The sequence below is a fragment of the Lactuca saligna genome, chromosome 8 (assembly GCF_052625555.1).
Source record: "Lactuca saligna cultivar CGN05327 chromosome 8, ASM5262555v1, whole genome shotgun sequence".
Lineage (NCBI taxonomy): Eukaryota > Viridiplantae > Streptophyta > Magnoliopsida > Asterales > Asteraceae > Lactuca > Lactuca saligna.
This window is the reverse complement of record NC_136424.1, coordinates 105,984,354-106,056,442: the sequence shown is the minus strand read 5'-3', so window position 1 is coordinate 106,056,442 and position 72,089 is coordinate 105,984,354. Positions and strand designations below refer to the sequence as shown.

The following is a 72,089-nucleotide window of genomic DNA, read 5'->3' as shown; positions in this document are numbered from 1 at the left end:
TATCGTATATTTGTTCTGAAATTGTTTTATGAACTGTCTTACAATAAAGAAAAAATATATATATTTTTTTGTAAATTTTTAACCTACTAATAAAGCATTTTATAAAAATATTATATTGTAAATTAGTTGCAAAATTAACGGTTTTTTTATTGTTATTGGTTTAAAGATGCTTATCTAATACTAAAACTTTTGATATTTTAATGGTTATCTATTTATCTCTTTATTATTTTAATGATTATCTTTTTTTATTATTATATATTATTATATGTGGAGGCCTATAATTTCTTATTTCAAGTATGTATGCGCACGACAAGAGTGACAAGTTTTATAAAATTCAACTTTTTATAAGATGATTAATGAATAAAGAAGAAATATATAAGGGCCAACTCTGTAACTATAAATTCAATCCGAAAATTGGAATTTAACATTGGCATAGACATGTTATAGCAAACTAATCATTTTTAGTTTTGTTCGTGTGTGTAAAATAGTATAACCTATGTAATGAAAAAGGGGATGAAACAAGTTTACACGTTTGTATAAAGGAATAACGGGATTGTATAATGTACATTAAAAACAAAACTTTTAGCTACAGTAATTTACAGAGAGTGAAAGTAGTTTGCATTTTATATATATTTATAATTTATTTAATACCTTTAGTATCCAAATTTGAGCAATTCTCTAAATTCTGAGTTCTGAACAACAGTCCATTTTACTAATAAAAACCTTTCTATCGTATAACGTTAACAAATAAGGTGATGCTACAGAAACAGTTATTTGTGGGGACTAATTTTGTAAGGATAAGACGCGGGAGGGGTAGGTGTGTTCATTTATTAAAGTTTACAGCAGAGACAGCAAATAGATTAACTGCATTATTAAAGGTTGTACATTTTAGGGAAATTGCAAATTAGTCCAATATAGTTCTCTTATATTACGAATTGACCACTGTAGTAATAAAGTTCTTGTTTTGTCCACCGTAAAGACTTCACTATACGCTTCATGACAGTGATGTGGCGACGAGCTGGAGGATGACACCACCGTGCACGCCACCATGGCGTGGCGTTGTGTTGAGTTGTAGCCGCGAATGTGACCTTATGTGTTTTGCACCACCACCCTTCCCCAAGTGTTTTGTCTATTTGCAGAGATTGTGGTCTATATGGAAAGTTACTATAGTTAATTATTAACATAACTATTTAGACTGTTATTATAAACCTAATAATTTATCTAGTTTATTGAAGCACTATTATTGATAAATAACTACCTATTATTAACCTAACCATTTATCTAGTTTATTGAAGCACTATTAATGCTAAATAACTACCTACTTTAAGGCATTCGATATGAATTAATACTACATTTCAGAAGATTTCTTTGCATTTCGGTCTATAGTACTTCACTTAATAATAAAAATTAAACAAATACAAGGAACCAAGAACTTACCCGTAAAAGCTTAAACTCATCGGAATCTTATGTGATTTTTATTTTTATTTTTTGTAAAATTTGTCTGAAAAGATGAAGCTATTTTGGTGCAGATTTCGTATTGGCATTAGTGGCCATTTAGTCCAGAGGCCAATGCGGAATGAGTTGGGTCAGTTTACTCAACTCCGAATGACATGTTCTTGACTAATCGGTTATTTTACAATATATATATATATATATATATATATATATATATATATATATATATATATATATATATATATATATATATATATATATATATATAAAAGGCTAGGTTTTAATGTGGATGATAAGTATTATGTAGATGTAGGGATGAATATGGATCAAGAATTTAAAATACATATTATAATAGAATACATATTCTATTCGAATTACCATTTTGAATAATAACAAAATTTTGAACTATGAGTTGAAGAGTAACAACATTCTAAAAGAATATTTATCTATTATTATTATTATTATTAAAGAATCTAAGGTTCAAAAATAAACAAAAAAACAATTTTTACTATCACATTCTATAAAAATATAATGTCATTTTTTGCATTTTTGCCACATTCTATAAGAATACAAGGTTTATAGTAAGTCATTCTTGAAAACAATCTTCATTTTAGAATACAATTCCTCAAAGAATCTGCATTCTCATTCTTGCTTCATGCTGTTATATTTTGACATTTTGGTGTAGTGAATCTCAATTCTCATGAAATTGTCTCTTAATTTCCATCCACCATTGTTGTTCCAAATAATTTTGCTACATTCCGAGTGGTCATGAAAAAAAAAACACATACAAAAAATGAAGTTCAAGAATATAAATGCATACAACTTGTTGCCTCAATATACATCATTCTTGATACAAACTTTTTCTTGACCGGTTGAGATTCAAAATGTCATTCTTGAAGAAGAACATTCTTCAACTATCATTTTAAGAAGATTTGAAGTGCATCTTATAGAATAACATGTAAAACAAATTATGAAATGATCAATTAAGCATACTGTTAACCAAAATACTCACAGGTAAAACGAATCTAGAATTACAGGAAGAAAACTTTGATAAATTGAATTGACAAAAAAACAAAATTAAAAAACGCAGATTTAGATTGAGGGATCGAACAACATACCGATTTTGTGGAATCGAGAACTTACTTGGGAAAAATCGATGATGGCTAAGAGAATAGGGTCGGCTGAATCGATGAGGCACACAGTGGTCAGGAGGGCAGCAGCCTCCTTCGCATCTCCCTAGATCGTGTGTTGTTGCTGCTTGCCTTAACCCTCTCGGATCAGCCTTCTCCCTTCTCTTCACATTTGATTGCCGGAGCAGACCTTGCGCTGCTTTTCTCCTTCGGCCTCGCCAACCCCGGAGATGATGACCTCCCCTCTTCCCTCTGTCTTTTCAACCTCTTCAAACCCCGGAGACGATCTCTATTAGTCACGGCAACCGGCATGGCGAACAGCGAACCTGAGAACTTCCCTCCGACGATCTTGACATCTTCAATGGAAGCAGGAGGCGATTCTGTGTTGACGATTTTGACATCTTCGATGGAAGCGGGAGGCGATTTTGTGGGTGTGGATGAAATAGGCAGTAGGGTTTTAAATAAAGTAATTTGCCTAAATTAAAGGGTGAAAGATTTAATTAATTATTTATTAAAATTAAGTAATACTTGGCTCATATTAATCCCTACATTCACATAATATATGTTAATCCATATTTGAACCTACCTCTATATATATATATATATATATATATATATATATATATATATATATATATATATATATATATATATATATATATATATATATATATATATATTATATGGTTAACTTAGTTAATTTTCATATTATATATATATATATATATATATATATATATATATATATATATATATATATATATATATATATATATATATATATATTATATGGTTAACTTAGTTAATTTTCATATTATTATTATTATTATTATTATTATTATTATTATTATTATTATATATATATATATATATATATATATATATATATATATATATATATTATGGTTAACTTAGTTAATTTTCATTGTTTAAAGTTTGTTACCCTAACCGATGGGAGACAAAATAGAATGTTCAAGTGTTTTAGGAGTGTCCGAGACCTAGTTTGTGTGGATTTAAACTCAACCTCGATGCATATTTTTTTTAAAGAAAATTACTGAAATCGTCCTTGTGGTTTTATCAAAATTGCACGTTTGGTCCCTAACTTTTTTTTTGCACTCAGATCGTCCCTATGATTTGATTTTGTTGCATTTTTCATCCCTGTGGTTTGATTTTGTTGTATTTTTCGTCCCTTACATACATAAGTTAGGGACCAAACATGCAATTTTTACCAAACCATAAGGACGAAGAACGCAACAAAATCAAACCACAGGGACGATTCGAGTGCAAAAAAAAAATTAGGGACTAAACGTGCAATTTTGACCAAACCACATGGACGATTTCAGTAATTTACTCATTTGTTTATGGTGAAAATTACCTTCTCTTTATTTGATGTAATTAACAAAAATAGAAATGTACATTACCATTTCTAAAGTACTAGGCATAGTTTTCAAAAAGCTCATTAAGTATATTTTTCTTGCTAGAAGACTTAGATCTATTTGCATGACATTGACCTTACTAATCACATTGTACTATGTTCCAAATACAATTAACCACTTTTTAATTCAGAATTTTGAAGTAGTTGTTGAAGTCGTCAAACAATTGTATCTGAAAAATAGTTTGAAAATTAAGAGAATTTTGAAAACTCTGATATTTTATAATTTGATGATTTGTTTTATCTGAAAAAATTAGTTTGGAATTTCATTATTTTCGAAATTAGTTGTTTTCTAAATGGGGTTAGCTTATTTATTTAGATAGTTAAATAGGATGAAAAGTATTTTCGAAGTAGTTTTAATTTTGGTGTTTTGTCAAATTAAGATGTAAATAAAAGCAATTGTTTTCCCTTGCCAATCTCATTGAGAATAACAAATATATATACATGAGAAGTAGGCCAATAATACAAAAGGGTCGTATAGATCTATGAGGCTAAACTCAATACACAATGGTACAAATGATACAAAATATATATGACTAATACGCCCCCACAGTTTGAGTGGGAAATTCATGCATGCTTAAGCTGGAGCGCAAGTCGGAGAATAGAGGGAATGGGAACCATTTGGTGAAGATGTCGGCATACTGGTACCTGGAGGGAATGTGAAGAACTCGAACATGACTCGTAGCAACTTTATCCCGAACAAAGTGAATGTCAATCTCTATATGTTTGGTTCCCTGATGTTGAACTGGGTTTGTCGACATATATATGGCACTCACATTATCACAATAGATAAGTGTGGTTGTTCGAAGGGGGTAAGTGAAGCTCTTGTAACAAATTATGTAGCCATGCAGTCTCAGCAACTGCATTGGCGACACCACAATATTCGGCCTTGGCGTTGGATCGAGATATCGTCGGTTGTCGTTTAGACGACCGTGAAATGAGATTATCGACAAGAAAGACACAATAACCGGAGGTGGACCTGCAAGTAACTGGACATCCCCCACCCCCCAAGTTGCATCAGAGTATGCGATGAGAGCCATGTTGAAGGAGGTATACAACTGTAGACCATGATCGATAGTGCCTTTGATATATATATATATATATATATATATATATATATATATATATATATATATATATATATATATGAATTCATTTCAGTGCATGAAAGTGTGGTTCTCGGGGGTCGTGCATGTAGAGACAAATCTGTTGCACAGCAAATGAGATATCTGGGCAAATGAACGTGAGATACTGAAGTGCCCATGCAAGGCTAAGGTGCAAGGATGGATCCGAGACACGTGTACCGCCATTTCCCAACTTAGCAGATGAGTCGACGGGAGTACGAAAAGGTTTAGCGTTTGTCATATGAGCGCGCTGAAGAATCTCATTTGCATACTTCTTATGAGAGAGAAACATTCTAGACAGGGACCTAGTCACAGAGATGCCGAGAAAGTAATTCAGATTGCCCAGATCCGTCATGTCAAATTCTTTGTTGAGAAATGAGATGATTTGGTTGGGGATCATAGGACTGGAAGTTGTCAAGATGATGTCATCGACATATAAAAGTAAATAACCCAAGCTCGTACCCTACTGTAACACAAACAATGAAGAATCAGACTTGTTGTGCTGAAAACCAAGTCGCATCGCGTGGTTAGCGAAGCGCTGAAACCACGCTCTTGGAGCTTGTTTGAGACCGTATAATGACCTCTGAAGATGGCAAACATGCCCTGGTTTTGATGAGTCTGTGAAGCTTGGGGGTTGATGCATGTAATTCGTCTCTGAAAAATGGCCACGAAGGAACACATTTTTGACATCCAACTGGTGAAGAAGCCATTTTTGGGAGACAACAAGACTTAGAACCGTGCGTATAGTAGCTGGTTTGACAACTGGACTAAAAGTTTCATTTGTAACAACCCAAAAATCATGGGTAAAAAATTCATTTTTAATATAGTCAAAACATAAATATCATTATTTCTAAACATCCAAAACATTATTAATTAAAACATTTATCAGAGTCCATCCCAAAATCATTCAATGCGGAAAACATGGGTGTGTGCAATGCGATCAATCCGAGCCCTTCTTTTCTAAACCGATGATACCTGAAACAATAAACAAATTGTAAGCACGAAGCTTAGTGAGTTCCCCAGAGCATACCCCACACAATCCACATAACCACATAATCCATATCAGCTATAACAGCTACATAAACCATATCCATCACATATCCATATCAATCACATAGCCATGCATATAAACATATATTGATGCTATGGGCTCGTCCCTAGGGTCTTACTCCAGGATGCCATGGGCTCCCCACATGGTCTTACACCTAAGTGCCATGTGCTCTCCCATGGTCTTTAATAGGAAAGTCGTGGGCTCTCCACATGGTCTTACATCCAGGTGTCATGGGCTCTCTCATGGTCTTCCATGTAAGTATCACAAAGACAACTAGCATAACACATACCAGATATTCAACTAGCATACCACATAATCACTAGCATGCTCCCTATCACATAATCAGCTAACATGCTACATAATATAACTTCAGCTAGTGCATCACATATCATACAATGGGACGGAATTGGTGCCTTCGACCCATTGGTATGGTGAGGAGACTCACCTCACACTGCAAAAGCTTCCCGCATGAATTCCTTAGTTGCTGCCCCGCCAGCTTCCCGAGCTATCACTACCAAACAATATACCCGATTAGCAATTGGGTCCCATCCATAATCCTTAATCCATGCATGGGGTAAAATAACCATTCTACCCCTGGCCTAGTTTGATCCAAAACTAAGGTCCAAACCCAAAACAAAAGCCCAACACTATAATGTCCATAAATCCATCAATGGCCTAATTTCCAAATTGGGCCCAAATCCAACAGTCCATAAGGCCCAACTACCAAAAATTCCCTAAGACCCAATCTATGGCCCAATTTTCCAATTTGGGCTCAAAACCATAATGGGCCTCCATAAATAAATGTCATCCCTAAAACCTGATGGCCAAACAGGACCCAAAACACAAAGTCCAAAACCATAAGATACAAAAAAGGCCCATGAATGGCCCAACCCGAAGCCCAAAGTCTGAAACCCAACCTAGCTGAGTACGTAGGGAGTACTCAGTAGTACGTTGTGTGTACTCGCTTAATGGCTTGTACGTTGTGCGTACTGGATTGTACACCTAGCGTACTACCCTATAGCCTCACTTCTCCCATTAAGAACTTAATGCTTTAAGCCATAAGTCCAAACCACAGATCTGAGTCCCACCTAATGTCTAAACCCATAAAGTTACTAACTTGGTGACTTTGCATGCCCTTAATAAGACCAAATAGCATTCTACTTTCATGGAAATGGATCAAACTCCAACATAGATGGTATTAAACTCTAAAGGTGCCAACTTTATGGACCTTGAACCTCAGAAACACTAAGAGGGGCAACTCAAAGCTCCTGGAATGAAATCAAGACCAATAGATGTCATACTTGGGACAAAAATGAACAAAAACTCACAAATGGTAGATCTAATAGATTAATGATCAATTTCAAAGCTTTACACCTTCGTCAAGCTGAGAATAAGTCCAAAAATCCAGATCCATAAGCTCCTCCTTGATTCCCATCTTTGCAACAAGCACCATCTTATTGAAAATGGGCCAAACACTCAAAAAATGGACTCCATAAGCTCAAAATGCCACAATGAATGGTATATGATGATTTCTAGAGTTTTAGAGGGTGGAGGCTGAAGATATTAGGGTTAGGTTATGAGATAAGGAGCTTAAATAGGATCCAAGACCCTAAAATATGGTTCTGATCCGACTGACGTACGCCCAGCGTACTCCAAAGTGTAACTCCATGATACACACCCAATGAGCTAGACATGGCCTTACGACCCTAAAATATGGTTCCAGATCTGAAGTGTAACTCCATGTTACACACCCAATCCTGAACATGGCCTTACGAAGCTTAGAAAAGGGTAGAAATGAGCCCAAACTAGAGATCTAAGCGTTAGATGGTCAAGGTTTCAGCTTTATACCTTAAATGAGCTGGAAATGTGCCAAAACCTCTGGATCTTCTTGCTTCCTCTTGATCTCTCAAGCTTCCTTCTCTTCCTCAAACTTCAAACACACAAAAATGGCACCACAAAGCTCAAGAACACTCAATAAATGGTTAGGGTTTCGACTTAGGGTCTTCTGGAAGTGAGAGGGACAATGGAGGCTGGTTTGGGATGAGATAAGTTGTTTAAATAGGGTGCAAACCCTAAATATTAGGGTTTCATCCAGACAGTTTCTACTCATTGAGTCGGTCCCCCGACTCGTCGAGTAGGTCACTAAAACCCTTGAATAAATTCAAGTCTACTCAACGAGTTGGGCCTTCAACTCGCCGAGTTCCATAGCAACACATGAAATTACTTGAATTTAAATATGTACCAGGAACCGGGTGCTAAAACTCTCTCCCACTTATTTTAGTCTTCATCCTCGAAGTTTGCTGCTAAATCCAAAAAAAGCTCGGGCAGTGCTCCCTTATCTCGTCTTCTGGCTCCCATGTCCATTCTGAGCCCTTGCAATGCTTCCATTGCACCTTCACCAGCTCAACTCTCTTGCTCCTCAGATGCTTCGACTTCTTGTCGAGGATAGTTATTGGCCGCTTGATGTAGTTCAGGCTATCATCCACCTAAATATCCTCTAGGGGCACCACAACTGATTCGTCCACCAGGCACTTCTGCAGCTAGAAGACGTGAAAGGTGTTGTGAATCTGGCTAAGTTTGGCTATCAGGTCCAGCCTATACGCCACCTTGCCCACCCAGGCTGCAACCTTGAAAGGTCCAATGTATTTGGGGCCCAACTTGCCCCGCTTCATGAATCGAATGACACCTTTCCAAGGTGTCACCTTCAGGAGGACCATATCCCCGACCTGGAACTCCAGGTCCGAATGGCACTTGTCGACATAAATTTTCTGCTGACTTTGAGCAGTCTTTAGCCTGCTCTGAACGTGTTGAATGTGATGGGATTTGGTCATAAGACATCCTATGTGCTCATACAAACCCTAATGCTTGGATCTAGGTTTCTCTATTGTACATGCTTTGAATCCAAGACTATAAACCCTAATTCTAGCATATGGAAATCGATATTAACATATAATTAGGTTTAAGATATTACCTTGATTGTTATGTAGCAATAACAATCCTAATTCCTCCTTGAATTGACTTTGGAAGGCTTAGAGTTACAAGTGTCACTCCTCTAATGGCTTACAAACACCAAGAGAAAATGGAGAAGATATGAGGAGAGAGAGGAGGTATTGAATTCGTCCCTAAGAAGCCTTGGGAAGGTCTTACCCGAATTCATGAGCCAAGGGGGTTTATATAGGTGTACAGATAGGGTTTCGGTCATTATCCTTATCTAGTTGCTTGCTTACCAAGCAACCCATAAGATAATCCTTGAATCCTTATCATAGTCGAATTCTAAGGTATTATCACCTTAAATTCATCCATCCTATACTTAGGATAATCCTTACCTTATTTTGTAACTATCACATAATTACAATTCAGCCCCTCTAGTTTAATTAATTACACTTGATCACAAAATTAATTCCTAATTAATTATTGACCAATATTAATTAAACAAATATGATTTCTCCTTTATTATATTATTCTTATAACATATTAATAAATCATAATAACCTCTCTCTCTCTCTATTTATTTCTCCAATCAAGTTGCTTTGGTGAAGGCAACCCAAAAGGACCATGCACCATCGGGTCAAGTACATACCAAAATAGTTATGGACTTAGACACTAATCCAACAGTCTCCCACTTGGATAAGTCTAATAACTATTATGCGTATGACTTCAGATCCTGATCTGCAATCGTAGCTTTCCAAAGCCATTGTCAACTCTGATCCTATCAGATATGCGTGTCCTTAGATAAGGGATCATATATTCCTCCATTCTAGATATCGTATGACATGATTTCTAATCATTCTTTTTGTACTGTTTCTCGATCTCCGATTTATGACGACTGACTAATTGAATAAATCAAATTAGCCCTAGCCCGGCCGAGCATTTACGTTTGTCATCACAAAAACCATCGAGGGGCCCAAAGATATTTCTCTTGTCCTACTTTGGATAAAAGGAACGGATAAACTTTGATACAATGCTTGCTTGCACTCACTCACTGAATCACACACAACAATATGTTTTATAACACCAAGTTACTAGTGCATTTTCATATTATCAATGTGCAACCGATTAGCAAGATACAACTCACACATCTCGGTTTCAAGAATATAAGATGTTACCGTCTCACCAATCACTCGTGATACAATTCATGGAGTGATCCAAATGAGCGTGGTTTAATCCAATGCTCAAATTCATATTCATAAGCACTCATGAACGTTGCAGCAAACATTTGCTTATGTCTAATACTCTTTTAGACAATCCACACACCAATTCACGACAGTCTTCATTCATATTTACTTCCAACATATGAACGAATGTGGCCCGTTCGAATAATTTGATTGTTCTTAACCAATTAAATTATTCAGGAAGTCAAAACATGCAAAGTGGAACACAAGAATAATACTAATCCCATATGGCCTCAAACCTTTGAGTATAAATAAAACTCCTTTTATTTATCACCATATTGATTACTCATCATTTGTTGTTTCGGATAATCAACTTCTTACTTGAATTTCTACACTTATCCCATGCTCATAGCATGCACACAATGTTTACCTATGGTTCTTACTTTGTGAAATAGATCAAATTGAACACATTTCCAATCATTCTCATTTCACAACTCCAAATCCTTTTCCATAAGTGAAAGAATATCAAATTCTTGCTACTTATAGAATATGCTAGATTCTAACATTCTATGCAATGATTCTTTCGTAATGTCACTGCACCAAAGTCACAAAGACTATTGCCAATGATATTACAAAATCTTCTATCGGAGATTGTTACAAGACAATTCCTTAGATATGATGTCTCTCACTCAAAGTACATTCCTTTGAACATCCTTTTGCATAAAAGTTTCTAATCTAGACATAGATTTTCAATATTCAATTCCTAATATGGACACGCTTCCATATTTTCCATATGACAACTCATTTTTTTATAGAATCTTATCTATTCATAATAATGTCAATATGATCCATCCAATACCATGCTTCCAACTACTCACAAGCAACCAATCCTCGTCGAACTTTGGATTGTCCTTTGATAGTTGTTTAATTATTTTAGTCAAAACCAATTCTAGTCCCTTTTTCCTCTAAATGCGCTAAACATTTGGAAAATTTTAGAATGGTCAAATATTAAAGCACTTGCAATCGATCCTTTACCCGAAGCATATGGGACACGATGCATAATGTTTTATTTACTATGTTCTCAAAATTCGAATTGTGAAGAGGAATGTCGTAATCATAATCGAAAATTTTAAGAACACACTATGTACCTTTGACTAAATTTATCAACATTTCTCAACCTAATCCTTTAGATTTGAAATGAAGCATAATATTCTCTCCCTTAATTATAGCAAAACAACTTTACAACCCTTACGACTTTGCAAGTTATAACTCTTGTTTTCTATAACTAATATTGCCAACTTGCAAAACTTTCCATAATAATCATACAATCATAACTTTTATGCTCCCACTATCATGATGATTACTATAAAAAAACATAACACTTATGCTCCCACTAGCTTCGAGATGTATTCAAAACATCTTAACTTCCAGAAAAACAATACCTATTGAATTTGTTAAGTCCATGTTTCTAATACTTAATGTTTTGATAATCTTTTATCAAGGCCTCTTAAGCTTATACACCTTTGCCTTAGATAGTTCATATGTGTGTCTAAACAATTAAGACTAATTGCCAAACCTCACAATTCAAATCATGGAAAGGGATACCGTAACCATAATTGAATTTGAGAATGCTACTTTACAATTGCTATCTTCTTAAAATCTTTCTTAGTGAAAGCATTTCCTCACAATCATTTTCATGAAGGAGGAAATCTTATGACACTTAGATTTTAATGGTGTATATGTTCCTATCCATGTGAATTTGTCAAAACCAAAGTTTACGACAAATTCAAACTCATATGGACCGAACTCTTTTAATCTTGATTTCTTGCCTTATGGTAGCACAGCTGCCCACCACGTCTTCCAAGTAGTTAAGCAACTCACCTTTTCCTATCAATGTACCTTTCATTGATCAAGGTGCTTTGCCTTTTATGCGTTCAAAATGAGAACTCATAGGACTCACATGCATAATTAACTCAATTGGAACAGCACATAATCAAAATATTGTCAACACGATAGGTTGTAAACCTCAACTCGTGTGCTAGTGATGATCGATAAGGTTTATTTGATTTGTTCTTGAAACCTTTCAAGTCCCTTAAGGCTCCCACTGACTCCTTGATATATAAGATTCTCTTGTCAATAACCATTTCTTGACAAAACAAATATTCAAGAGTTAGTGTAGCTATTATCAAAACACTTCATAAATTGGTCCTAGTTGGCCTTTGTCTTATTCAAGACATCACAACTTTCCACATTTGATGAATGTTATAAACCTTCTTAATACTTTTCACTCATTGTCACAATCTTAACTTTAAGACTTGTTATTGGAACGAAGTATGATTGACCTTTTGATTTAACCATTTCTTCAATTCTTGATTCCTCTTCTTAGACATACAATTGTGCTAAGACTCACTTAGAGGATCAATTGAGATATGGTTCTTAATCATTAAGACCTATCATAAAGCATAAAAGGTACTCTCCCTTCTTCTTAGAATGGAGAAACTTTTATCTTTCTGCCTACTTGATTCTTCTTATTCGTTCTGCTATTGTTTTAAACCTTTTTCAATCAATCTAGAATTACACTTAATCTTGTAAGTATAATCACATTTACTAAACCTTTAGTAAATCATGACGAATATCTTTGTTACTCTTATGGTGACCTTGATCAACACACAACTTTGTGTGCTCGATCTCCTAGTCCTTCACTTGACACTTTGTCAACAAATTAGTCTAATTTCCAAATATGAAATTTCTCATTCATCATGCAACCAAGTTGCGTGATTCCAAATTTCTGTCCAATTGAAACTTGGGTAATGAGAAACTCTCCCTATTTGGTAAATTGTCGACCTTACCATAAATAAGAATCATATCCATTTGTTGTAGAAATATGTAAACATCAATTTTCATAACGATTTCATTGCAAGGAAATAAACAAATAAGTAAATAAGTCAAACCAAAATTTATTTTATTTATAAAAGCAGCAGAAAACATTTGTCCTTACAATGCAAAATCCATTGAAAACTATGTATTTCAAAATGAAAATTTCTAACAACTCTATTATAACTATCTAAGCTCAAAATCTAATCTTCAAGTCCATGCGATCAAGATCCATTTCTTGTGATTAGATTCATCTTGCTCTTTCACCAAGCTTCCTTTCTTTTCACCGATCCTGCAAAACATTCAAATGCAATCTTATCACATCATGTATTTGAATCAATGAATAGGAACTTAACGAAGTTAGATAGTGGATTTTACCTGAAGTGCAGTCATACTCTTTGACTCTCCCATCTTTGGAATTTTCAGGCTCTTGGGGCAGACTTCTATCCAACGCCCTTTCTCTTGGTAGCAAACGCAGGTCGGTTCTCCTAGAACGTCCTCGGAAGCATGGTCGGTTGACTTTCCCAACAAATATACTCCATTGCTTTGCCAAATCATTTCTAATTCAGCAGCAATGAGCATGTAAGTTAGGTCAATGAGGTTGTCGTCATGATCCATCATATAATATTTTCTTTTGAACTCATTATATGATTCTGGAAGTGACTGCAAAACCCAATTTACAGCCAACTCATTCGGGAATGACACACCCAACATTATCAACCTATCAATGTGTGATTTCATTCCTAGAACGTGGGCACACACGGGTTTACCATCTTCATGTTTCATTTCCAATAGGGCTTTAGTGATGTTGAACCTTTCAATTCTTCGATCTTGTGGGTTAGGGAGAACAATTGGAGGGGGTGGAGGAAGTGAAGCATGATTTCTTGTTCCTCGATCGAATCGTGGAATACCATCTTCATGTGCAATTCTTGTTCCACGGGATTTGGGAAGACCATGGTTCTCGAACTTTGACATCTTCAAAACGGGAAAAAAACGAATTCAAGTTAGTTGATAGATTGAGTCCTTAGTAAATCACCCAAATGAGATACTATGTCTAGAACCCAACACAATACGCTACAACCTAGAAAAGGGATGACGTAATCTAGTTGCAGAATATTTGAAGGTAAGTGAATGACGATTCACTAATTTCCACCATGAAAAACGAAAAAGAAATTTAAGTTTTAAATCTATGAAAACTCCTAGATCCTTTGAGATTCATTGAACATTTCAATGGCATGTTTAAATCTCGATATGCCCCTCTTGTTTGTGACTAGGATGCCGAGGATCACAAAGCGGGTGTGAATAACCATGCAAACTTACATGGTGCCCTCACATGTTACAATCACCTATTCGATGTGCCGGTAAACCACACACGCTCCACCGAACTATGACAAACATTGAGTCACCCTTTGCTACCTTTGCTTAGAACCATTTAGTGTGCCGGTAAACCACACACGCTCCACTAATGTCTTCGCAAGGGCACAAAGTGTAATTTCATGGAATTGCATCAATTCACTTTTGCCTAAGTAACTAAGATTGGGAATTTGAAAAACATTTAGTTACTTTGTATTTCATTATACTTATAATGGAAGGTTTCGTCCTATCCTACCCGTTCGGCTAACGACCCTCCACTAGTCAAGAGTGCGGTGGGTAAGAGTGGATACCCATTCAATCGCCATATTATAGGCAATTTCCTTAAACACCCCTTATAGACCAGCTTCGTGAATGAGGCCTACTAACGGTAAGATTGACTTTTACTCATACATATATATATATATATATATATATATATATATATAATGTTAGACTTTTAATGTTATATATATAGTATAGGGTGTATTTTACACTTTTAAAAATACTAGGTGGTTAAAAATTAATAATTATACTTTTAATTCAATTAAATTTCAAACCAAAACTTTTATGGATTTATTAAACCTCTTTTAATTATACACCTTAATTAATTAATAAAACCATAAGGGTGTGAATTGAACTTTTCAAAACATTTCTAGGGTTTTAGAATTTAACATTCCTAATTAAACTTTTAATCAACTTTTAAATTCCAAAACTTGAGGGCAAGTTTTGAAACATTTCAAAACATTAGGGTTTAGAATTTAAATATACATCAAAATTAAACTATTTAATCAAAATTTAAATTCCAAAACTTGAGGGCAAGTTTTGAACCTTTTTCAAAACATTAGGGTTTCAACTATTTAAATTTCAAAACAACAAAACTTTTGGGTTCAAATTTAAACTATAAAACCTAAGGGGCAAAATATGAAACTTTTCAAAACAACAAGGATCAAATAACAAATAATTCAAATTAACATTTAATCACATAATTATCCATATTTGATTTATTTAATGATTTCTTGCAAAACAATTTATCAATTTACTCAAAATAATTAATCAATTATCACATAAGGAAACAATTATCTTATTAATTGATAAATATCTTCAATTAGATCAAAATTATAGTCAAATATATCATATAATCGGATTAATATTGATCTAACATGACAATGTAACTATCCATAAGCAAAAACAGCAAGAAAACCTGAGATACCCTCCATCTGACGAGTTGACTCGTCGAGTCAAGCCTGGACTCGTCGAGTTAGCATGGACTCGGCGAGTCCAGCCTCCAAAAACCCAAAAAACAATTTTTCCAGTTATACAATGCATCAATACAATTGAAACCAAGCTAGGCTCTGATACCACTGATGGGATTTGGTCATAAGACATCCTATGTGCTCATATAAACCCTAATGCTTGGATCTAGGTTTCTCTATTGTACATGATTTGAATCCAAGACTATAAACCCTAATTCTAGCATATGGAAATCGATATTAACATATAATTAGGTTTAAGATATTACCTTGATTGTTATGTAGCAATAACAATCCTAATTCCTCCTTGAATTGACTTTGGAAGGCTTAGAGTTACAAGTGTCACTCCTCTAATGGCTTACAAACACCAAGAGCAAATGGAGAAGATATGAGGAGAGAGAGGAGGTATTGAATTCGTCCCTAAGAATCCTTGGGAAGGTCTTACCTGAATTCATGAGCCAAGGGGGTTTATATAGGTGTACAGATAGGGTTTCAGTCATTATCCTTATCTAGTTGCTTGCTTACCAAGCAACCCATAAGATAATCCTTGAATCCTTATCATAGTCGAATTCTAAGGTATTATCACCTTAAATTCGTCCATCATATACTTAGGATAATCCTTACCTTATTTTGTAACTATCACATAATTACAATTCAGCCCCTCTAGTTTAATTAATTACACTTGATCACAAAATTAATTCCTAATTAATTATTGACCAATATTAATTAAACAAATATGATTTCTCCTTTAATATATTATTCTTATAACATATTAATAAATCATAATAACCTCTCTCTCTCTCTCTATTTATTTCTCCAATCAAGTTGCTTTGGTGAAGGCAACCCAAAAGGACCATGCACCATCAGGTCAAGTACATACCAAAATAGTTATGGACTTAGACACTAATCCAACAGAATGCACTCTATTGTCTTGAGCACCACTTCGGTGCTCCCCATGACCCTCTGCCCAACTTCACCACAGCATATCGAGGTCCTTCACTTTCTCCCATACAACATCTTGAAGGGGGGATGGTCAATACTCGCATGGTAGCTATTATTAAAGGAAAACTATGCCAAGGGAAGGTAGGTATCCCAGCTACCACCGAAGTCCAATACGTACACCTGCAGCATATCCTCCAACATCTGGATGGTCTGCTCGCTCTGACCATCCGCCTACAGGTGGAAGGTAGTGCTAAAGTGCAGACAAGTACCCAACTCGTTGTGAAATTTCTTCCAGAATCTGGAAGTAAACCACACATCCCTGTCAGAAATCATGGATATTGGCACTCCCTATCGTGTCATAACCTCTCGAATATAGATCTTAATCAGCTTCTCGGTCAAAATGCTCTCCTGGATCGGTATGAAATGGGGACTCTTGGTCAACCGATCCACGATGACCTATATCGAATCCACTCCTCGTGCGGTACTGGAAAGTTTCGTGATGAAATCCATGGTAATATCTTCTCATTTCCACATGGGGATGTCCAACGGCTGCATCTTGCCGTGAAGCCTTTGGTACTCCACCTTGACCTTCCTGCAGGTCATGCATCTCTCGACGTACCAGGCGAAATCTCGCTTCATGCAGGGCCACCAATAGTCAGGATGAATATCTTTGTACATCTTCATCGCCCCTAATGGATGGAGAACCTAGAATTGTGAGCCTCATCCATCAATATTTGTCGTACCCTGCCCCAAGTACGGTACATGGACCCTCCTATGCATGTTCAACAATTTGCGGCTATCATAGTCAAACAAGGCCACCTGGCCTACGCTTCACTCGCACTTCCGATACTCCTCCATCAAACCCTCCACATGCGCCTCGCATATCTGCTCCAACAGCGGAGTCACTACCGTCATCCTCATACAAATGTCTTTGATTGGGGTCGCCTTGCGTCTAAGCACATCGGCCACAACATTGGCCTTCCTCGGGTGGTAAAGGATCTTACAATCATAATCCTTCACCACGTCTAGCCACCATTGTTGCCTCATGTTCAGATTTGATTGATCCATGAGGTAACTCAAACTATTATGGTCCATGTAAATGGTACATCGTACCCTATAGAGGTAGTGTCACCAAATCTTAAGGGTGAAGACAACCACCCCCAACTCTAAATCGTGCGTCGGGTAGTTCGCCTCGTGAGGATTCAGCTACCTCGAAGCGTAGGAGATAACATGTCCTCGAAGCATAGGCGTAAACGCATCGTAGTATACTACAAAATCCTCCACGCCCTTTGGTAGGGCGATGATTGGTGCCTCTTATAATATATGTCTCAAAGTCTCGAACACTGCCTACTACTCAAGCCCCAAGCGAAATAACATGGCTTTCTTCGTCAACCGGGTCAAGGGTACGACTATCTTGGAGAAATTATGGATGAATCTCCGATAATAACCGGCTAATCCCAGGAAACTCCGAATCTCAGATAGAGATTTTGGGGCACCAGTAATGCCTTCTCCCGGAACTTGGCAATAATCTCCGCCACTGACTCAGTCGTCTACCTCATATCAAGAAACTCCCTGGCCAACTGTTGAAGCTCCACAACTAGCACGAACTCAGCCCTGAACCGGGCTACAAAATCTGGCCAAGTCATAGCCTCAATATTCGAGGCTCCCAGAGAGTCACCAACCGAATCCCACCAATCTCTAGCCATGTCCCTCAAACAACCCGCAACATATCGAAGCTTCGACCCCTCAAGGCAGAAGCTCATCAAATGTGCAAAATCCATGTTTGTGATCCATCGTCTGGTAGCAATGGGGTCCATCACCCCATGGAAATCTGGCGCACCACTACCCCTGAGGTCCTTGAAGGACAGTGTGTGCGATCCAGACTAGTTGAACGCCATGTCGCTACTGCACGCCCTGAGACGATCCTCCATCAACTCTATGATCCCTTCCTTGATCGAACCAAAGAAAACCGGGGATGCCTCAAGGATACCTCTCATGATCTCTGATGTGATGAACTCGCGTAACCTCTCATCCACTGGCTCAGAACCTGAACCCGATCCTAATCTTGATCCTGACCCTGATCCTCCTGCTCTGTGACACGTAATTATCACCATTCTGAAACAAAATACATAAATGTTAGGATCATACATAATCTCAAGAGATCTTACACACTCTAAAAGTTTCTTGATTCCATCTTAGCCCTCCTTGACTCGATTACGGATCCTCTGCTTTTAGTTGTATGGTCCCATACTACCTTCCACATCTATCCGTAGTTTCCTCAAGGATTGCCTTGACTTCACCAAGTCCTTTCTTCTACTGTTGTACTCTTTGTTGATCCCATCCTAGGCTTACCTTAGGGTAACTCTCCAACCCACTCTCCGCCATCATCCGCGTAAGAAGTTCCTGCTACATTCACCTAACTAACCCGTGAATACTATTATGTATCACTAAGACCAGATAATTCTTCGAATGAGGGGTCCTACCATACAATGGTTAGACTCAAACGAGAGCTGTGAAATAGGGCTAGACCTAACCTTCTGAAATCATTTAGTCCTTGTAATATGTAATGTAATGTATTCATTTACTAGTTAAATGAAGGTAGCTAGAACTCCTATTAGCAAAAAAGCAAGAAGCATTCGGGCATTGAGTAACCCAACCCAAGCATGTCATATTCAGGCAATCATGCAACTCAATAAGCATATACAAAAGGCATAACATGCATCTTCCTAGATCCTTATCCCTATTCTAGCATTCAGTTCTCATACACATAGCAGAAATAAAAAGTCATCCTTCCTAGATCCTTAGCCCTAATATAACATGCAGTTCTCATAACCATATCATAATATAACATAACATGTATGGATATCTTGGGGAAAGCTTATTTGATCTCAATCGGTCGCGCACATCACACACCTTGTTCTTTCTCAAAACTTCTTACTTTAACTTTAGAAAACATTTCTCTTGTGAAAAAACTCTCAAACCCTCGGTTTGAGTCTAGACACCCTCGAAGGTGTGTCCGAATCCCTCAAACCAAGGTTCTGATACCAACTTGCAACATCCCAATTTTCAAGGCTAAAAATTTCGTTTTAATTAACTTATAAAATAGTTTACCAAAAACATTGTCAATACCATATCAATCCATAAAACCATAACAACATGTCTCAAAAGCATATCATCAAATAGTAATAAAACCATGGTACAATCCCAAGAATCATGTAGTGCGGAAATTTGGTAGGTGTGTGATGTGCAGCTACTGTGTCGGCTCCTTCCCTTTTGCTGAAGAGGCACCTGAAACAAAACTAGAAACCGTAAGTACGAAGCTTAGTGAGTTCCCCCATCATACCACATACCATACATAACACATACTACCATGCATATATGGCTGCCCGACCTACCCTAATGAGCATATCGGGGTGCTCAACCTACCCCTGCTAGGTATACCGGGTGCCTAACCTACCCCTGTCAGACATACCGGGGTGTCCGACCTACCCTTCCGATTTATCTCAACCGATTACGGGGACTATTTCACCCCTACTACTACCATATAAAAGCATAGCATAGCATACTGTCAGGCATACCACGATGCCTAACCTACCCCTCGACTCTAATGTCCAAATACGGGTACTATTACCCCTACTTTACTGACACATAGCATCCTATCACATAAACATAACAGAAAGCGACATACCATATGATTATCTCAAATACAATCATCTCAACTATAACTCTTACTAGTGGGCCATCCTTGGTACCTTACACCCACTTCTATTGGAAGGTAACTCACCTCGATGTCGTGTAGTGTCAGCACTATCCTCGGTACGGAAATCAACTCGTCGCAACTCCTCAATTCCTACACAACAACCTTTCTTGATTACCATTTCATACTCATAACCCCTTAAAAGGGTCAACTCAAGTCCAAGTCGTAATCAAGGTCAAAACCGTGGTCAAAGTCAACATCCAGTTGACTCGACTCGCCAAGTTGGTCCACTAACTCTTCGAGTCCCCACTTCCTCAAAATGCTAAAACCCCGAATCTACTCGTCGAGTCTAGCAAGAGCTCGACGAGTTCTCCTTCAAGCAAAACGTTGGGACCTTCTTCATCCGACTCGTCGAGTTCATCCTTGAACTCGTCATGTTCATCATCATCCAAATGAAGGTGTCTAGTCTATGTCTCGCCGAGTTCTCCTTGAACTCGTCGAGTCCGTCTTCATAGGGCTGGGACATTGCCTTGAACTCATCGAGTCTGGTCATACACTCACTGAGTTCCATGATTTCCAGCTTCCTAATGATCCTTGAAAACTGAGTGTTCTTCTATCTTAGCATCTGGTCCATCAATAAAAGGATTTTATGGGAAATACGACCCGACTAGCCGAGTCCCATGAACGACTCGTCGAGTCCCTCTTTGTCCAAAACTATACAGTCGATGTCAGTGGGTCTTAATGCATCCAAATCATAGATTTGACATCCTAGGGTCCATTTTATACATAAACCTACGAAGTTGATGTCCATGCATGGGGTTTTTGGCTCAAAAGGGTCTAAAATGGGGTTTATGTGGTGCATGGACATCCCATGGCCATAAAGTTGGCACCTTTATGCCATAGAAACCCTCAATGGTTCCAGATCCGAAGTGTAACTCCATGATACACACCCAATCCCGAACATGGCCTTATGAAGCTTAGAAAAGGGTAGAAATGAGCCCTAAGTATATATCTAAGAGTTAGATGGTCAAGGTTTCAGCTTTATACCTCAAATGAGCTAGAAATATGCCAAAACCTCTTGATCTTCTTACTTCCTCTTGATCTCTCAAGCTTCCTTCTCTTCCTTAAACTTCAAACACACAAAAATGGCACCACAAAGCTCAAGAACACTCAATAAATGGTTAGGGTTTCGAGTTAGGGTCTTCTGGAAGTGAGAGGGACGATAGAGGCTGGTTTGGGACGAGATAAATTGTTTAAATATGGTGTAAACCCTATATTAGGGTTTCATCTACACATCTTCTACTCGTCGATTCGGTCCTTCGACTCGTTGAGTTGGTCACTAAAACTCCTAAATAAAGTCGAGTCTACTCGACGAGTTGGGCCTTCAACTCGCCGAGTTCCAGAGCAACACATGAAGTTACTTGAATTTAAATATGTACCAGGAATCCGGTGCTACAGGTTATGTTAGACAGTTTATGATATATGTGCTATGCTATTATGTGGTAGTAGTAGAGGGTTAATAAGTCCTCGGATACCGTTCGAAAGGACCGAAGGGGAGGCCAGCACCTAGATATGCTAAGCAAGATACCGATCGACAGGACCGAAGGATACGCCAGCACCCTAATATGCTAGGCAAAGTACCGGTCGACAGGACCGAAGGGGTAGTTAATACCCAATTATGTTATTCAGTATGTGTTATGTATGGTATGTGGTATGATGGGGGAACTCACTAAGCTTTGTGCTTATAGTTTTCAGTTTTGTTTTCAGGTACCTCTTCATCAAAGGGGAAGGAGCTAGTACGGTAGAAGTGCATCACACACACATAGGATTTCCGCACTATGATGTTCTTGGGATTGTACTCTGATGATATTTTGTCTTCATGATATGATTTGAGACATGTAATTGTGGTTTTGGTGAATGATGTGATTTGACTATGTTTTTCTTATAAATAGTTTTTTTCTAAATTGTTATATCAAAAATGAAAATTTTAGTCTTGGAAATTTGGATGTTACACATAGAGCCAAATCTTGACCATGGAGTCAAGTTTGGACCAGTCAGTAGATGGATTAATAGGAGCAGGGTCTGTCAAGTGGTGCTGAACACCAAACGTGATGCAACATGCTTCAAAGAGGTCTTTCCATGGGTCAAAGTTTAGTTCGTCAAGATCAAGAGTGATTGGCACATACAAGCAAATGTTGGTGTTTGCAAATGGCTTCTCAGTGGCATCTTTGTCAATGGTATCGTTCGTCATGGAGGATGCAAGAAATTGTTAGGACCGGCAGGAAAATGAAAGATAAAGGAAGGAAGAGAATTGAGATAGATTTGAGGAGAAAATTGAGGGGATAGTAAATCACTGCTCTGATACCATAAAAACAATTGTTTTCTCTTGTCAATTTCATTGAGAATAACATATATATATATATATATATATATATATATATATATATATATATATATATATATATATATATATATATATATATATACACACATGAGATGTGCTTCGAGAATACAAAATGATCGTATAGATCTATGAGGCTAAACTCAATACACAATGGTACAAATGATACAATATATATGACTAATAGTAAATAGTTTTGAAGTAGTGTTAATTTTACGCTTAGATAGTAAATTAAGATGAAATGTAGCTAGTACTAAAATTTGATGCATAATAACACTACCTAGTCATCTGTTTTTCTCCTCTTAGATATTTGTATGGAAATTTTATTTTTTCATCATCGATTAATACTTGTTTTTTTTACAGAATAATAGTTAATAGTTTAAATCCAAAGTCACTTATTATTCCAACACCTTCTTTTCACAAGTGCTCATTTAAATTTTTTTTATTTGACCTAGACCTTATTGTCCATATATCATCATCTCCAAGTGTGCCGATGTGTGTTTGGATATTTGAGTGAAAAAGACTTAATAAGGGAAAAACTATGGTAAAAGCACCCCTCCCTCATGGTGCTATATCGTGTCCTAAATAGATGATCATTGATTAACTTTAAAATTTCTGTTAAAATTATGTATGATAAAACAAGTTTGAACCGAAAGCCGAATAGTTGGAAGACATCTATAAAAATTTGTTAAGTGAAGCAAGTTTGATTTGAACTTAACCAAAAAGAAAAAATATATTCACACATAAATATGGATTAAAAGCTGGATAAAATATAAGTCTATTTATTGTAAGCTCGAGAACGACCCATATTTTATATTCAAATTCTATAAACCGCAATCTGAATAAAAATGATTCAAATTATATAGCTCAATAATATTTCAAATTATGTTTTTAATTATCGTATGTTAATGTTATCTGTCATCAAGTATCAACCTCTTTTCTCGAGCATAGAAGGGGCAAAAATGTAAAATGTTGAACCTACAAAGTAGAAGGACCAGATTGGCAATTAGAAAAATCATAAGTAGCTAAAAGTAATATTGTAATAGTAATTATACAAAACCCATTGATGTTCCAGGCTGTATGGGGTAAGTTTGAATATGTAATCAAGTCCAGGGACAGTGTGGTGTTGCAGTGACAGCCTGGAATCGGTAGTGGCCGCTAGATTTTGTTTTCAAGAGGATGAATGGTTGTTTTTGGAATTATGTTACAGTTGTACACTTCCGTAGTCCGTACTTGATTGAATCTTCAGAATTATTTATGTCGGTAAATTATCGTACTATGGGAAATTTGAACAAACTCATTCAAGAGAAGGAAAATGACTTGGGAGTTATCTACTTGTTTTTTTTTTTTTTTTTTTTTTTGAGTAAATTACACGAATGGTCCCTATGGTTTAGGGTAATTTGCATGTTTTATCCCTAACTTATTTTTTTAACTCGGAAGATTCCTACTGTTTGTTTTTGTTACATGCTTGGTCTCCATCTTACCTAAAAAGACTATTTTGCCCATGATTTTTTAAATTATTTAAATAAACACACTCCCAACCCCACTTCCCTGACCTTAGACTACCTATCTCATCATTTTTCTCTATTCAAATAATAGTCTTTTTAGGTAAGACATGGATCAAACGCGTAACAAAAACAAATAGAAGGGACCAAACGCGTAACAAAAACAAACAGTAGGGACCTTCCGAGTTAAAAAAGTAAGTTAGGGATCAAACGTGCAAATTATCCCAAATCATAGGGACCATTCGTGTAATTTACTCTTTTTTTTTTTACATAATTATTATATATAAAAAAGTTTCTTATATCAAACTTTTGCCACAAATTTACTTTTTAGTTTTATATTTTTGCCATAAAAAATTTTATATTGATATATTTGGTCTCTAGACTTTCATATATTGGCAATTCTTTTCATTTTATTTTGTAGAATGACAATTTTCATCCCCTCTATTTATTAAAATGTCACTTTTGCCCCCTAAATTTGAATAGCAACAACTTTCACCCCCTTCAACTTTTGTATATTACCATGTTTGCAGATTTGGTCTCAAAAAATTTGTATGTCCTCAAGTTTGGTACACCGAGAAACCATGTACACAAAATGATAAAAATATGAATAGTAGTACTTTCCATTTTCCATTTGTGTGACTAGAACATAATAAACAAAACTTTGCCTACGTCCTCGCAAAGCAGGAGGGAGCAATTTCTAAATGATGAATAAACTTGTTAAAAATGTTAAATATTATCATTATAATTGTCTATTTTATAGGATATAGATTATTTAGCGTATATATGACATCTACGTGGCAAATTAAAACGGAAAAATGATTTTTGAAGGTAATTATTTATTTGTTTTGTTTATATTTAGACAACTTTTTATTTGTAAACAATTTATCATCGAACTTGTTAGATACATTCGGTGTCATTTATGACGAACAATGAGTTTTTTATTTTGATAAACCAATTATTATCACTTATGAATTATCTAATTATAGCAGAAAAACATGTATTTATTTGCTTATTTTGATAATTATTATTTTTTTCATTCCAAATGCTTATGGCGATTAGTACATTGTATAACCACAATGTGTTTTGTGGCGACATATATCATCTATTATTTGTCATAATATGTAGTATTCATGTACTTAACAAGTATAACAATTTGAGATTAAAAAAAAAAATCGAAAGCATATAAAATATTGCATAAATCATGATATTTTGCATTTATTAATATTTAATACTCATATATAAGTGAAGAGACTACATCCTTGCATATAATTTTTCCTACATAAAGATGTATAAATGTAAATACTATAGATGGTTTATGATGGAAAAGAGTTATATTTAATATATTTTTTGTACTCTTTTATATATGATTTCATGATGTCTAACATTTATATGAATTACTAAGTTTTCTATCCGAACGCATTATTTTGATATAAACTAGCCCTATCGAAAATACCCGATACCCGAATTACCCGCCCGATTTTTTCGGGTATCGGGTAAATCTGGTATCGGGTAAATTTTTCCGGGTAATCGGGTTACCCGGGTTTTTTTCGGGTCGGGTAAAGGGTACATTTTTTGGGTTTCGGGTATACCCGAATTACCCAAATTATTTTAATTTTTTTTTTTATAGAGCTTGTACTATATAGTAAGTATTTGATCACGCTTAAACTAATATCATTATTATAAAACATAAATATATTTATTATGACAATACGACACTAACAATATTAAAAGTAATTTTTATATATCATCACGTTCTTTAAAACTTAACTGTTTTCTATATTATAGTTTTTATTACAACTAACAAACTCATTATTTTGACGAAACTTTAGAACATGACAAAACTTATGACTACATTTATCTTAAACATTTTAAACTTTTAAATTAAGATCTTTAGGTATTTGTTTTTTTAACATCTTATTAGATTAGATTAAGTCGTTAAAAAAATACTTGATATCTCATGTATTATTGAGTAGAAAATCTCAATGTTCAAAGCTTGAGTAACTTCGTTTATGTCTCGTTTGTTTATATAAACAAGACTAATAAAGCAAGACGTATTTATTTCATTAAATTTATTTTTAGGTGAAATTCAAAAAAAAAAAAATCATATATTTCGGGTAATACCCGAATTACCCAAACCCGACCCGATACCCGAATTACCCGAATTTAGTTTGGGTAGGGTAACGGGTAATTTTTCTAACATGAAAAACCCGAATTACCCGACTCGAATTACCCGAAACCCGAAAAAAATTACTCGTTCAACACCCCTAATATAAACCCATATGAGAAACATACATTATGGTGCAGATTGAGAAGAAAAGATTGTTACATGAACATAAAGAATATGTCATTAATTAAGCTTGAAAATAGCTTAGAGACTTATTTGATGAATAAGTGTAACCATTATATGAATTACTAAGTTTTCGAAAAATCCTAATATTTTAACCAAATTAAAAAAAAAAATGGTTAAATCTGCGAATTCAATCAAAAAATGTAACATAATATAGTGTGTGGTAGTTGTGGTATGTAGGGCGATGAAATTTGCGGTGGTAGTTTGCTTGGCACGACGTGTTTCTCCCAACACAAATTTGGAACGAGCTTCATATGAAAATGGGTTGGATACCATTATAAGCTTCAATAAGATCGGTAATTAATTAAAGGATGAGCCAATGTTCATATACAGTGTGTTTATTAGATAATTGATTGGCAAGAATTTTTAATTCTTGACAGTAGCTTGAAACCTTGGAAAAATGTTCAATTTTAGTGCTCGAAATGGTTGTTCAAATAAGCTGTCCATGATTTTTTATTTTCTGAATATGAAAATAATATAAGGTTTTTCCGTGTATAATTGGTTGTTTTTTCTGCATATATCCCAAATAAAAAAATAATAATAATTAAAATAATTAAAAAAAAAAAAAAAAAAGGTCATTTCGTTTGCCATGCTATGCTTCATTGAGAAATAAATAAATTATTATTTAGTTCTGTGTTGCTTGCGATTTTAAAATTTGTAAACTAAGCTTTCATGTTGATTGTGTGAAACAAAATTAGAAAGAAAGATTTTATGATTAATTAGCATATTATTATTCTTCAGTTTTTAAATCTTATTTTATAAAATTCAAGTGACACATAATCATCAAAGAAAAATGCTTATGAGCAGGACCGGTCCATTAGTTTTCAATGCCTTAAACAAGAAAATAAAATCAATCCCCTTATTTGTAATTAATGATAGATTGAACATAAATATAAAAATTGCATAAAACAAAATTGCAATAGATTTTATAATCTAACAAAATGCATATTAATATAAACAAAAACCATATAAACAAACAAAATTCATATTAACATAATCAAAGACAAAAACCATCTAACATGATGTTTTCATGCATTTTCTCAGTCATGTATATTTCTTAGCATGCAGAATCAAAAACCATATTAAATTATGAAGATTTGTATAAAATATATATTTCAAAACACTTTGTATATAAAAAATATAGGAGCATAAAATACAAAGGTTTTATTTCATGATTTGCACAATCTATTAAAAATAAATCGATTAGATCAATAGGAAAACTGTCTCGAGCAGCAATGGTATCAAGTAATCTCATAGCAATGATATCAAGTAATAAAGAGTCAAAGACCTTGAAAATATGCTATCAAAGAATAAGAGCCATGATAAAAATACAAAATACAACACTTAACAATTTTTTTTAAAGCATACATAAATACTCAATATTAAGATAATTTAAGATATTTGATCAATAGGAAAATAATCTCATTAAAATACATAACAGCAAGAAGCCAAGAACACTCTTGTGTTATTTTCCCATCATGGTTACAAACAGCAATGTGAGATGGTAGTTGATCCATAACACAATTTTAAATTGAAACCTAGTCTGTAATAAATTTTAAAATCTAAATCAAAAATATAAAATAATAAATAAATAACATGTTACACAAATGATTATTTGAGGTCTATTCTCTTATTATCATCTAAACTTTTGAAGTTAAATAATTAGTATACTTTAAAGGATAACACCTTTAGAAATAGTGATTTTTTATGTTTCATACTTTAGCCGGTTTTAAAAAGTTGTCACTTTTGCTCCCTTATTTTTATAATTCATAGTTTAGCCACAACAGTTTCAAGAAGTTACCACTTTTGGTCCTTTTGTTTTATGTATTCCACTTTTTGTCCCTTGTATTTTATGTTTGCAACTTTTGGTCCATATATTTTATATATATCCAAAATTTACCCATAAAAGTTTCATGAATTTGCCACTTTTGGTCCCTTGTATTTTATGCTTGTCACTTTTGGTTCCTTGCATTTTATATATATTAAATATTACTCACAAATATTTCAAGATTTTGCTACTTTGGTCCCTTGCATTTATCAAATATGACCTCTAAGCTTTTTGTTGTTTTAAGTGTATCGATTTTGTGTTTCTTTAAATAAATAAATAAATAAATAAAACGTCGTGGGCGAAGGTCAGGATCACCTACTAATTATCTTTAAGCTTTCCACTTAGAAGCTGTTTCTTTTTTAAAATAAATATAGTACTTCTTGTTATTTATGTCTGTTGTGCATAGAACATACGTAACACTTGATATTTTGTAGTTTTTTTTTTTTTTTGAAGACTTCTAACTTAAAAACTGATACGGATATGCTTTACAACATAAGGTTAACCCTACTTAAACAACTTCTCAATCTAAATTATATTATTCAATATAGATTCTTTTATTATTTTTATTTGTTAATTTAACAATTTTATTTATTGTTATTGTTTTAATAATATAAAAATATATATTATAAACAATTCAAATATACTTTACAAAGTTTCTAAATTATTTATAAATTTCATATAAATATTTTTTATGTTACATTTTTTATAACCAAATATTAAAATTAATCATTAAATTTACCAGATCTATTAAACCTAACCCAAAAACAATGAGCCTTAAAAAAACTTTAACAAAATAAACATATTTGTTAATTTAACAATTTAATTTATTGTTATTTATTAATTATGTTTAACTATTTTACATAACATCTTTAAAAATCATTTAACACAAGGGTAAAATAAAAATAAATAAATAAAAACACAACCATTTATCTATCAGCATTCAGAAAACTCCTTATATTTTTTTTATATGCAGAAAAATTCTTATATTTTTAGTTATTCATATTAACGTAAATATTCGGGTTTTTAAGGAAATTATTAGTTGTTTTGTGACATAACATTTATATTTTTGTTTTTAGATTAGTTAACAATGAAACATAAATAAAGGAAGTGGTCTCTTTTCTAAAGTAAAACATGAAAAATAGGTAATTTACTTAACAACCATTTACTCAAGCAAATATAAGCCATGTTTTGAAAACCGGATCGGACCGGCCGGTTCGATCGGTTCAACCGGGAACCGGTCCCGGATCCGGTTCATAAAGGTCAAAAAACCGGTATTTGTTTGAACCGGTCAAACCGATAAAAACCGGTCCAGTTGAACCGATCAAAACGGGAAATTTTAAAAAATATTTATTTTTTTCATTTTTTGTATTTTTTATATAATCAAATATAATTATAACTTCATCCGGTTTTTTCGGTTTTTGAGACCGGTCCGATCTGTTGGACCACTTGAACCATCGAACCAGTAAGACGACCGGTTCGATCTCCAATCCGGTTTTCAAAACCTTGAATATAAGTGACATTGTTTATTTTTTTCCAAGTAACTCAAAAACCAAACAAGATAAATGTTATGTCAGAAAACAAGTGATAACTTTTTAAAAAACAAATATTTAGGTAAATCTGAAAAGTAATTGAAAATATAAATGTTTTTCTACATATAAATAAAATATAAAAGTTTTTCTTAGCAAATAAATAATTATTTTTTCTGTATGTTTCCTTTAAAACAAACAGACTTATTATTGAATTTTCAACATTTGGTCCATCTCTTGTAATTTTGCAAATGCAATACAGTTTATGGTCAATCTCTTGTACTTTAAGAAGGTTGCAAATGCAATACAATTTATTGTTATTTAGTAATTGTTATGTTTAATTAATTATACATAAACATCTTTAAAAAACGCTTCAAAAAAAAAAAAAAAAGACTTCTTATTGTATTTTTATCAGACACTTAGTCACCCTCTAATACTACAATAATTTTGGATATGTAATACATAGACAAAAGACGTTTCAGTTCCAATACCAGTATTATCACAAAAACCAGCAACTTAAATAACCAATCCCAAACACCCCCTGAAAAACAAATTTGCATTCCTTTAAAGAGTAGTCCAAGTTAAATAAAAGAAAATACAATCAAAATCTGTGAAGTCATTACACTCTTGCATTGTAAACAAGAAAAAAGATAACATCGAAAAGTCTGCCAAAAATATTGCATACTTGCAATCAAAACTGCTTAAAATAGTGAAGTTCCCTTGCCCTTTTTGTCACCACCAATCTCAAAATGTTTGCACCTCTACACAACAAAAATAAATAAATAAATCAACAACAATTAGAGCAATTCTAAACAAAACATTATGTATAATATAATATATACATAGAGCCAAAAACAAACCTTAATTGGGTGCTGTGACACATGCTTGCAACCTTGACATTGAAGCCTTAGGACAATTTTCTTGGTGGTTTTAGCCTGTAAAATGGTACAAAATTTTATAACATATAAAACCAAAAGTTTAAAATAAAAAGTTGAACAATAGAATGAAACATATAATTTTTTTTTACCTTTTTGTGAAAGACAGGCTTTGTTTGACCACCATAACCAGACTGTTTTCTATCATAACGACGTTTTCCTTGTGCAGCTAAACTATCTTTTCCCTTCTTGTATTGTGTTACTTTATGTAAGGTGTGCTTCTTGCACTCCTTTGACTTGCAGTAAGTCTTCTTTGTTTTTGGAACATTCACCTACAAATTAAAAGCAACAGATAAAAGGTTTTTTGTAATTAGTGATTCGTAATAACTCTTGAATACATGTTTTGTTTCAGAGAATTTGATCCCTTACTTACACAAGTTTCAAACTTTATCCAGGAAGAAACAGATAAACAGACTCTTTTGGCCCTGATGCTAATAACTTAACATTGCTTGTTTCAAATGGGACTGTTTGAAGTTGTGGAAAGCCAACTAAAGATCTAAGTTTTATAATGAAAAGGTATTTATGTTCTCGAAAACTTCAATGTCATGTGAAACTAGGGTTTATAACCGTATAGATTGATACACCTACGTGAATTTTCATCTAGGTTATATGCATTAGCACCAGAAAAGTTTTCATCTAGGTTATTGTATTTCTAAATCACAAACGGCAAGAACACCGAAATCAAAATTATATTGTTATAAAATTCGAGCATAAGAACACTAGAATTCTGTGGGACAATTCAAAATCAGTTCTGGATACATCGAAGAGATAGTTATAGAACGATTCGGACTCAGAAATCTATCTGCAATCAAAAGCGTTCGCTCTTTTTTTCTACAAGTTCAAGAATACAAAAATGCAGTAATAGGCATCTTAATACACGTATAATCTGCAGATAATAGGTGAAGGAACAAAGTGGTAGACATTAGAGTGCTTACCATGGTGGACGACTTTCTCTGAAGAGGCGATAATAGATTTTTTAGGGTTTCGTCAACGACGAGATGTTTTACGGCACTTATATTTAAGTGGTTAGGGTTTTATTCCTATTGGGCTTCCGGAGCCCAATTTTGGCCTAATTCAACTTTGTTCGAGTAATGGTACTTTGGGCTTGACTGTGAGCCCAAAATGCGGAATCGCAAGTAATGTATACTGACGCTCCAAAACCGGTGTCATGTGGGTCTGGTTCGATCATTTTGAAACGGGTCTCAAAGGCGGTAATTATGGAACGGGTTTCAGAATAATTCGGTTTTTTTACTGGTTTCAAATCCGTTTTTTTTAACTGGTTTCGGTATCGTCTCGCGATCATTGTGTGCATCTTTTTTTATTTGGTTTTAGAATTTTTTCGGTTTGGTTTCTGTATTTTTTTAGTTTTAAGTTTTTTCGTATATATAAACCAAATACTAACTATATGAGTTTTTAAAACCATCCTTTTTATCTATACTAATCATTCATTAAAATCCATAACTTTGATTTTGATCCATACAATTTTTTACTTTTATTTTTGTATTTTAGAATTGATCAACCGTTATAGTGTGTGATATATCTTTTATGACAATTTGTAGCTAGAAAACGAAAAGTTAGTTTGTGAACTAATAAAATATTTTCTTAATTATCGAGTCCTAGCCGCCAAAAAAAACATTGACCCAATCCCATTACCCTCTCCATAGATGACCAGTTCTACCCCACTTGGGGTTCGAACTACCACTCGCTGACCCTTGCAGTTAATTGTAGCACCAAATCTGCTCAGCTAATCCATCCATACTATCACGGATACATCCTCCATAGGATACAAATCAAATCAACCAGATAAGGCACTATAAAGATCTTTAAGACACAACCCTAATACACTCTAGATGCAGAAACCCTATGTTCGTTGGCGATAGAAACTCGCAACAGACACTCCAACTCGCCAAGGGTCATATCAAAATCCTTACTAAAATATTGAGATACAAAGGACTGACTCGCACCCGAGTCGAATAACACAAGATTAGGCAAAGAATTCACTAAGAATGTACCTATCATAAACATAAACATAAGCATACTATAATATAATTGATAGAATAATAAATGGAAACATACCAGTAATGACGCATGGCGCCGCCCTGATCTCCTTTGTCGTGAGTTGAAAAGTGCGACCTTGAGCCCTCGGGGGCTCCGCCCTACCCTGATATCCATCAGTAATCCTCAAAGTAGTTGGCACTAGGGGTGTTCACGGTTCGGTTTTTTCGGTTTTTAGGTCAAACCGAAGCCAAACCGTTAGTAACGTTTTTTGCCAAGAAAAAAACAAAGCCGAACCGTTGAAATTTTAAAACCGAACCAAACCAAACTGTTACTAACGGTTGGCTCCAAATTGGTTTCACGGTTTGGGGTTTTTAGACCTATTTTAGTCAAGTCCATTAAACTAATTTAGTAAAAAAAATTGCACTATTAAAGCTATTAAAACAGCGAAAATTAGGCTAAATATTGTTAAAAAAATGCCAAAACAATAAATAAAAAACAGTAAATGAAAACATAAAATATTAAATCATTAGAACTCGCATTATCCACATTGATTGTAAAAACCTTCTCAGTACCCCATGTTAAAGACAACTCTCAACCATTTTACCAATTATGTCACACTTATGATTAGAAATAAGTTCAAAATTCAAAATCCTTTTTTTGCAATTTCCATTCTCCATCAATGTAATGGACTGTTAAGCAGTTCAGTAATTTGTGATGTCGAAGATTAGAACCTGCAAACATTATCGAAGATCAGAACAACGAACAACAAAATGCATTACTGATTATCAGAATATGTAATGTTAAATAAACATCTAAATTTGTATCCATTTGAGTATGAATCAGATTATCATAATCACATTTGATCAAAAAAATGTAATGGTTAAGTTGACTTGTCAACTAAGTAAACCTACAAAAACATGGAACAAAAGTTTATGCATACCTGCTGAAGAATACTATCACATGTATGTATCCTTTCAGTTAAGATGTTAACATATTGTTGATACTTCTCTTTTGTCTATGAAATAATATAAATCAGATGTGCAAGGATAAAAGCATATTGTAATCCACAGAGGAAACAAGAAACCAACACGAGAAAAAGGAAAGACATTATAATAACCTTAGATTTCATTGCTACTTCAAGATTTGTAAACTACTTGTAAGATTGTAACATGATTCAAGGTCAATGAGTGTCCATTAATTCATCAATAAAAGAATATTGTAATGAAATCCATGCTAAGACCTGTTACATACCTGGTTTCTATTAACCAGAACACCATCTATTTAAAGGAAAAAACTAGAAGAACTTACTAAGATGTTGAGCTTGCCACTGAAAAGCGATAAGACTTGTTCGACAAGTTATTTGACAACTATTGAAGGCGGAGCTGCTAGAGGCGGAGGCGGCGAGGTGTAGTCAGTGGGCGAAGGCATCGAGGTGTATTCGAAGGTCGGAAGTGGCTAGGTGAAGGTGGGACCTGTTCGACTAGAAGTGAAAACCATCAAAAGGGAAAGGAATTCGAGCTTCCAAGTTTGAGACTTTGCGTCTTTTGCGATTAAGGTAAGAGAAACACTTCCTGGACTTAGGATTGGGCTTCACAAAATAAATTAGGATTGGGTTGAGATAATTAAATGTTTTGGGTTTTAGATTTTATTATTTATATATAAAAATTAATATATAATACAACAAAATATAATTATATATAAAAAAAATTATTAATATATATACAAAGCCTACGGTCCGATATAGTTTTTATACGGTTTGAAAACTTAAAAACCGTAAGCCAAACCGTTCGCTACGGTTTGAAAAGTTCAAAACCGTAAGCCAAAACGTAAAGAAAAATACAAATTGTAAAACCAAACCGATGACCGGTTTGGTCGGTTTCACGGTTTCGAACCGAACCACGAACACCCCTAGTTGGCGTTGGAGCCTGTGCCAGTTCCCTAATGAATAAAGGACAATTGGCCTTCACATGGCCAACCTACTCACAGTGATAACAGATCATGGTAGTCGATGTAGAAACCAGTCGGCGACAGTCCTTGGCGTAATGCCCTTTCTTGCCACATTTGTGGCACCCAAAAGTAGATCGGAAAGGACCCTCATGAAACCTACCGCACTTGCCACAAGTGCAACCCCTCTGACTCCCAAATCTCTCATTAGCGACCTTGAACCCCTTCACCGCTGGCTGTCTCTGCCCCGGAGCCTGCCTCAACTCCCTCACCTGGAGCTCCAACTCAATCTCTCACCTCCTAGCAGCCTCCCGTAGCTCACAAGCGTACCATAGCGTTGAGTTGACACAAAGTGACAGATGTCCTTCTTGAGCATGCTCAAGTACCGGGTCATCTGAGCTTGCTTAGAAGCAGTAAACTTGGGACAAAACAGTGCTCTCTCAGTAAACATCTTGGTGATCTCCGTCACCGACTCAATCCCCTGCTGTAAGTCCAAATACTCCTGGTCCAATCTCTCCCTCTCAACTAGTGGAACATATCTCATGTGGAATATCTCGAAGAACTGCTCCCAAGACACAATAGCCCTACACTCAGGTTATAAGAGCTAGTAACCAACATCCACCAATCGTTTGCCCCCAACCTAAGAAGGTTCAGGGCACACTTGACCTTCTGGTCAGCTAGGTAGGAGAAAGTAAAGAAGCATCTCTCAACATCATATTGATACATAAAGTGACCCTCTTTAACTTTACAAATTCGTATTCTTGTTCTGTCTACCGCAATTTGTTTTGTTACTGCAGTTGGAGATGCTACCGCAACCGAAGTATGTCTACCGAAGTTGAAGAAGTTGTTTTGTGAATCGCAGTGAGCCACAACCACTACTACAGTGAAAGATTATGAAGACCTTTTGTTATCTAACTTAGTGTGTTAGCTTCGTATTATCCAGTGAACCTTGTATGGTCACTTAAGTCAGTAGAATATTAATAGTTTATTTTATTTGTAACTTTTTGGGACTCTATAAATAAAGACTCTCATCTTCATGTAATTGTACCACTTCTTCAAGATCTTTTTAAACTTTAACTGAAATATAAAAGATCATTCCCTCTATATCTTATATTTATTCCCGAGTTCCTTTTCACCTTAATCTGATCACATTTACTAACTAGTGTTTGACTGCAAACCTTGTTACGAATCGGTTTGGTGTATACTTGATATAACTTGTTTTCCTTTATATTTCCGCACTTTATATACCCGCAACTAACTATCTAACAAGTCTAACTTATTATTGTTGAGCTAATATGATCCTTTGAGATTAACTTATTCCACAACTATTATATTGTACTAACGTTTGTTCATGTGTTTCTCAAAAGTTTTTCTCTCAACAATTGGTATCGGAACCAAAGTGGTTGCTTTTTAAACAAAACTCTGATTTTGAAAATTCTTCTATACCACTAAAGCTCATTCTTGAAAATTAAAAAAAAAAAGGAAATATGACACAAGCTTTATCATTGAATGTTTCCAACAGTGTTGGAGGCTCTAACAGAGCACCAATACATGTTGCAAGTGAGTACCACCATTGGTCACAAAGAATGGAAAGGTATCTCAACAGGCTCGGAAGAGATATTTGGAGATCTGTTGAAGAAGGACCCTATGTCCCGATTCTCACTCCTGTTCAACTAGATGGTACTCAGGCCACACTAGGTGGAGGTTAACCAACAATGAATCGACAAACAAAAGATGATCTAGACAAAATGGAGAATGATGCATAGCCTTCTATGAAATCTCGTGTTTTGTGGCTCCAGACAACTTTGATATTATCATCAACTGCAAATCAGCAAAAGAAATATGGGATGTGCTAAAGAATCTATATCAAGGGTCAGAACAAGCTCAAGACAGTAAACTTACCACGACACTGAATAAGTTTAAAAACTTTAAAACTCTTCTTGGTGAAAGTCTTGACGACTCATTCAAACATTTCAATCTCATCATCACGAAGTTATCAAATGCGGGTACAATTCGAAGCAATCATGAAACAAACCTACAGTTTCTCAACGGTTTGGGAAGACATTGGTCTATCGCAAAGATGATTGTGCAAGGAGATAGGAAAATCCATATTTTGTCCTTGTTCAAATTATATAGAGAACTTCAGGCACAAGAATCACATATGCTAAAAGATTGTGCTGACCTCGGTGGACCACTTGCCTTGATTGCTCAAACACCACAAGCCAAAGTTCCACAATATTCATACCCCATGGAGTCATCCTATCAACTTCCATATAACAACCCACCGCAGTTATATGAAGCTGTTGCTGAATACGATGACGAACAAGAATTTTAAAATGCAATCGCCTTGGTTAGCCAACAATTTAACATGTTACCACCATCATCATTTCGTAAAAATCAGCAGTTTACAAAACAACCTTTAAACCACAATTTTAATCCACAAAACAACCACTCACGATATCCCAGAAACTGTCACCATCCCTCTCAACCAAAAAATTCACATCACACCAAAGAGGCACCGCAGTCCACACAACCATCAAACTCTGATATATCATCTGAAGAGAATAATGAAGTCATCATCTGCTACAAGTGTAATAAAGAGAATCAATTCGCCAAAGACTGCAAGGCGAATGTGGTTAAGGACAAGACATTTTATCTTAGAATGGCCCAAGAGATGGAAGAAAAAGAAACGGGAAGGGCATATGTTGCCCAAGTGAAGAGGGATCATCAAGTGTGGTCATCCAGAGATGATGATGAATAGTGTGACAAAAAGAGGAAAGGAAAGATCTGCATGGTTGCAATTGTTGAAGAGGACGGATCAACGAATTTGCAAAGGAACTACTACTATATGGCCAAAGATAGCACCTTCAGCATCGTCGAGCAGGTAAAAATCATGATCCATTCTAATAATTTCAGCATGCATGTTTATGAACCATATTTAGAAAGACGTAATGACACATGTGTTGCCGTCCGTTCAGACTACAACAAAGCATTAGATGAAAAGAATACAACGACCCAAGAGCTATAACACTTGAGAGGAAGACTTGAGGATAAGAGACTTAAGGTTTCCATGTTAGAAAAGGATTTGTTGTTAGAAAAGGATGCTATAATGTTGAATGAAACTCAGTTAGATATTACTTTAAATCAAAGGGATCTTACCCATAAAGAAATTGTACATTTGAATCAATTAATAGAAAAACTTTTTAATGAAACTGAAGCAATTGAAAACTTAGTTAATAATGAGACCATAGATAACACCTATGTGACATCCCCATTTTCACGACTAGAAAAGACTAATTTTGTTTATGCTTTATAAAAATCAGAGTACCTCTTTTAATAAAAATGTTGCGGAAATTTTTTCCCAGTAAAACATAATAAATACGTTATCAAAGCATTTCTAAAGAAAAGTATTTTTATTCATTTTAAAACATTTGGGATGTAATCATCAATACAGAAACATAAACATAAACAGAACTTACATTCATTATCACTAATGATTTATATCCCCTTACTCTCTCAGTGTAACGTGACTTCATATCAACACCTGTGATACAAATAAATTGAGTGGGTCAGGTTGGGAAACCTGATGAGTACATATGGTTTTCAACCCACAATAAATAAGTTTATTAACTTTATCAAACCCGATTACCCGTTCCCGTTATCCTCATTTTACGTCCTTAAAACACCTAACACAAGGAACCTAGCCTAAGGACTTTCATAGGGGTGACAACACATGATTCGGGGGTTCCTCAACAATTCATGTCAAATAAGGCAACCATGTGGGGATGGAGTACTACTGGTGAGCACACAGTTCAAATAAACACACAATTCAAATAAACACCTACAAGTTGCGAGCCTGCTAGCGTTCCACTGGACTGTCTACAATAGTCCGTGGTTGTCATCTATACTCCGCTAGATGATTAGATCATCAATAACATCTATATCGAGGCCTCTCATTATTTTATTTGGTCACACAGTAACTATTACATCTACCCATGTTTTACCCAACACATTTTGTAGATATAAAACACATATACAATTTAAATCATTTAAAACATATATAAAATCGTTCATCCATCATAGATAGCAAGTATACAGATAATATGCACACACAGTGTGACATCCCAATTTCATGGCTAGAAGAGACCGATTTGTTTATGCTTTGTTTTTATAAAATCAGAGTAATCCTTTGATTAAAAGAGTTGCAGAATTTGTTCCCAAAATAAAATATGATAAAATAAAATTTATCAAAGCATTTCTTAAAGAAATCTATTTTCATTAAATAACAAAATCTCGGGATGTCATGTTCCGATACAGACCAAAAGCATAAACAATATAAAATAGACCTTACAACAGTTATTTATAACTAATGATCTATAATCCAAAATCTCTCGTCAGGTCCACCAACTTATACTCTTGTGCCATTACCTGTAATGCAAAGAAAACTGAGTGGGTCAAGCTCGAGAGCTTGGTGAGCATATAGGGTTTTCAACCCACAATAATACATTTATTATATTCAATTATCAAACAATCAACCCAAATACCCATCCCCATATCTCCTTTACTTTCTCAAGGGTTTATCCTAAGAATCCACTATCCTTCATTCATTCATTCCTAATGGTTTACCTAAGGAATTGGCACAAAGTCCATTTGCTACCACGGTTTATACAACAGGCACTACGTCACATAGTCACCAGGGTTCATACAATAGGCACTACGTCTCATAGTAACCAGGGTTTACACAACAGGCACGAAGTCACATCATCACCAATGTTATCAAATAGGCACGAAGTCGCATCATCACCAAGGCTTACTCAGTAGGCACGAAGTCGCATCATCACCAAGGTTTTACTCAATAGGCACGAAGTCGCATCATGACCAAGGTTTTACTCAATAGGCATGAAGTCGCATCGTCACCAACCATTCTATCTACCCATGTTCTACCCAACAATTTTGTAGATATAAATACAAACACAGTTTAAATCATTTAACACCCATATAAAAACATCAATTCCAAGCCCATCTCAAATAGACAAATAATATATAACACATAGCACGTATTTCATAGCTAATACTTTATATTTATGTGTTAGACGAAAGTAACTATACACTCACTTGATCAGCAGATGATCGGATAGCACTACGGCTTGTAAAAGTAGTATTCTTCGGTAGATCTGGAAAATCTTCACACACCGGGCTTCTCGCAAGCAGAGCTTCGACTCGGAAACTCTTTTCTTCTCGGGATCTTCGAGCTTCGGGACTCGCTTCGGGTCTCGGGATGATATCGGGGCTTCGGGGGCACTTCTTTGCACGTAAATCAAGGTAGAACGGGAGAGAGAGAGAGGAGAGAAAATAACAACCCTAAACGGTTGGCCCTTCAAATCTATTTATAGGGCAAAATTTTCCCTTGCCACGTCGTGGGTTTGGTCGTCACTGCATGCGTCATCGCAAGTTGCATCTGGGGAACTCTAGGAGGTTTCAGAAGACTTGCCACATCGTGGCACTGCTTGCCACGTCGTGGTATCTGACAGTTTTAGGGTTTCGCGCCCCGAACTTCAGAAATTCATAACTTTCGCATACGAACTCTGTTTTCGACGTTCTTTATATCGACACGTAGGTGAGAGTATGGTCTACAACTCTCGTTTAGACTCTGTTGGCTAGTTTTGACTGTATTTTTAATATATTACTTATATATTATTTTTAGTAGGCCGGGACAGGAAAACTCCATTATAAATTCATAACTTCTTCATCCGACGTCCGCTTTCGCCTATCTTTTTATCGTTTCACTACTATTAACGAGATCTTCGATTTTCATTTAGATTGTTTCGGCTAAAAATCGCTCAATCTCAAATCGAGTATTCGGGGTGCATACTGCTAAGTCGAAACTTCATAAAATCATAACTTCCTCATACGAAGTCAGATTTGGGCGTTCTTTTTATGCACGCTCTCGGTTTAACGAACTCTTCAAATTTCGTTTAGATTAATAAGGCTAGATATCATTCTATCTTAAATTCGTATTTTATGTCATTCAGCGTCGTGTCGGTTCTGTCGCGAAACTTCGACAGGTCATAACTTCTTCGTTATAACTCGGATTTCGGCGTTCTTTATATGTACGAATCCTTGTAACATATACTATAATTTAGTTAAGATTACTCATTATAAATAATATTTCATCAAAAAGTCATTTTTGACGCTTATCGTCTCTAAATTGACTAGCTCTGATCTACGGACGTTACACACAACACATAATTTATATAAAATACTTCATATCTACGTGTAAGATGAAAATAACTATGCACTCACTTGAAAAGGCGGTGATTCTGAACTCAGACAGCGCTTCGCTTATTAAAAATAATTTCCTTCCACGAAACCTAGTCTTATTACCACTAGAGTTTAGTCTATTATTCGCCGAGACTAATTAATAGTCTAGCTATTATTACTATGATATAAGCGTTAAACAATACTTATATAACCCATAATAATAGCCAAAGTACTTCTTATAAATTCCTAATAACGTTACTATAATTAAATAAAAGATATATTAAAATAGAGTAGGCGTAGCTCAGTTATAGCGGGTGTTATAAATAACCGGGCTTTGCTTGGAGCAGCGTTTCCGAGCCGAAAAGATCTTCTTCTCGGAGCTTTAAATCACATCGGGGCTTCCTCCTCGTGTTAGGGAGGTTCCCTAGGCTTTTCAGGGGGTTTCGGGGCTAGAAAGAGGTTCTAGAGGAGAGTAAAGAGAAGAAAGAATGGGAAATATGTGAAGAAAATGTGGGTGTGAGAGGTTGTATTTATAGGGTGAAAAATGGCTGAACTTGGTGCCACATGTCACCATCTAGTGGCAAGACTTGGGGAGAAAGCAATGGCCAAGATTGTCCTACATCACCAATTTTCGTACAACACACTTTCGACTTCTAAAATCCGTAACTTTCACATACGAGTTCCGTTTTTGACGTTATTTGTATCCACGCGTAGGTAAAAAATAAGATCTACAACTTTCATTTTGACTCCGTTGGCTAATTCTCGACCGATCTTAAATTTAACAGTACGAAGAGATTATATTGTTAAATGTCCGCGTAAAATTCATAACTTCTACATACGGACTCTGTTTTCGTCTGTATTTTTACCGTTGAGTTCCTAATGAGATATTCAATTCTCATTTAGGTCGTATAGGCCAAAAAATGCTCAATCTAAAATTCAAGTTTCGGGTTGTGCATTGTTAACCCAAATCTTAGAAAATTCATAACTTTCTCATACGAAGTCAGATTTGAGCGTTCTTTTTTTTGTATGTTCTCGGTTTAACGTATACTGTAACTTTTGTTTAGATTTCTAAGGCTAAAAAGTCCTCCATCGTAAATTCACTATTTACGTCTCCCGGTGTCGTGCCTGTTTTGCTGTAAAACTTCGACGGACCATAACTTCTTCGTTATAACTCAGATTTCAACGTTCTTTATATGTACGGAACCCTTGAGACGCATTCTAATACTTGGTTAAGATTATTTATTCTAAATAATCTTTTGTCAAAAAGTCATTTTCGACCCTTATTATCTCTAAATTGACTAGCCCGGATCTATGAGTGTTACAATTATCTCCCCCTTAGGATGATTATGTCCCGGAATCATCAACGAAACAAGGATCACATGATGACTCCATACGTTATCTCTTCATCCTAAGTAGTAACCGTAACATTGATGTTTCTTCGAACGAATATCTAACTCTAAGACTTCGTGATTGCAGGCGGTGCTCGATCTTGCACTTGCTCCCTATCTCACGTTAAACTCCAAATTATGACCTTCAAGTCACAATCTTGATCCTTACTGAATACGAACTTAATATAAGTTCTTTTATTACTACAATGGAACGTTGTGACATATTCTAATGACCTATCATTATATGTCGCAACGCTTAGACTCGGGTTGTAACGTCCGTAGATCCGGACTAGTCAATTTAGAGATAATAGGGGTCGAAAACGACTTTTCGAAAAAAGATTATTTAGAATAAATAATCTTAACCAAGTTGTAGAATATGTCTCAAGGGTTCCGTACATATAAAGAGCGCTGAAATCCAAGTTATAACGAAGAAGTTATGACCCGTCAAAGTTTAGCGACGGAACCGGCACGACACCGCGAAAACGTAAATAGTGAATTTATGATAGAGATTATTTTAGCCTTAATAATCTAAATGAAAGTCGTAGAATATGTTAACCTGAGAGCGTCCATAAAAAAACGCCCAAATCTGACTTCTTATGAGGAAGTTATGATTTTTCGAAGTTTCAACTTAGCGGTGTATAGCCCGAACTTTAAGTATTAGATCGAGTGGTTTTTAGCCGACACAACCTAAACGAGAATCGAAGATCTCGTTATTAGTAGCGTAACGATAAAAAGACAGACGAAAATGGACATCGGATGAAGAAGTTATGAGATTTTAACAGACCAATCATGTCCCGTCCTGTTAAAAATATAACTTTAAAAATAAAGTCAAAATTAGCCGACGGAGTCTAAACGAAAGTTGCAAAGTACATCTCCACCAACACGTGGATATAAAGAACGTCAAAAACGGAGTTCGTATGAACGAGTTACAAATTATAATAACATATTACGTATTAAAATAAAGTATAAATCATATATACGTACACATATATATACATATGTATATATCATTATAAAGGTATCGACGATGCGGTCATTATAAGACTAATGTTGAGTTCTTTCGACATTAGTTTAGTACAAATATCATTAAATCCATTTAAAATAGTATTATAGAAAGGTGTTTAGTTGTTTATATAACTAAAAAGTCATTAAGTAATTATGGAGGATAGTTTTTGAAAATTCAATTAGTATAAATAAGAGCCTTGGGTTCTCATATTTCTTGCACAATTCTCTTGATTCAAGAGTATTTCTCTAGTTATCCCCCGAGCATTTCGGTCCCTCGTGATTCAAATTCTCTTTCTGTAGTTTTTAGTATAATAAGGTGAGCGCTAAAGCGCTGCACAAATCTTTCTTAGAAAGATTCAGCGACGAAGTTCTGCCCCTGCAGTGCCCGACTCCTAGCTAAAATCTCCTTGTAAGTAAGTTATGCTTACCCTATTTTAATATAGCTTATATTTAAAATTAATATTGTTATTATGAACTTATATTAAATATTTGAGCTATTATTATGACTTATATAAGTGTCGTTATAATACCTTTTTAACTACTCGCGGTACAGGGAATCTAGTTTAAAGGGACCGCATAGGGTTGTTGGATTTCAGAAGTGCTATACGCCAAAATGGTCCTGCCCTCCGGTGTTTTATGTCTGGTCCCTGTCTGTACATAGTGGTTGGAAAGTATTGCTTAAAAGCTTATATAATAATAATAAGACTAATAATTAGTAACGGTAAATATTATACTAAAATCTAGTGGTAATAATACTAGGTTTCGTCGGAGGAAATTATTTTAAAGTAAACAAAGCGCTGTCACTCTCCTGTACTAGACATATTATTTATTAGACATTCTAAAGGCAAGATATCACTCTTAAAATATCTTCTGATAGGTATCATTCACTATTGTAAGCTTTCTCATTTTCTCCATTTGCTCAGTCTGCTATGAGTCCTTATGATGACATTTTATACACCAAAGCAGGCGTTCGGTGTATCGAGATGAGAATACAGATAGAGGAAGATTTAGACACATATTCCTCCGTATTACACCAAAAAGTTACATGACAGTTCTAATATCATAATTAAACGTTTAGAAACCTGAGCACATAAAATTTCCAGATCTGGTCGGCAACAAACCATAGATCCGATCAAACGATAGCATAAAGCATCACAAATCATTTAGCACATAAAAGCATTTAGGCATCTTCCCAAATTAACCTAGTGCTTGTGTCTATTCATGTGTACTTCCTAAGATATATTAGACACACTCCTCATGATCATCGCTTAACATTCTAAGTTTAAGTCTAGAAATAAATCCTTATTCCTAGTTCAATTAAACTAATGCTCTGATACAAACTATGACATCCCCATTTTCACAGACAGAAAAGACCTATTTTGTTTATGCTTTATAAAAATCAGAGTACCTCTTTTAATAAAAATGTTGCGGAATTTGTTCCCAGTAAAACATGATAAATACGTTATCAAAGCATTTCTGAAGAAAAGTATTTATATTCATTTTAAAACATTTGGGATGTCATCGTCAATACAAAAACATAAGCATAAATAGAACTTACATCATTATCACTAGTGACTTATATCTCCTTAATCTCTCAGTGTAACGTGACTTCTTATCAACACTTGTGATACAAATAAACTGAGTGGGTCAGGTTGGGAAACCTGGTGAGTACATAGGGTTTTCAACTGACAATAAATAAGTTTATTAACTTTATCAAACCAAACAAACCTGATTACCCGTTCCCGTTATCCTCACTTTACGTCCCTAAAACACCTAACACAAGGGACCTAGTCTAAGGACTTTCATAGGGGTGAAAACACATGCTTCGGGGGTTCCTCAGCAATTCATGTCAAATAAGGCAACCATGTGGGGATGGAGTACTTCTGGTGAGCATACAGTTCAAATAAACACCTACAGGTTGCGAGCCTGCTATCGTTCCACTAGACTATCTAGAATAGTCTGTGGTTGTCATCTATACTCCGCTAGATGACCGGATCATCAATAACATCTATATCGAGGCCTCTCATTATTTTATTTGGTCACACAACAACTATTACATCTACCCATGTTTTACCCAACACATTTTGTAGATATAAAATACATATACAGTTTAAATCATTTAAAACATGTATAAAATCGTTCATCCAGCATAGATAGCAAATATACAGATAATATGCACACACAACACGTAATTTAAATAAAATACGTCATATCTATGTGTAACATGAAAGTAACTATGCACTCACTTGAAAAGGTGGTGATGCTGAACTCAGACAACGCTTCGCTTCTTAAAAATAATTTCCTTCGACGAAACCTAGTATTATTACCACTAGAGTTTAGTATATTATTCTCCGAGACTAATTAATTGTCTAGCTATTATTAATATTATATAAGCATTAAACAATACTTATATAACCCATAATAATAGCCCAAGTACTTATTATAAATTCATAATAACGTTACTATAATTAAATAAAAGCTATATTAAAATAGCATAGGCGTAGCTCACTTACAGCAGGTTTTATAGATAACCGTGCTTTGCTTGGAGCAAAATTCCCGATTCGAAAAGCTCTTCTTCTCGGAGCCTTCGAGCACTCTGGGGCTTCCGCCTCATGCTAGGGAGGTTCCCTAGGCTTTTCGGGGGGTTTCGGGGGCTAGAGAGAGGTTCTAGAGGAGAGTAAAGAGAAGAAAGAATGGGAAACGTGTGAAGAAAAAGAGGGTGTGAGAGGTTGTATTTATAGGGTGAAAAATGGCTGAACTTGGTGCCACATGTCACCATCTAGTGGCAAGACTTGTGGAGAAAGCAATGGCCAAGATTGTCTCACATCACCAATTTTCGTACAACACACTTCCGACTTCTAAAATCCGTAACATTCACATACAACCTCCGTTTTTGACGTTCTTTATATGCACGCGTAGGTAAAAATAAGATCTACAACTTTGATTTTGACTCCGTCGGCCAATTCTCAACCGATCTTAAATTTAACAGTACGAGGAGATTATACTGTTAAATGTCCGCATAATATTCATAACTTCTACATACGGACTCTGTTTTCGTCTGTCTTTTTACCGTTGAGTTCCTATTAATGAGATCTTCAATTCTCATTTAGGTCGTATAGGCCAAAAAATGATCGATTTGAAATTCGAGTTTCAGGTTGTGCATTGTTAAGCCAAATCTTAGAAAATTCATAACTTCCTCATACGAAGTCAGATTTGAGCATTCTTTTTTTTATGTTCTCAGTTTAACATATAATGAAACTTTTGTTTTGATTTCTAAGGCTAAAAAGTCCTCCATCGTAAATTTACTATTTACGTCTCCCGGTGTCGTGCCGGTTTTATCATAAAACTTCGACGGACCATAACTTCTTCGTTATAACTCAGATTTCAATGTTCTTTATATGTACAAAACCCTTGAGACGTATTCTAAATCTTGGTTAAGATTATTTATTCTAAATAATATTTTGTCAAAAAGTCATTTTTGACCCCTATTATCTCTAAATTGACTAGCCCGGATTTACGGACATTACAATCTACAACTGGGGATAGTCCAATGGGTTCTCTTCTGTAGAGAACTCTACTCCTCAGTTCAATGTTGAACATCCATATGTCCCTCCGGATCGTGAGTTTCATTATCCAGTCAATGGAAAAACCTTCCCTGAAGACATAAGATGTCATTTCGGTAGACTTCATGAAATGAGTCAGAATTGTGTTCTTGAGGAGATTCTTCTTGAATCCTCTGATCAATTACCCATTATTGACACAACCTATTCCAATTCTCAATCATCTTCGGATGTAGATGAAGAAATTGTTATGGAAGTACCAGAGTTAATTGTTAACTGTCCATTTTTACCTTCCATAAAATGTCCAAACAAAAACCCACCCTTGACATATTCTGCGGTATTCCAGTCATCTGTATCGCAGACCGCAGTCAAAAGCATAGTGACCATTGAACCTATTCTTCATGAATTACCAATCGAAAATTTTAAATTTGGTCAATGCTCTCAGATTCCTCAACTCTCTAGTTCGAATGACTCAAGTCCTCGTTTTTCAACTCATTCAAAGGTATTAAAAAAACCGTAGTCAAATATTTATGATTGCAGTTCACAAATGACCCAAGAAAAATTGTCTTTCAAAGAAGAACTCAGGTCCTGAGGTAAGAAGCGATATACTTGTTTGAAAAACAAAACTCTCAAACAAACCAAGGTTTCAAATCAAAAGAACTTTGAAAACCCCAGTACTGTTAAAAAAAAATTCAAAAAATATGGTGGTCAAAGGATCAAACAAAAAGGAGTGTACATTAACAAAAACCTTTTCAAAAACTCCTGCAAAATTCCAAAAGAAAGTCACGTCTTTTCAAAAATATTCCTTAAATGATCCAAAGTGGAAAGGTATTTTACCAACAAGTGAACCTTCAAAATCGCATCAATCTATCAAAAGGTTAAAACCTAGGAGTAGTTCATGTGCCAAAACGTTTTCAAATCCCAAAGGCAGTGTAGCCAAAACCCACCCACGAACCAGTCACAAGACACCAACCACACCCTCCGGACCATTGACCAAGTACGGTGTCTGGATAAACGAGAAAAATCTTTCCTTGAAAATATATCTTCTGAAATCGTCTCATCCAATCCAACCTCGTAACATTCCAAAAGTTGCGAAACACCCATGACTAGGTCTAAAAACTGCCATGAAATATGATTCTAAGACCCACATACATGCTTCCAGTAAGAAAGTTTCCCATGTGTCCCCGGGCTTCAAACTTTCTTGGGTGCCCAAACTAACCCATTAATTTCCAGGTAATGTGCAAGGAGGAACAAGGAGAGGAATGGTTAATTGACAGTGTCTGCTCCTTGCACATGACCAGAAGGTTAGAATACTTTCGCGACTTTAGGCCAATCTGTAATGATGGACACGTCACTTTTGGAAACAATGCAAATTGAATCATCATAGGTTACATTGTATTGACCATGGGAAATTTCTCCATTCAAATAGTGGCTTACGTAGAAGGCCTCAAGAATAACTTGATAAGTTTGGGCCAACTATGCAAAGCCGGTCATCAGGTTGAATTTAATAGTGAATAATGTTAGATAATGACAAGTGATAGAAACACTTGCTTGATCAAATCCAAGGCCGAAGGAACAATGTATCCTTTGGATGTCTCATTGATCATTCAAATAGTGGCTTACGTAGAAGGCCTCAAGAATAACTTGATAAGTGTGGGCCAACTATGCAAAGCCGGTCATCAGGTTGAATTTGATAGTGAATATTGTCACATAATGACAAGTGATAGAAACACTTGCTTGATCAAATCCAAGGCCGAAGGAACAATGTATCCTTTGGATGTCTCATTGATCATTGGGAAACCGCAATTGTGCTTTCTGTCAAAAGCAGTATCCGAAGTCAGCTGGTTGTGGCACCGCAACCTAGCTCATCTCAACTTCCGATACATCAACAATCTGGTCACCGAAGAACTCATCTGTGGTCTCCCAAGCTTAAAGTATAGTAACTGTATGTTGTGCCTAGCTTGTGAGTGTGGAAAACAAACCAAGGGATGTCATCCTCTGAATGTTGATTTGTCAATCATTGAACCTTTAGAGCTACTTCATATTGATCTTTGCTGTCTATCTATCATAGCCAGTCTCCCTCACAAGAAATACATCCTATTTATAGTTGATGACTGAAAGACCCCATTCTTTCGTAATTTTGAAAGACTCAAACTTTCATACTTAACAATAGTATTACTCCAAAACATGCTACATGCATATTCATAAAAGCAATATATTACATTGATAGAGACGTTACAAATTACTGGATACAAACCGACTATTACAAAGTGTTATATAATACATAACTACCCAGGATATTGTAATTTATATACACATAAACTGAAGTACAAAAGTATTATTACAAACTATTCTAATTCTTTCAACAATATATGATTATATTGGTTACTTATCACCTGCAATTGTTAAACATTGATAGGGTAAGCGGTGACGCTTAGTGAGTTCAATAATAGATACAATATAATGTTATGTCATATATATACTTCAATATGGCAGAAGCAAAGAGAATCAAGGAGCAATAAAGGCATATGTGAATCATGTGACAAACTTTTCATAACAATCAATGACTTGATTAAAAGATATACAATCAATGAGACATAACAATTTTCATACTGGATAAACATCAACAAAGCTTCGGCCCAAATGGCACAGAAGACATAAGATTTCTGATTAACATCTTGTTAGATTTCAGGCTTATAGTCATGTCTAACCATTTTCCAATGCTATAGAATAGAAGTCATTCTCTTACAGAGACATGCTCTACATGACCTGAGGCTACGTACCAGTACCAATGTGAATCTAAGTCCTTTCACTGATCACATGGTCAAAGGTATTACTTTTGCTATAAAAATAGCGAATAAAATAACACGGGAAAATAACCCGGAATAATAACACTGAAAAGCACATAGCACATATAACACATAACATACAATTGTTCCTATAAATTGAACTCACCTTGAAATAACCGGGGTTAAAATAATAATTTGGGCAGCACTTCGGCTCCAAATATGACTTTCTGATGCGAAACCAGGGTTTTTAGTTGAAAACTGGACTTCACTTGGGCAGAGTTTCGACTTGAAAATAAGATTTTCTCGGGAACTTCGGGGCGTCGGGGCTTGCTTCGGATGTCGGGGATGATAACGGGACTTATGGGGGTTAAAAGTGGCTAAAAATGGGACTAGAGGGTGTAAAAGAGTGAATATGAGCAAACAAAATCGGGCAGCCTCGCACCCTATTTACAAGAGTCCGAAGTTGTTGACTACGTTGGGCGTAGTCTTCATGTACGCAGGGCGTACGTGTTGTGGCAGCAGCTCGGATCTCGGGCTTCTACGTAGAGATCATGCGAAGATAGGTAAACGTGGCTGACTCCAGATCATCTACATGCGAAGTACGCCGGGCGTAACTCTCGCGTACGCGGGGCGTACGACTCCGGATAATACTTTGATTTTTCATTTATTTTTATTTAATAACTTCAAATTTTCATATATTTCACATATGAACTCCGTTTTTTACGTTCTTTATATGCACGCGTAGGTGAGAATATACTCTACAAGTTTCATTTAGTCTTCATCGGCTAATTTTGACTTCATTTTTATTATTATATTTTTAACAGATCGGGACAGAAAAAGTCCGTTAAAAATTCATAACTTCTTCATCCGATGTCCATTTTTGTCAGACTTTTTTACCATTGTACTACAAATGACTAGATCTTCAATTCTCGTTCAGGTTGTATCGGCTGAATATCGCTCGATCTAAAATTCGAGTTTTTAGTTGTCTACTGCTAATACGAAACTTAGAAAAATCATAACTTCCTCATACGAAGTCTGATTTTGGCGTTCTTTTTATCGAACTTCTCGATTTAACGAATACTACGACGTTCATTTAGATAACTAAGGCTAAAAAACTAGTTTATCAAAAACTCATTTTTTACATCATTCGGCGTCGTGCCGGTTTTGTCGTGAATCTTCGATTGGTCATAAATTCTTCATTAGAACTTGGATTTCGACGAGGTTTTCGCCTAAATGTTTCTAACAAGATTATCTACAACTTTAAATAATAAAATTTTACTTATTTCAAATTTTATATTTTCGCTGTTTGGCTTTTAATTGGAATCTCATAAGACTTCCAATATTTTATGAGTGATTCTAAACATAGTTTTACTTCATTTCTAGTAAAAACTATCTGTTAGAACTCAACACTCAATTTCTCATAGTATTTCATAATTTTATTTATTACAAAACATGATTTGAAAACGTGTATGCTACAAATACCTCCTCATTTTGAGGATTTCGTCCCTGAAATTACATCGATTAAAATAAATGGGGATATTTCGTTTTTATCTCATTCTTATTCTCCTACGCATAGTTTGGGCCTCTATGGTGTTTCCACTTGACAAGCACCAATTCTACTTCTTTATTACGTATCTTAGTTGTTCTTTCATTTACGATCTCTTCAGGCTCTTCAACATATCTTAACTTATTATCCAATTTCACATCGGATAACGGGACTGTCTCATCGTAGATGCTCAAGCATTTGCGCAGATAACTCACATGAAACACATCATGAATACGTGCCAAATCTTTAGGCAATTCTAAGTTGTATGCTTGCTTTCCAATTCTCTGGATGATTTTGAAAGGACCAACAAATCTAGGACTCAACTTTCCTTTCTTCCCAAATCTCATAAGGCCTTTCCACGGGGATACCTTCAGCATCACGAAATCACCCACTTGGAATTCTATGGGTCGTCTTCTCTTTTCTGTATAGGACTTCTGTCGATCCTGGGTCGCTTTCATTCTTTCTCGTACGATTTGAATCTTGTCAGTAGTGTCTTGAATCATTTCAGGAACTTCAAGGATCTTCTGTCCTACATCACGCCAACATAATGGTGTACGACATTTGCGACCATATAATGCTTCATATGGTGGCATTTTGATTGAAGTGTGGTAACTGTTATTATATGAAAATTCGACAAGAGGTAAGTATTTATCCCAGTTACCACCGAATTCCAAGACACATGTACAAAGCATATCTTCAACTATTTGGTTTGTTCTCTCCGTCTGACCGTCTGTCTGGGGATGATAAGTTGTGCTGAGAGCAACTCGAGATCCTAACTCACGTTGCATACTCGCCCAAAAGTGAGAAGTGAAGCGAGTATCACGATTGGAAATGATCTTTACTAGCACACCATGTCTTGCGACAATCTCATCTAAGTATACTTGTGCGTATTTCTCCATTGGAGCCGTTTCACGCATGGCGAGAAAATGTGCACTCTTAGTCAGGCGGTCGATGATTACCCAAATGCTATCATGCTGTCTAGCAGACTTTGGCAATTTGGTAATAAAATCCATGGACAACTCTTCCCACTTCCATACAGGAACACTAAGGCTTTCTGGAGTTCCGTAAGGCTTTTGGTGCTCTATTTTGACTTGTAAGCATAATAAGTATTCCGGCACATATCTTCCAATGTCTGTCTTTAATCCAGGCCACCAATAATCAGCTCTTATATCATAGTACATTTTACTTGTACCAGGATGTATTGACAGCTTAGACTTATGAGCTTCATCTAAAATCTTCTGTCTTAATCCACCAATCTTTGGAATCCATAGCCGATTCTTAAATACTTTTAATCCTCATGGATCATCAAGTAAAACATCAGCATAATGTACCATCCCTTCCGTCTTCATATTTTCTGGCTTTAAGGCCTCAACTTGCCACTTCTCTAGTTCATCAAGAATAGTGAACTTCATCATAGTGTGAGTAATAGTATAACACATACTATTACGATAAACCTTCCTGCTAAGTGCATCTGCAACCACATTATCCTTTCCAGGATGGTACAGGATTTCACAGTCATAGTCTTTGATTAGCTCCATGGCTCGTTGTTGTCTCATATTCAAAGTTTGCTGACTAATATACTTGAGACTCTTGTGGTCGGTAAACAATTGGCATTTCGTACCAAAACGATAATGTCTCCAAAGTTTTAGGACAAATACCATTGCAACGAGTTCGAGATCATGGGTGGAATAATTATTTTCATAATCTTTTAGTTGTCTTGAGGCATAGGCTATCACTTTACCACGTTGCATCAACACACAACCGAGTCCCAATCTTGAAGCATCGCTATACACGGTGAAATCATCATCACTTTCTGGAAGTGATAAGATGGGAGCATGAGTCAAAAGATATTTTAAAGTCGAGAAAGCTTTTTTTTGGGCTTCACCCCATTCAAACTTTGCTTCCTTTCGAGTAAGACTATTGAGAGGTATAGCTATATGAGAAAATTCTTTAATGAATCTTCAGTAATAACCCGCAAGACCCATGAAACTACGAATTTCGGAAGCATTACGGGGCACTTCCAAATTTTGAATGGCTTCAATTTTGGTAGGATCTACGGATACGCCATCACCAGAAATAAGATGGCCGAGAAATTGAACTTGGAGAAGCCAAAATTCACATTTTGAGAATTTAGCATAAAGTTTTTCCTTTCGAAGAAGTTCTAAGATTTCACGAATATGAATGGCATGATCAACTTCAGACTTGGAATAGATTAGAATATCGTCAATGAATACGATGACAGACTTATTGAGCATTAGACAGCATACTCGATTGATCATATCCATGAATACATCAGGAGCATTTGTCAAACCGAATGGCATGACAAGGAATTCGAAATGCCCATAACGAGTATGGAAAGCAGTCTTCGGTACATCTTGCTCTTGTGCTTTCAATTGATGATAGCCAGATCTCAAATCAATCTTTGAGAAATAGCTAACACCCTGAAGTTGATCACACAAATCGTCGATGTGAGGTAGCGGGTACTTGTTCTTGATAGTCACCTTATTCAGCTCACGATAATCAATGCACATTCGCATCGATCCGTCCTTCTTCTTGACAAACAATACTGGAGCACCCCAGGGAGAGGTACTCGGTCGAATAAAGCCTTTGTCAAGTAATTCCTACAGTTGGATCATCATTGCTTTCATCTCGGCTGGCGCAAGACGATAAGGAGTCTTTGCAATAGGAGCAGCACCCGATACAAGGTCAATTCGGAATTCTACTTGCCTGTCCGGAGGAAGTCCGGGCAGATCATCTGGGAAAAGATCAGGATATTCGTTAACAATGGGAACATGATTTACAGTTTTATTCTCCTTTCTTGAGATGTCAACTGTATACGCTAGATAGATAGGGCAACGCTTCGATACAAATTTACGAGCTTTGAGGAAAGAAATTATTTTTAAGACCCTTTGTTCACTGTACACATAAATAGGATCTTCCCCTTCAATAGGAATGTGTACCATCTTTTCGTAACACAAGAGCTCTACGTGGTTCTTTGACAACCAATCCATGCCGAGAATAATATCGAAGTTCGGCAAGGAGATAGGGATTAGGTTAGCAAGAAAATTATATCCTTCAATTTCTATGTGACAACCGTCAAATTTCGGTCAAGTCAAAGTCAACTAAAGTCAGCAAGTCAAACCGTTTGACTCAATTTGCCCATGAGTACTAAAATTCACACTATGAAACTTCTACATAACTTCTATTCTAATGAGAAATCATAAAGCAAAAAGTGCGAACATCTAGATCTCCTTAACCTAAAGTTGTAGTACGTGGCGACCCAAACCGATATAACAATGTTGCATACTCATCGGGAGTGTGTAAGATCCTTGAACAAGGCTTAACAGGGTTTACAAACCATGCATTGCGATGCCGGACACTCACAATTGACTCACATGGAACCTCTCTCAACCGTTTTCACTCTATCTCTCTCTATGTCAAATCTCTCCCAAATCTCTCTCAAATATCTCTATGTATGAGAAATCTCCCAAGAATGTCAAATCTCTCCCAAATCTCTCCAAGTATGTGAAACCTCTCTCAAATATCTCTTTGTATGAGAAATCTCTCCAAGAATGTCAAATCTCTCCCAAATCTCTCCAAGTATGTGAAACCTCTCTCAAATATCTCTTTGTATGAGAAATCTCTCCAAGAATGTCAAATCTCTCCCAAATCTCTCCAAGTATGAGAAATCTCTCCCAAATCTCTCTCTGTATGAGAAATCTCTCCAAGAATGTCAAATCTCTCCCAAATCTCTCCAAGTATGTGAAACCTCTCTCAAATATCTCTTTGTATGAGAAATCTCTCCAAGAATGTCAAATCTCTCCCAAATCTCTCCAAGTATGAGAAATCTCTCCCAAATCTCTCTCAAAAGTTTCCCGTAACTTTTTGGAATCATTCGGGTCATTCCGGCCCTTAACCGGGTCAAAAACGGCTTAAAACGGGGCGAAAACGAGAAAAATAGGCCTTAGGAACCGAAACCCCTCTTAAGGAGCCGAAGCTCCTTAAGGCCGAAAGTACCCCAGGCGAGGACCGAGCCTCTGTTGGCTAAGACGCGCGAGGACCGAGCCTCTGTTGGCTAAGACGCGCGAGGACCGAGCCTTTGTTGGCTGTGGCACGCAAGGACCGAGCCTCTGCCTCTGTTCGCTTCTCGCACTCTCTGCTCCTTCTCACCTCATCTGTTCGCTTCTCGCTCTGTCTCTACCCGCCTCTCTGTCTCTTCCCTACTCTCGGTCCCTACTCCGCCTCTCTGTCTCTTCTTCCCTCTCGGTTCCTCTCCTCTCTCTTCTCCACTCTCGGTTCCTTCCCTCTCTCTTCTTCCCTCTCGGTTTCTGCCTCCCTCTCTCTCGGTTCAGCATCAGAAGACCGAACCTCGGCCAGAATTCGGAAATTTGTCACTTTTAGCCCATTTTTGATATTTTTAACATTTTAAGCCCGTTTTTCGTGATTTTAAAGCGGGATTTTCTCCAAAAATTATATTTTAACATGATAAACTCTAAATATTCATAATTTAAACATATTTTGATGAAAATCATTATCTAAATAATAAAAATCAAATGGGTGAATTATTAAAGGTGGAGTGTTGACTTTGCCTTATCCAATGTCACAAGCAACCACCCCACACCCACTCTTAGACTAACCACACCTCCTCACCTTATCTAGGTCACTTCAATGTCCCTCACACTCAATTTACACTCATTCCCACGTTTTTAGAGCTGGAACAAACATCCTCTCTCCTCATTTCTCTCATTTGCCCTCATTTCACTAAGTATCAAACACCACTTTTCTCTCAAACTTTTCCCACTCCAATTTCGAGGTTCAAGGCTGATTATCAAGTGTTCTTCCACGTTTGGTAAGCATAATCCATTCTCCTTATGATTATTTCACTTCATTCTACTCAAATCATGAATATCTTACACAAACTCCATCATATTAGCGTTAGAGCTTCGAATCTTCAAGTGATTCTTCAAGTGTTCTTGGGTTGAACACTTCTCTTCTTCAACACTTATCTACTGAAATCACTCAAGGTGAGTTCATAACCCTACATTTTCATGTTTTCTCAAGTTTTCAGGGGGGGAATACAAGCTAAAACACTAAGAACATAACTAAATTTTTCTAACAGCCTTCATCAGAAAAATTCAACTCCATTCACGGACTGTTTTGGGCATCTTAAACATTTTTGTTTTAAAAACTGTACAAGTTGCAAATAGTTCAAGTTCTTAGCTTTAAAATGGCTACTTGCACATCTCCATACGATTTTTCTATAATTTATGGTGATTTTTACAAAACTGCCTATCATTTCAAACAACAATCCGGACCAGTCTGTGATTTTGGACTTATTCACCCAGGTTGGAGGTCATTAAAAATCGTGATAAAAATTATGAGTAAACTAGACACATTTTGTGAACTCTCAGAATTTACGGATCTAGTTTTCGACTTTTTATGATTTTTCCAAAACAGGGCAGAATGGCTAAAGCTAGCCAACAGCATGTAAATATCATAACACTTTGTATTATGTTGAGCAAAGTTTATAATCATGAGTTCTAATTATTGAATGTGTTTCTTTGTTAGTTTGTCATCATGAATTGAAACTAAGTAATTCATAATAAATATTATTCATTCATTTAGAACGCGTATATTAAACTATAAAAAGTATAGTTTGATAAATTCATAACACTAATACATATCTATAAAATAGTTCATACATATTACATACATTTTAGATAAACTATAATAGGTATAGTTTATGATACATCACTCAACACACTCGTACAAAAATGGTACATTCATACAAGAAAGGTTTATATTCACACACATTTCACGTAAACTTGTTAACCTATGTTGTGAGACTCTCTCTCTCCCCGTACGTCCGAGTGCGGGATATAATTCCTGGTAGTTATAATCAGAATCTCCTTGAGGGAGAACGTGATACTTGTATATAGATCTATATTGGGTTTGACACCCCACACCTTGCTGCTAGCTACAGTTGGACCTGCAGGTCTACGGGTGACAAATGTCATTTTATTTTTCGCGACACCTGAGAACGTCGTGGCAGGTTCACATAGTCATAGTATGATTATAGCGACTCACATAGGGATATAACAATCCATAAGTTTACGGGATTTTATTTTTAAAACCTAAATGAGTTTTATGTCGATTTAAAATCACTTTTTATCTCTATGAGTACAGATATTACTGTACACTTTTGGTTTTGGTAGTTACGACTACACATCATTTGAAACCACATTTATACTTTTAAGTATGGTCAATACTTGTTATTTCTCGGTCCTCTAATTTAGGACTACATATATATAAAGTATTAACGAACATGAGAACATACAAAAATTTCATTTAATTCAAAAGCGTCCATGTCCATTTAAGTACATAACATTTTCTATTAATAAGAAAGGTTACTTATACATTTTGGTCTTCAGTCATAAGACTACATTACGCAGATTTTAAAGAAAATATTGGATTTTCTGGATACATATTCTAACACTTTTACAAGGAAAACGATTTACTTTTCCAACGAAATCTCTTATGAACTCACCAACCTTTGTGTTGACACTTTCAAAACTACTTGTATTCTCAGGAATTCAGTGAAAACAGGAAATCAACAACGTTTTGAGGATGGGACGATAAATCGTCAAACAGTTCATTTTGTATTATAATGTAATTGATGTGAATCATGTAAACATGTGCCTTGATGTAACGTTTTCAATTATATTGGTGTTGGTTGTTTTTACTTTGAGCATTATTATACTCATTGTTGTGATACTCTACATGAAGTCCTCCACCCCCGGACGTTTCCGCCATCCTTGGTTTGGGGGTGTAACATTCTATGACACAATCCCTATAGATTTTATCAGCAAGTAACGATATACTTCCCGCAGTATCTACGTGAAATGGTTGCACGAGTGCATAGCAAGTAGTTTGAAAAGAATGCGCAAATTCATAAGATACAAAAGAATCTGAGGCACCAGAATCAAATAAGATGTGAGCAGGTGTAGAGTTGACAAGAAATGTACCCCTCACAACATTCGGGTCCTCGCGTGCTTCCTCTGTGGTAATCTGGAATGCAGGACCCTTAGCTTTTGGCACCTCCTCATTTTTAGCTGGAGTATTCTTTGGTTGTTGGACAGGGACTTGACTTCTCACCGGTTGCTGAACAGAAGCTTGACTTCCTGTCACTTGGCTGGTAAGAGTAGGGTAAAAACGCTTCTTGTGTCTAGTAATACCACATGCATAGCAAGTCACATCCTTCCTTGGGCAAGCTGGCTTTATATGATCAGTTTCTCCACACCCATAATAGACAATGGATTCCTTGTCTATTTTGCATTGACTCGAATGATTCCTACCACAAACACGACATGAAGGCGATTGAATAGAAAACAATTGTGACCTGTCGCGACCATGGAAAGCACTCTCAGATTGTGCTTGCTTGCTAGGATCAATTCGAACAGATTGAGCTGGTGGAATAGTGTAAACAGGATTAGTTCTTTCAGTACGTGGATGCTTCGGAGCAGTAAGAGTGGCTCCACGTATCTCTAAGTCATGCTCACGCCTTCGAGCATACTCAACAGCTTTATCAAATGACAGAACATCCCGATTGGCTACAAAATCATGGATTTCATGTCGTAGTCCTTCTAAGAATAACTGAATTTTCTCGTCTTCAGTTGGAATATACTTTGCAGCAAACTGTGCTTTTTGATTGAACTAAGTTTCATACTCATTCACAGTCATTCCTCCTTGTTTAAACTCGAGGACTTCCTTCTCCAATCTTCTCCTCATATCTAGAGGACAATACTTCTCTAGCACACGAGTTTTGAACAACTCCCATGATAAATTTTCCTGGTCGTATCCGTTAAGAGCTTCATATGTCGCTTCCCACCAGACCAAGGCTTCTCCGATGAGCATTGCAGAAGCATAGATAGCCTTGTCTTCGTTATCCACATGAGAGACACGAAATACTTTCTCGGTGTTCTGAATACAAGTTAGAACAACTATGGGATTAAGGACACCAGAAAACTCCGTAACACCACTACTCTTGAAATCTTTGAACAAGGGACGCTTCACCTTTCCGCTTGAAGATTCTCCAGTGGCTTTCTCTTTTCCTTTATCACCATTCTTTTTGTGTTCTTCGAGTGTCTGTCGAATAACACCGGTAAGTTTACCCAAGAGTCGCTCCTCACGAGGAGATACTGGAGTATTCACTTCCTCGGGTTGAGGACCTCCACCGACCTCAGGGGTATGGCTACTTGCTTGTTCAACCATCGTTCTGAAATTTAGGAGTAATATAGAATTTTAAAGCATTAGGATTTATTAAAGCCTAATACTTCACTTAAGTCTTTCATATGGTTTGTATCCATATACTTATAATGATTCAGTTCATATATTGAACTTCCAATAGCTTAAGTCTAAATACCAATTTGTGGCATTTAGTCCGCTTAAAATACTGCTTTGATACCATGATTGAAAGACACCATTCTTTCATAATATTGAAAGACTCAAACTTTCATACTTCACAATAGTATTACTCCAAAACATGCTACATGCATATTCATAAAAGCAATATATTACATTGATAGAGATGTTACAAACTACTGGATACAAACCGACTATTACAAAGTGTTATATAATACATAACTACCCAGGATATTGTAATTTAAATAAACATAAACTGAAGTACAAAAGTATTATTACAAACTATTCTAAATCTTTCAACAATATATGATTATATTGGTTACTTATCACCTGCAATTGTTAAACATTGATAGGGTAAGCGGTGACGCTTAGTGAGTTCAATAATAGATACAATATAATGTTATGTCATATATATACTTCAATATGGCAGAAGCAAAGAGAATCAAGGAGCAATAAAGGCATATGTGAATCATGTGACAAGCTTTTCATAACAATCAATGACTTGATTCAAAGATATACAATCAATGAGACATAACAATTTTCATACTTGATAAACATCAACAAGGCTTCGGCCCAAATGGCACAGAAGACATAAGATTTCTGATTAACATCTTGTTAGATTTTAGGCTTATAGTCATGTCTAACCATTTGCCAATGCCATAGAATAGAAGTCATTCTCTTACGGAGACATGCTCTACATGACCTGAGGCTACATACCAGTACCAATGTGAATCTAAGTCCTTTCACTGATCACATGGTCAAAGGTATTACTTTTGCTATAAAAATAGCGAATAAAATAACACGGGAAAATAACCTGGAATAATAACACTGAAAAGCACATAGCACATATAACACATAACATACAATTGTTTCTACATATTGAACTCACCTTGAAATAACCGGGGTTAAAATAATAATTTAGGCAGCACTTCGGCTCCAAATATGACTTTCTGGTGCGAAACCAGGGTTTTTAGTTGAAAACCGGACTTCACTTGGGCAGAGTTTCGACTTGAAAATAAGATTTTCTCGGGAACTTCGGGGCGTCGGGGCTTGCTTCGGATGTCGGGGATGATAACGGGACTTATGGGGGTTAAAAGTGGCTAAAAATGGGACTAGAGGGTGTAAAAGAGTGACTATGAGCAAACAAAATCGGGCAGCCTCGCACCCTATTTACAGGAGTCCGAAGCTGCTGACTACGTTGGGCGTAGTCCTCATGTACGCGGGGCGTACGTTTCGTGGCAGCAACTCGAATCTCGGGCTTCTACGTGGAGATCATGCGAAGACAGGTAAATGTGGCCTACTCTGGATCATCTACATGCGAAGTACGTTGGGCGTAACTCTCGCGTACGCGGGGCGTACGGCTCCGGATAATACTTTGATTTTTCATTTATTTTTATTTAATAACTTCAAAATCTCATATCTTTCACATATGAACTCTGTTTTTTACGTTCTTTATATGCACACGTAGGTGAGAATATACTCTACAACTTTCGTTTAGTCTTCATCGGCTAATTTTGACTTCATTTTTATTATTATATTTTTAACAGATCGGGACAGGAAAAGTCCGTTAAAAATTCATAACTTCTTCATCCGATGTCCGTTTTCGTCAGACTTTTTTACCGTTGTACTACAAATGACTAGATCTTCAATTCTCGTTCAGGTTGTATCGGCTGAATATCGCTCGATCTAAAATTCGAGTTTTTAGTTGTCTACTGCTAATACAAAACTTAGAAAAATCATAACTTCCTCATACGAAGTCAGATTTTGGCGTTCTTTTTATCGAACTTTTCGATTTAATGAATACTACGACTTTCATTTAGATAACTAAGGCTAAAAAATTAGTTTATCAAAAACTCATTTTTTACATCATTCGGCGTCGTGCCGGTTTTGTCGTGAATCTTCGATTGGTCATAAATTCTACGTTAGAACTTGGATTTCGACGAGGTTTTTGCCTAAATGTTTCTAACGAGATTATCTACAACTTTAAATAATAAAATTTTACTTATTTCAAATTTTATATTTTCGCTGTTTGGCTTTTAATTGGAATCTCATAAGACTTCCAATATTTTATGAGTGATTCTAAACATAGTTTTACTTCATTTCTAGTAAAAACTATCTGTTAGAACTCAACACTCAATTTCTCATAGTATTTCATAATTTTATTTATTACAAAACATGATTTGAAAACGTGTATGTTACAATGACTATACGCGCTTCACTTGGGTCTTCTTCTTGAGACTTAAATTTGACATATCGCAGATCATGATCAAATTCATAAAAGAAATGGAGATCCAAATCAAACTACCAGTCAGAAGGATAAGGAGTGACAATGGAACAGAGTTAACTAATCAACTCTTGAATAGTTTCTTGGTTTCCAAGGGTATCAGTCACAACTTTTCAGCTTCCTACACACAGCAAAAAATGGAGTAGTAGAGTGAAGAAATTGCACATTAGTTAAAGCATCTAGATCAATGTTGAGATTTGCTAACCTTCCTCTCTACTTCACGGTAGAAGCAGTGACAACTGCATGCTTTGTTCAAAACCGAAGCATCATTTTCAAACGTCTTAACAAAACTCCGTATAAGGGCCTCAACAGTCATAAACCAAATGTCAGATTCTTCCACATTTTTGGATGCAGATGTTTTGTGATCAACAACAAGGACCACCTTAAAAAATTTGCACCCAAATTAGATGAAGACACTTTTATTGGCTACTCTACCAACAAAGTGGCCTACAGGGTTCTCATTAGATGTACACGACTGATAGTCGAAAGCTTCAATGTCAAATTTGATGACTATTATGTCCGCAACACTGCTCCATCAATCGAAACAAAATTCATCCTAGAAAGTGATATTCCAGCCTCTTCGGGTCCGTTGAACATAGTTGAAATAAACTATGATGATCTATTTGATCCCCCAGAGACAAATCATTTCTCTGAAATCCTGGTGTCTTCGGTAGCCCAACAACAACATGCTGAGGTATCTAGTCCAACCTTGTCAGAAGATTTGTCACTCAATACTTCCACCTCGCCGGTTGAGGGTGAAAGTTCAACTCCGGTTCAAGTGACAATTAGGAAAGTTCAACTCCGGTTGAGGGGGGGTAGTCGAAAGCTTCGATGTCAAATTTGATAAATATTATGTTCACAACACTGCTCCATTAACCAAAACAAAATTCATCTTAGAAAGTGATATCCCAGCCTCTTCAGGTCCGTTGAACATAGTTGAAATAAACTATGATGATCTGTTTGATCCCGTAGAGACAACTCATCTCTCTGAAATCTTGGTGTCTCCAGTAGCCCAACAACAACACGTTGAGGTATCTGGTCCAACATTGTCGGAAGATTTGTCACTCAATACTTCCACCTTGTCGGTTGAGGGGGAAAGTTCAACTCCGGTTCAAGTGACAACCATCAAGGTTCCAGTACTCGAAGATGGAGCTCCGTTTTCTACATGCAGAGTCACTGTCCAATCAAATGTCTCCTCGGACTTTGAAGATGAAAAATTGAGAATATTGACACAAGCTCAGATTCAAGGGTTATAACTTATTCAACAATCCAGAGATAACTGATGTCATTGGTTCAAAGGGAACCGTCTTCATTTCAACACAGTATAAGCACAAAAAATCTCAAAATAATATAAATAAGGAAATACATACCAGCCACGACATCAGGTGCTACGCAGACCTCCTCCGCTGTGAGCTAAAAAGCTCTCCTACGAGCCCTTGGTGTCTCGACCTTCGATGGCCAACTCTCAGTAGCACGTAAAGCAGTAGGTGTGGAACCCTGAGCTAATCCTTGAATGAGCTGAGGGAACTCGGCCTTCCGATGGCCGTTTTGGTTGTAGTGAAATCAAACTGCAAACCCCTTAGGGCAATCCTTCTCCATATTCCCCTCCTTACTACATTTGTAGCAAATCCTGACCCAACACGATCCCTCGTGACTCTTTCTGCACTTGCCACAAGTGTAACCCTTTTGTCCCCCAACTCTCGTATCAACGAGATTCGCCCGCTTCGTCATTGGCTGCGACTGTACTGTTCTCCGGTCCCTACCCTGGGACTCCTTCTCCTCTCTGGTCTGTAACTCTAGCTCAATCTCTCTCTGCCTAACATTGGTTTGAAGATCAACCAATGTCTGGTATGACGAGTTCACCACGAACTCCCAAATGTCTCTCCTCAAGATACTCAAATACCGACTCACACATGCTTGCTCAATGTACATGTGCTCAGGGAAGAATAACGCCATATCGTGGAACATCCTGGCAATCTCAGTCACTGACTCTGTCTTCTGCTTAAGAGACAGAAACTCCCATGCCAAACGTTCCCTCTCCACCGGGGGAATGTGCTCATCTCGAAACAATTGTGTGAACCTATCCCACGTCACTGCAACATTGTCTGCAGGAGTAAAACTAGTAGTCACAGACTTCCATAAATCATTCACTCCCAAGCAAAGCTGGTTCATCAAACACCGAACTCTCAAATGATCTGGGCATGAGCACATATAAAAGCATCCCTCAATGTCATAGATCCATCTCATGGTAATAATCGAATCTTGTGTCCTGTCAAACTCTGGTGGATTCGTGTTGCTGAACTCCGGAAATGTGACATCCCCAATTTCACGGCCATAAAAGACCGATTTTGTTTATGCCTGTTTGAAAATCAGAGTAATATTTTACATAAAAGTGTTGCGGAATTTGTTCCCAAAATAAAAATATGATAAATATGATGGGTTTTGGTCATAAGACATCCTATGTGCTCATACAAACCCTAATGCTTGGATCTAGGTTTCTCTATTGTACATGCTTTGAATCCAAGACTATAAACCCTAATTCTAGCATACAAGTAATCATATTAATATGTAATTAGGTTTAAGATCATACCTTGATTGTTATGTAGCAATAACAATCCCAATTCCACCTTGGATTGACTTTGGAAGGCTTAGAGTCACAAGTGTCACTCCTCTAATGGTTCACAAACACCATAAGCAAGAGGATGAAGAGGAGAGAGGATGGAGGCTGCCAAAAACGTGTGTAAACCCTTACCAAAAGCTTAGCCCCGTTTTTGAGCCTTAAGGGGTCTTTATATAGTTGGGCTATTAGGGTTATCTAACAAGGAAACCCTAATTTGGATGCTTAAGCCCTAAGCAACCCATAGACTCCTTTAATTAAGCCCATGGACGATTTCCTTATGGGTTTCCCATTAGAATTCGTCCATCCCTTAATACAAGGCAATCCATGGCCCAAATTGCAATTATCTTATAATTACAATTCCAGTCCCTTAAGTTTAATTAATCTCTTTTAGTCACAAAACTAATTACCAATTAATTATTGACTAATATTAATTAAACAATATGATTTCTCCTTTAATATATTATTCCCATAATATATTAATAAATCATATTTAATCCTTACTCTCCATAAATCATCCTATCAAGTTGCTTTGGTGAAGGCAACCCAAAAGGACCATGCACCATCGGGTCAAGTACATACCAAAATAGTTATGGACTTAGACACTAATCCAACAGTCTCCCACTTGGATAAGTCTAACAACTATTCTGCGTATGACTTCAGATCCTGATCTGCAATCGTAGCTTTCCAAAGCCGCTGTCAACTCTGATCATATCAGATATGCGTGTCCTTAGATAAGGGATCATATATTCCTCCATTCTAGATATCGTATGAGATATGATTTCAAATCATTCTCTTTGTACTATATCTCGATTTCCGATTTATGACGACAGACTAATTGAACAAATCAAATTAGCCCTAGCCCGGCCGAGCATTTACGTATGTCATCACTAAACCATCGAGGGGCCCAAAGATATCGCTTCTATCCTACCTTGGATAAAAGGAACGGATAAACTTTGATACAATGCTCGCTTGCACTCACTCACCGAATTACACACAACAATATGTTTTATAACACCAAGTTACTAGTGCGTTCACATATTATCAATGTGCAACCGATTAGCAAGATACAACTCACACATCTCGGTTTGAAGAATATAAGATGTTATCGTCTCACTAATCACTCGAGATAGTGATCCAAGTGAGCGTGGGTTTAATCCAATGCTCAAATCATATTCATAAGCACTCATGAACGTTGCAGCAAACATTTGCTTATGTCTAATACTCTTTTAGACAATCCACACACCAATTCACGACAGTATTCATTCATATCTACTTCCAACATATGAACGACTGTGGCCCGTTTGAATAATTCGATTATTCTTAATAAACTCAATTATTCTGGAAGTCAAAACATGCAAAGTGAAACACAAGAATAATACTAATCCCATATGGCCTCAAACCTTTGAGTATAAACAAAACATGTTTTATTTATCACCATATCGATTACTCATTATTTGTCGTTTCGGGTAATCAACTTCTTAATTGAATTATTACACTTGTCCCATGCTCCTAGCATGCACACAATGTTTACCTATAGTTCTTATTTTTTGTGAAATAGACAAATTGAACACGTTTCCAATCCTTCTCATTTTACAACTCCAAATCCATTTTCTTAAGTGTAAGAATATCAAATTCTCGCTACTTATAGAATATGCTAGATTCTAACACTTTATGCAACGATCCTTTCGTAATGTCACTGCACCAAAGTCACAAAGACTATTGCCAATGATATTACAAAGTCCTCTATCAGAGATTGTTACAAGACAATTCCTTAGATACGATGTCTCTCACTCAAAGTACATTCCTTTGAACATCCTTTTGCATAAAGGTTTCTAATCTAGACATAGATTTTCAATATTTACTTCCCAATATGAACACGCTTCCATATTTTCCATATAACAACTAATTTCTTAATAGAATCTTATCTATTCGTAATGATGTCGATATTGTCCATCCAATATGGAAACATTTCCATAATTTCCAATACTATACTTCCAACTACTCACAAGCGACCAATCCTCGTCGAACTTTGGATTGTCCTTTGATAGTTGTTTAATTATTTTAGTCAAAACCAATTCTAGTCCCTTTTTCCCTCTAAATGCACTAGACATTTGGAAAATTTTAGAATGGTCAAACATTAAAGCATTTGCAATCCATCCTATACCCGAAGCGTATGGGACACGACGCACAATGTTTTATTTTCTATGTTCTCAAAATTCGAATTGTGAAGAGGAATGCCGTAATCATAATCGAAATTTTAAGAACACACTATGTACCCTTGACTAAGTTTATTAACATTTCACAACCTAATCCTTTAGATTTGAAATGAAGCATAATATTCTCTCCCTTAATTATAGCAAAACAACCTTTCAACAATCATAATGACTCTTGTTTTCTATAATTAATATTGCCAACTTTGCAATACGTGCCTTAATAATCATACAATCATAACATTTATGCTCCCACTATCATGATGATTATTATAAAACATAACACTTATGCTCCCACTAGCTTCGACATGTATTCATAAACATCTTAACTTTCAGAAAAACAATACTTATTGAATTTCTTAAGTTCATGTTTCTAATACTTAGTGCTTTGATAATCTTTTATCAAGGTTTCTTGAACTTATACACTTTTGCCTTAGATAGTTCATATGCGTGTCTTAACAATTAAGACTAATTGCCAAACCTCACAATTCAAATTATGGAAAGGGATGCCGTAACCATGATCGAATTCGAGAATGCAATTTTACAATCACTATCTTTTAAAATCTTTCTTAGTGAAAGCATTTTCTCACAATCATTTTCATGAAGGAGGAAATCTTATGACACTTAGATTTAAACGGTGTATGTGTTCCTATCCATGTGAATTTGTTAAAACCAAAGTTTACAACAAATTCAAACTCATATGGATCGAACTTCCTTAATCTTGATTTCTTGCCTTATGGTAGCACAGCTGCCCACCACGTCTTCCAAGTAGTTAAGCAGCGCACCTTTTCCTATCAATGTACTTTCCATTGATCAAGGTCCTTGCCTTTTATGCATTCAAATGAGAACTCATAGGACTCACATGCATAATTAACTCGATTGGATTGGCACAAAAACAAAATAATGTCTTCATGATAGGTTGTAAACCTCAACTCGTGTGCTAGTGATGATCGATAAGGCTTATTTGATTTGTTCTTGAAACTTTTCAAAACTATTAAGACTCCCACTAACTCCTTGACATATACGATTCTCTTATCAAAACATTTTTTGATAAACAAATATTCAAGAGTTAGTGTAGCTTATATCAAAACACTTCATAATTTTGGTCTTAGTTGGTCTTTGTCTTATCCAAGACATCACAACTTTCCACAATTGATGAATGTTATAAACCTTCTTAATACTATTCACTCAATGTCACAATCTTGACTTTAAGACTTGTTTTGGAACGAAGTATGATTGACTTCTTGATTTGACCATTTCTTCAATCTTTGATTCCTCTTCTTGGACATACAATTGTACCAAGACTCATTAGAGGATCAATTGAGATATGGTTCTTAATCATTAAGACCTATCATAAAGCATAAAAGCTACTCTCCCTTCTTCTTAGAATGAAGAAACTCTTATCTTTCTGCCTACTTGATTCTTCTTATTCGTTTTGCAATTGATCTAAACCCTTTAATCAACTCAAAATTACACTTAATCTTGTAAGTGTAATCATATTTACTAAGCCTTTAGTAAATCATGACGAATATATTTGTTACTCTTATGGTGAACTTGATCAACACACAACTTTGTGTACTCGATCTCCTAATCCTTCACTTGACACTTTGTCAATGAATTAGTCTAATTTCCAAATACGAAATTTCTCATTCATCGTGCATCCACGTTGCATGATTCCAAGTTTCTGTCCAATTGAAACTTGGGCGATGAGAAACTCTCCCTATTTGGTAAATTCTTGACACTTCCATAAATAACGTAACTAAGAATCATATCCATTCGTTGTAGAAATATGCAAACATCAATTTTCATAACAATTTCATTGCAAGGAAGTAAACAAATAAATAAGTCAAACAAAATTTATTTTATTTATAAAAGCAGCGGAAAAACATTTGTCCTTACAATGGAAAATCTATTGAAAACTATGTAAAAGAAAATTTCTAACGACTCTATCATAACTATCTAAGCTCAAAATCCAATCTTCAAGTCCATGAGATCGAGATCCATCTTTTGTGATTAGATTCATCTTGCTCTCTTATCAAGCTTCCTTTCTTTTCACCGATCCTTCAAAACATTTAAATGCAATCTTATCACATCATGTATTAAGAATCAATGAATAGGAACTTAATGGAGTTAGATAGTGGATTCTTACCTAAAGCGTAGTCATACTTTTGACTCTCCCATCTCTTAGATCTCTTAGGTAAATAGGGCAACTTCATCTCCAATGCCCCTTCTCTTGGCAATAAAAGCAAATTGACTCTTTTGGAACAACACATGGAACTACTTCAGACATCGCCTTTCTCTTATGATCAAAATTTTCGATCATTGCATGTCTTTCATTGCCATTGTCTATATCCATAGAGGTCTTGAAGGCAGATTCACCAATCAACTTTGCTTTTCTATTGCGCCAAACCATTGTTGGTTCAGCAGCAATAAGCATGTAGGTGAGATCTATAAGGGTCATGTCGTGGTCTATCATATAGTACTCTCTTGCGAACTCACTACATGAGTTAGGAAGTGACTGAAGAACCCAATCAACAGCGATTTCCTCACAGACAACGGATCCCAACAGTGTGACTTCATCCCTAGGACGTGTGCACACACTGACTTTCCTTCTTTATGTTCACTTGCCAAAAGGGTTTGAGTGATCTTGAACTTTTCAAGCCTTTGAACTTTTGGGTTAGGGAGAATAATTGGAGGAGGAGGAGGAGGAAGTGAAGCATGATTTCTTGTTCCTCGATCGAATCGTGGAATATCATCTTCATGTGGAATGCTTGTTCCACGGGATTTGAGAAGACCATAGTTGTCGAACTTTGACATCGGGAGAAAAACGAATTCAAGTTAGTTGATTGATTGAGTCCTTGGTAAATCACCCAAATGAAATTCCAAGGCTAGGACCCAACACAATATCCTGCAACTCGGGAGAAGGATGCCGTAACCCAAATTGCAGAACATTTAAAGGTAAGTGAATGACGATTCACTAGTTTCCACCATGAAAAAACGAAAAAGAAACTTAAGTTTTAAATCTATGAAAACTCCTAGATCCTTTGAGATTCATTGAACATTTCAATGGCATGTTTAAATCTCGATATGCCCCTCTTGTTTGTGACTGGGATGCCGAGGATCACAAAGCGGGTGTGAATAACCATGCAAACTACATGGTGCCCTCACATGTTACAATCACCTATTCGATGTGCCGGTAAACCACACACGCTCCACCGAACTATGACAAACATTGAGTCACCCTTTGCTACCTTTGCTTAGAACCATTTAGTGTGCCGGTAAACCACACACGCTCCACTAACGTCTTCGCAAGGGCACAAAGTGTAATTTCATGGAATTGTATCAATTCACTTTGCCTAAGTAACTAAGATTGGGAATTTAAAAAACAATTAGTTACTTGGTATTTCATTATACTTATAATGAAAGGTTTCGTCCTATCCTACCCGTTCGGCTAACGACCCTCCACTAGTCAAGAGTGCGGTGGGTAAGAGTGGATACCCATTCAATCGCCATTTTATAGGCAATTTCCTTAAACACCCCTTATAGACCAGCTTCGTGAATGAGGCTTACTAACGGTAAGACTGACTTTTACTCATACATATATATAATGTTAGACTTTTAATCTTATATATAGTATAGGGTGTATTTTATACTTTTAAAATACTATGTGGTTAACTTTAATAATTACACTTTTAATTCAATTAAATCGTTAACCTAAACTTTTATGGATTTATTAAACCTCTTTTAATTATACTCCTTAATTAATTAATAAAACCATAAAGGGGTGATTTGAACTTTTCAAAACATTACTAGAGTTTTAGAATTTAACATTTCTAATTAACCTTTTAATCAACCTTTAAATTCCAAAACTTGAGGGCAAGTTTTTGAAACCTTTCAAACCATAAGGGTTTAGAATTTAAATATGCATCAAAATTAAACTATTCAATCAAAATTTAAATTCCAAAACTTGAGGGCAAGTTTTGAAACCTTTTTCAAAACATTAGGGTTTTAACTATTTAAATTTCAAAACTTCAAAACTTTTGGGTTCAAATTTAAACTATAAAACCTAAAGGGGAAAATATGAAACCTTTCATAACAACAAGGATCAAATAACAAATAATTTAAATTAACATTTAATCACATAATTATCTATATTTGATTTATTTAATGATTTCTTGCAAAACAATTTATCAATTTAATCAAAATAATCAATCAATTATTATATAAGGAAACAAATATTTTATTAATTGATAATTATCTTTAATTAGATCAAGGATATAGTCATATATATCATAAAATCGGATTTATATTGATCTAACATGATAAGGTAACTTTCCTAATGCAAAAACAGCAAGAAATCCCGAGATAAGCATTATCTGATGCGTTGACTCGTCGAGTCAGGCATGGACTCGGCGAGTCCAGTCTCCACAATCCAAAAAATCGAATTTTTCAGTTATACAATGCATCAATACAATTGAAACCAAGCTAGGCTCTGATACCACTGATGGGTTTTGGTCATAAGACATCCTATGTGCTCATACAAACCCTAATGCTTGGATCTAGGTTTCTCTATTGTACATGCTTTGAATCCAAGACTATAAACCCTAATTCTAGCATACAAGTAATCATATTAATATGTAATTAGGTTTAAGATCATACCTTGATTGTTATGTAGCAATAACAATCCCAATTCCACCTTGGATTGACTTTGGAAGGCTTAGAGTCACAAGTGTCACTCCTCTAATGGTTCACAAACACCATAAGCAAGAGGATGAAGAGGAGAGAGGATGGAGGCTGCCAAAAACGTGTGTAAACCCTTACCAGAAGCTTAGCCCCGTTTTTGAGCCTTAAGGGGTCTTTATATAGTTGGGCTATTAGGGTTATCTAACAAGGAAACCCTAATTTGGATGCTTAAGCCCTAAGCAACCCATAGACTCCTTTAATTAAGCCCATGGACGATTTCCTTATGGGTTTCCCATTAGAATTCGTCCATCCCTTAATACAAGGCAATCCATGGCCCAAATTGCAATTATCTTATAATTACAATTCCAGTCCCTTAAGTTTAATTAATCTCTTTTAGTCACAAAACTAATTACCAATT

The 72,089-nt window shown here is 35.8% G+C and overlaps 1 protein-coding gene across 1 annotated transcript; it reads right to left on the bottom strand.

Moving 5' to 3' along the window:
* Positions 1–30,569: 30,569 nt before the first annotated feature.
* On the bottom strand, positions 30,570–31,964 carry LOC145013339 (large ribosomal subunit protein eL42). Its single transcript, XM_078972136.1, has 4 exons — positions 31,898–31,964; positions 31,055–31,234; positions 30,888–30,962; positions 30,570–30,788 (listed from the first exon to the last, which is right to left on the bottom strand). Exons 1-4 carry the CDS (start codon positions 31,898–31,900, stop codon positions 30,729–30,731), a joined length of 318 nt encoding a protein of 105 aa, XP_078828262.1. The 5' UTR covers positions 31,901–31,964; the 3' UTR covers positions 30,570–30,728.
* Positions 31,965–72,089: the final 40,125 nt, after the last annotated feature.

Bases quoted from the DNA above. Each gene is read 5' to 3' on its own strand.
- LOC145013339 (XM_078972136.1), bottom strand. The intron at 30,963-31,054 runs GTAAAAAAAAAT...ACCATTTTACAG, and splicing joins AGCCTGTCTTTCACAAAAAG to GCTAAAACCACCAAGAAAAT. The intron at 30,789-30,887 runs GTTTGTTTTTGG...TTTGTTGTGTAG, and splicing joins TGTCACAGCACCCAATTAAG to AGGTGCAAACATTTTGAGAT.